Source organism: Ursus americanus, chromosome 8 (genome assembly GCF_024610735.1).
Source record: "Ursus americanus isolate L20-20 chromosome 8, mUrsAme1.1.p, whole genome shotgun sequence".
In the NCBI taxonomy this organism is placed as follows: domain Eukaryota; kingdom Metazoa; phylum Chordata; class Mammalia; order Carnivora; family Ursidae; genus Ursus; species Ursus americanus.
This window is the reverse complement of record NC_142134.1, coordinates 14,899,261-14,971,349: the sequence shown is the minus strand read 5'-3', so window position 1 is coordinate 14,971,349 and position 72,089 is coordinate 14,899,261. Positions and strand designations below refer to the sequence as shown.

Genomic DNA, 72,089 nt, shown 5'->3' with positions numbered 1-72,089 from the left:
TAAGGTGGTATCTTAGTGTGGTTTTGATTTGAATTTCCCTGATAGCTAATGATTTTGAAAATTTTTTCATGTGTCTGTTAGCCATTTGTATGTCATCATTGGAAAAGTGTCTGTTCATATCTTCTGCCCATTTTATGATTTGTTTATTTGTTTTTCGCGTATTGAGTTTGAGAAGTTCTTTGTAGATCTCGGATACCAGTCTTTTATCTGTAGCATCATTTGCAAATATATTCTCCCATTCCGTGGGCTGCCTCTTAGTTTTTTTGACTGTTTCCTTGGCTGTGTAGAAGCTTTTTATCTTGATGAAGTCCCGCAAGTTCATTTTATCTTCTGTTTTTCTTGCCTTTGGAGATGTGTCATGAAAAAGGTTGCTTTGGCCGATGTCGTAGAGGTTGCTGCCTATGTTCTCCTCTAGGATTTTGTTAATCTCCCCTTCTGACCTGTCATTGACATTCAAAGGGTACCAAAATAAAAGTGAGCAGAAATATCTAATTATATTTACATTTTAAAGGCAAGGGAAAATATATTTGCAGAAATGAACATTGTTTTACCAGTAACCTTACTACCTGCAATCTAAAAGACATCATCACCTTAGTTTATTTTGTTTTCTTTGCTCTGCTTATTTCTGGAATTGTGGTTTCTCTTTAGAATAGCTCCAGAGAGGAAACAAGTGAATACTCCTGAGTTATTAAAACAACCACTACAGTCTTCACATTCAAATGTGGCAAATATAAAAGGTAACGACTTTACCAAGCTATGAACATAATATCTGGGGGCAGGAAATAAGCCTCTACACACTTGTGAGAAATGCCTAAAAGTGATCCAACCTTCTGCTCTTTAAATTTTGGGCACCTAAAGAGAAACATCATGGGGCCACAACTTCATTTGGCTAAATATATGGTTTAAAACACTAAGCTATTCATTTACAGGTTTCTGCTTAAATTTTCAACCACATTTTTATGCACAAAACTTAGTGGTTCACGAGTTAACAAGATGCCACCAAAGAAAACATTGCTTCATGGGGTGTTGCTCTTGAGATCCTTGGAAAAGTCAGAATATAGTGGTCCCCTCTTCCCACAAAGTGACCCTTTAAATTTGAAAGGCATTGGTTTGCTAATGGTTGGTTTCAGGCTGCAGTGTTCCACAAACTGTTTTTTTCTTTCTCTATGGTCTGGGAATGATATGCCTCAAGGAATGGTGGCTGATATTCTTCTCATTTTCCTCCCTAATTTTCTCACTAAAATGTTTAATTAGTGAAAAGGCAATGTATTTATAGATATAATAAAACAGTAGAGGAAGGACTGTTTCAAATATATGCACAACATGTTATATTTAGATATACACACACGCACACATATATTTAAAGGATACTTTAAATTCATACACATGTGATTCAGAAACTGTACCATTACATTTCCCCAGGGCATGATGAAAGTGAAATGAAACATGAACAACAAATTCTTTGAGATGTTCCAAGACAAAAGGAATACATTATGCAAAAATTATAAAAGATTTAAGACACCAGAAATGAAATATAGTAAAGGCTTACAATAACAGACGTTATCCACTCATTTCTCATAAGGACTTTAAAATAGGTATCATAATCCCCATATTAAAAATATGGAAGCTGAGGATCAGAGAAGATAAAATGAGTTTTAATTCTAATAAAAGATGTACGAAGAGTTATGTCTTCAATTTCCAAATTAACTATTTGCTCTTACAACATTATTTAAAGGTGACAATGTAGTGAAAATAGTGACATAATATTTTGAACAAGACTAATGCTCTGTAGTCAATTTTGGTGTCCAAATTTTTTTTTTTTTAAGATTTTATTTAATTTGACAGATACAGCCAGCGAGAGAGGGAACACAAGCAGGGGGAGTGGGAGAGGAAGAAGCAGGCTCCTAGCGGAGGAGCCTGATGTGGGGTTCAATCCCAGAATGCTGGGATCACGCCGCGAGCCGAAGGCAGACACTTAACGACTGCACCACCCAGGTGCCCCATGGTTTCCAAATTTTTTAATAGGAAGTCCCAAACCAGGAGTTAATGCAGGCTGAAAAGAAAGGTCCTGGAATCAGAAGAACAATGGAAGAGATAATGTACTCCAAAGGGCTACAGAACTATTAAAAATAAATATCACACATAATGTGTGAGAATAAATGTTCTATAGAGTCATTTATTTACATGTTGTAAATAAAAATAATTAAATACAAAAGTTAATTTAATTTAAAGTAAGAACAGTATTGTTTTACTTTTTTTTCAAAGATTTTACTTATTTGACAGAAAGAGAATGAGAGAGAGAGAGCGAGCTCACAAGCAGGGGGAGCAGCAGGCAGAGGGAGAGAGAGAAGCAAGCTCCCCGCTGAGCAGAGAGCCCAACGCAGGGCTCGATCTCAGGACCCTGGGATTGTGACCCAAGCCAAAGGCAGACATTTAACCAACTGAGCCACCTAGGTACCCCAGAATAGTATTATTACATTTAAGGATATATATATATATATATATATATTTTTTTTTTTTAAGATTTATTTATTTGAGAGAGAGAGAGAGAGGGAGCTCCCGTGCATGAGTGGGGAGGGACAGAGGAAAAGGGAGAGAGAATTTCAAGCAGACTCCACCCTCAGCATGGAACCTGAGGCAGCGATTGATCTTACAACACTGAGATCATGACCTGAGCTGAAACCAAGAGGATGTTTAACCAACTGTACCACCCAGGCACCTCGTATTACATTTAATACAAGAGTCCAATTAACAAGTGCTATCAGTAACTGGCCTCCTAGAAAAATGAAAATGTAAGATATTAGAGAATAAAAATTCTTAGGTACACCCGAAATGCTTTATACATTTCCTATGCTGACAAAGTTAAAACAAGAAGTGAGATCTTCATTTTCACACAAATTTGCAGTTTGGTAGATTTTACCTGTGAAGCTCTCTGGTCCTGGACTTTTCTTTGTTGGGAGTTTTTTAACTACTAACTCAGTTTCATTGCTAGTAATTTTTCTGTTCAAGTTTTCTGTTTCTTCCAGATTCAGTTTTGGGAGGTTATATATTTCTAGATATATTTATTCATTTCTTCTAGGTTGTCCATTTTTTTGGCATATAATTTTTCATAACTTAATGACTTAATCCTTTGTATTTCTTTGTGCTGTTATTTCTCCTCTTTCATTTCTGATTTTATTTGGTAAATTCTACCAAACATTTAAATAAGTTAAAGCCTATTCTTCTCAAACTATTCCAAAAAATAAAAGAGTAAGGAAAGCTTCCAAATTCATTCTATGAGGCCAGCATTACCCTGACACCAGAACCAGATAATGACACTACAAAAAAAGAAAACTACAAGCCAATATCTCTGAGAAACATAGATGTAAATATCCTCAACAAAATATTAGCAAACTGTTTCCACCAATACTTTCAAAAAATCATTCACCACAATCAAGTGGGATTTATTCAAGGAATACAAGTATGGTTGAATATTTGCCAATCAACCAACATGACATATCATATTAATAAGACAAAGGATAAAAACCATATGATTATTTTAACAGATGCAAAAAAAGCATTTAACAAAGTACAGCAACCATACATGATAAAAACCCTCAACAAATAAATCTAGAGGGAACATACCTCAACATAATAAAGTCTATATATGAAAAACCAACAGCAAATATCATACTCAATGGCCAAAAACTGAGACCTTTTCCTGTTAGATCAGTAACAACATAAGGATGTCCACTCTCACTATTTTCATTCAATATAGTGCTGAAAGTCCTAGCCACCACAACCAGACAAGAAAGAGAAAGAAAAGCCTTCCACATTGATAAGGAAGAAGTAAAAATTTCACTACTTGCAGATGATATGATATTATATATAGAAAACCCTAAAGACTCCACCAAAAAACTACTAGAACAAATAAATGAATTCAGCAAAGTCACAGGATACAAAGTCAATATACAGAAATCTCTGCATTTCTATATACTAATAATGAAGGAGCAGAAAGAGAAATTAAGAAAACAATCCCATTTACAATTGCACCAAAAGGAATAAAAAACCTAGAAATGAACTTAACAAAGGAAGTAAAAGACCTATACAACTAAAACTATAAACACTGATGAAAGAAACGGAAGATGACCAAACAAGTGGAAGATATTTCATGCTCATGGGTTGGAAGAATTCATATTTAAATGTCCATAGTACTCAAAGCAATCTACAGAGTCAATGCAATCTCTATCAAAATATGAATAGCATTTTTCAAGAACTAGAATAATCCTAAAATTTGTATGAAGCCACAAAGAATTCATATAGCCAAAGCAGTCTTGAAAAAGAACAAAACTGGAGGTATCATAATTCCAGATTTCAAGATATACTACAAAGCTATAGTAAGCAAAACAGTATGGTCCTAGCACAAAAACAGACACATAGATTAATAGAACAGAATAAACCCATGCTTATCGGGTAAATTAGACTATGACAAAGGAGAAGAGAATATGCAACGGAAAAAAGCAGTCTCTTCAACAAATGGTGCTGGGAAAACTGGACAGCTACATGCAAAAGAATGAAACTAACCAGACCACGTTCTTACACCACGCACAAAAATAAACTGAAAATGGGTTAAAGACCTAAATGTGAGACCTGAAACCATAAAAATCCTAGGGAAAAAAAAAAACAAAACATAGGCAGTAATCTCTCAGACATCAGCCATAGAAACAGTTTTCTAGATATATCTCTTTTGGCAAGGGAAACAAAAGTAAAATGAAACTGCTGGGACAACACCAAAATAAAAAGCTTTTGCACAGAGAAGGAAACCATCAGCAAAATTAAAAGACAACCTACTGAATTAAAAGACAATCTCCTACTGGGAGATGATATTTGTAAATGGTTAACATCCAAAATACATAAAGAATTTACATAACTCAACACCAAAAAAACAAATAATCCAATTTAAAAATGGGGAGAGAATCTCAAAAGACATTTTTCCAAAGAAAACCTACAGAGGGCCAACAGACACATGAAAAGATGCTCAACATCACTCATCATCAGGGAAATGCAAATTAAAACCACAATAAGATATCACCTTACACCTGTTAGAATGGCCAAAATAAAAAAACAAAAGAACTAACAAGTATTAGAGAGGATATGGAGAAAAAGGACCCTAGGTGCACTGTTGGGGAAATGCAAGATGGTACAGTCAGTGTGGAAAACAATATGAAGGTTCTTCAAAAAATTAAGAATGGAGGGCACATGTGATGAGCACTGGGTGTTATACACAACTAATGAATTGTTGAACAATCAAAAACTTATGATGTACTATATGCTGGCTAACTAAACATAATAAAAAAAATAACGAGACATGAGATATAAGGCATAATAAAATTATCATACAATTCAGTAATTCCACTATTGGGTATTTAACCAAAGAAAACAAAAATAAATGCACCCCTGTGTTCATTTCAGCATTATTTACAATAGCCAAGATATGGAAGCAACCCAAGTGTCCATCAACAGATGAATAAAGATGTGATATATATGTATGCAATGGAATATTGCCCAGCCATAAAAAAGAATGAAATCTTGCCACTTATAACAACAGGAGTGGATCTAGAGGGTATAATGCTAAGTGAAATAAATCAGTCAGATAAAGACAATACCACATGATTTAAGAAACAAAAGAAAGAGAAAAAGAGACAAAAGATAAAACCCCAGACTCTTAAAACAGAGAATAAACTGGTAGTTGCAGGTATGGGTGATATTGGTGAAGGGGATTAAGAGTACACTTATCATGATGTCTGCTCAATAATGTATAGAATTGTTGAATCACTGTATTGTACACCTGAAACTAATCTAACACTGTATGTTAATTATACTTGAATTAAAAAATAAATTAATTTTTAATACATTGCAATCATATCAAATATCTTTTCTGACTGCAACTAGATATGAAAACAGAAGTCAATTCCAAGAAAAAAATTTTAGAAAAAACAAATACATGGAATCTAAACAACATGCTCCTCAATAACCAGTCAACAAAGAAATCAAAGAGGAAATAAAAAATACATAAAAATAAAAAATACATAAAAATATTTTTTATAAATAAAAAATAAATAACCTAACCTTATAACTAAAAGAAGTAGAAGAACAAATGAAGCCCAAAGTTAGTAAGAGAAAGGAAATTATAAAGATGAAAGCACAAATAAATTTAAAAAGATTTAAAAAATAAAAAATAAATTAAGATCTGGTTCTTTGAACCAGAGAGGACTCAAATAAATAAAACAGAAAGAGTAGTTACAAGCAACACCACAACAATACAGAAGATTTTAAGAGACTACTACAAAAAATTATATAGCAACAAATTGGACAACCTAGAAAAAAATGACAAATTCCTAAAACATAAACCTTTCCAAGACTGAATCAAGAAGAAATGAAAAATCTGAACAGACTAATTACTAGTAGTGAAATTGAATCAATAATCAAAAACTTCAAAAAAAAAGTCTAAGACCAGACAAGTTCGCAGGTGAGTTCTACTAACATTAAAGAAATGTTAATACCTATCCTTCTCAAACTATTCCAAAAAACTGAAGAGGAAAATTACCCTGATACCAAAACCAGACAAAAAGACACTACAAAAAAAAGAAAATTACTATTCAATATCCCTCATGAACACAGATGCAAAATCTTCAAGAAAATATTAGCAAACTGAATTCAATAATACATTAAAAGGATCATTCACCATGAAAAGTGGGATTTATTCCAGATATGCAAGAATGGTTTAATAACCACAAATCAATCATCATGCTAAAAACACATTAACAAAATGAAGGACAAAAATCATATGACCATCTCAATAGATGCAGAAGAGCATTAGACAGGATTCAACATCCATTCATGATAAAAACTCTCAACAAAGTGGGTATAGAGGAAACATACCTCAACATAATAAAGACTATATATGACAAACCCACAGCTACATCATACTTAATGGTAAAGAGTTGAAAGCTCTTCCTCTAAGGTCAAGACAAGGATGTCCACTCTTGCCACTTATACTGTAAGTCCTGGCCACAATAATCAGACAAGAAAACAAAAGAAAATGCATCCAAATTGGTTAAGAAGTAAAACTGCATTATTTGCAGATGACATAAAACTATAGAAAGAAAACCTTGAAGACTTCACCAAAAAACCATAAGAACAAATAATGAACTCAGTAAAGCTGCAGGATACAAAACTAACATACAGAAATATGTTCTGTCTCTCTACACTAATAATGTACTAGCAGAAAGAGAAATTAAGAAAGCAATCCCATTTACAATTATACCAAAAAGAATAAAATACCTAAGAATAAATTTAATCATGGACATAAAAGACCTGTACGCTGAAGACTAGAAGACACTGATAAGAGAAATTGAAGATAATACAAATAAATGGAAAGATATTCCAGACTCATGGATTGGAAAAATTAATATTGTTATTTTAATAAATAACTCATAGTACTCAAAGCAATCTACAGATTCAGTGCAATCCCTATCAAAATACCAACAGCATTTTTCACAGAATGAGAACAAATTATCCTAAAATTTGTATGGAACCATGAAAGACCCCAAATAGCCAAAGCAATCTTGAGAAAGAAGAATAAAGCTGGAGGTATCATACTCCCTGATTTCAAACTATTCTACAAAGCTATAGTAGTCAAAATGGTATGGTACTGCCACAAAAATAGGTATACAGATCAATAAGTAACACCCAGATAAACCCACACTTCTATGGCCAATTAATCTATGACAAAGGAGGCAAGAATATACAATGGGGAGGGGCGCTTGGGTGGCTCAGTCATTAGGCAGCTGCCTTCGGATCAGGGCATGATCCCGGGCGTTGTGGGATCGAGCCTCACATCAGGCTCCTCCACTATGAGCCTGCTTCTTCCTCTCCCACTCCCCCTGCATGTGTTCCCTCTCTCGCTGGCTGTCTCTATCTCTGTCAAATAAATAAATAAAATCTTTAAAAAATAATTTAAAAAAAAGAATATACAATGGGGAAAAGACAGTTTCTTTAATAAACGCTGCTGGGAAAAGTTGAGATATGCAAAAGAATGAAACTGGATCACTTTCTTACGCCATACAAAAATAAACTCAAAATGGATTATAAACCTAAATGTAAGACCTGAAACCATAAAACTCCTAAAAGAAACATAGGCAGTAGACTCTTGGAGATCAGTCTTGGCAATATTTTTTTAAATTTGTCTCCTCAGGCAAGAACAACAAAAGCAAAAACAAACAATTTGGACTACAACAAACTAAAAGGCTTTTGCAAAGAAAAGGAAACCATTAACAAAATGAAAAGACAACCTACTGAATAAGAGGACAAATTTGCAAATAATGTATCCAATAAGGGGTTAATATACAAACTATACAATGAACTTAAACAACTTAACACCAGAAACAAACAAACCAATCTGATTAAAAAATGGGCAGAGTATCCAAATGCACACTTTTCCAAAGAAGATATACAGATGGGCAATAGACACATGAAAAGATGCTTAAAATCACTAACCTTCAGGGAAACAGAAATCAAAACCATAATGAAAATATCACTGTTACTGGTGGGAGAGTCTGCATTGTGTGAATGGAGGTTTCAGTTCTTGGATTCCCCATGAAAGATTTACGTGAGGATCCATGCTCAAAAAAAGCCAGCCAGAGGAAGTTAGCAAGCACAAAGCAGATTAAGGACACTACTCTCAAGGAGGGAGAATGGACAGGCCCAGAGATGGCAACTGCACTGGGGTAGGGCTCTTTTCTCTTTTAATGTTTGCACAGGTTATGGGTCATGGCCATCTTCCCCCACAGGGTGGGTGCAAGGGTTGAAATGTAAATATATTATAATGAAGCTATAGGTTACCCTGGGGCAGAGACTGAAGAGGAAAGCTCATGTTCTGTACCTGTGGCTCTCGGTCTGTCAGCCCTGGGGTGTTGAAAGCCCTAAGGCCAGGATGTTAAAAGCCACAAAATCAGAGTGTTGTGGCCTCAGCCTTCTAATGTGTCACCTATTTATCACCGCCTTTGCCTCCAGCTGAAGTCTAACTAACCGCCTACTATACGATCACCTCACAGAAGTTAGAATGGCTAGTATCGAAAGAAACAAGTTGGTGTGCATGTGGAGAAAAGGGAACCCTCACGCACTGTTGGTGGAAATGTAAATTGGTACAGCCACTTTGGAAGTCTGTACCTGTTAATCCCATTCACCTATTTTGCTCACAGGTGGGAGGCCACCTTTACCCCCACCCCTTTGGCAATCACCAGTTTGTACTCTGTATTCAAGAATGGAAATGATATACATCACTTCTAGTTCTGTTCTCCAAAATAAAATCTCCCACAGTATGATCCACTTTCTTTCTCCCATCTGCTAGTTGGTTCCTTATAGCCAGCACGACTTGGAAGCTCATATATTATAGACGCCAGAGCCTCCATCTGCCTGGGCCTAAAGGATGTATGGAGTAGAGGCCCCAATTCCACCACCAGACAGAAAAACCCAGACTGGGATTTTATTTATTAAACCAAAAACATTAGGATTGTATTTATTAAACCAAAAACCATCAGAGTATGTTTAATTTATTGCATCAATTTGCCTTATGTAAGTTCAACCACAGAATCATCTACATAAAACAATCCAAAAAATTTTAATTTAAATCATGTCACTATCTACAGGATATGAGCCAGTACTCAAATTATAGCTTCAATATATTTTTTCTAATTTTGATATATAAATTATGCTACCTCTGAATATATTTTATACAAATTTTCTATGACCTTAACTAGAACATCTAACTAGAACATTTAATTCTTTTACTTATCAAGGTGGGAATTACTTTTTTTTTTAAAAGATTTTATTTATTTGACAGAGATAGAGACAGCCAGCGAGAGAGGGAACACAAGCAGGGGGAGTGGGAGAGGAAGAAGCAGGCTCCCAGCAGAGAAGCCTGATGTGGGGCTCGATCCCAGAACACTGGGATCACGCCCTGAGCCGAAGGGAGATGCTTAACGACTGTGCCACCCAGGCGCCCCAAGGTGGGAATTACTTTATAGATGAAAAGACTGAGGCTCAGGGTGGTCAATTAATTTCTCTTAAGTCAGTGAGCCGAACTTTTTTTTTTTTAAAGATTTTATTTATTTATTTATTTGAGAGAGAGAGAGTGAGCACAAGAGCGGGGTGGGGGGCAGAGAGAGAAGCAGACTCCCCGCTGAGCAGGGACCTGATGTGGGACTCGATCCCAGGACTCCAAGTTCATGACCTTAGCCAAAGTCAGACGCTCAACTAAGCCACCCAGCGCCCACTGAGCCAGAACTTAACCTAAGTATATCTGGCTTTATGTATGTCTTTCCACACTACCATTCTAACTGATGTCTACTTACTCCCATGACAGTTCCCAACACAGTTGGGCTGAAGTGCTCAGAGCTGATTTGACAGCACTGCACTATGGAGCTCTTGGTGTGTTTTCGTGTTATAGACCCTATTAATTATAGACCTATTAATACATTGCATTGGCCCTTGTCCATCTCTTTTATACTCTGATTCTACTCAAGATAGCCACTAACTTAAGTATTAATGCTCTAACTTCATTACAACTTAAATTTAAAATTAAACATGTCATATGCCCATTCAAAGAGGAGTACACCAGAGTCCAGAGTTTCTCATGGTTTGTCTCCCTCTCTGATTTCTTCCCATTCAGCTTTCCCTCCCTTCCCCTATGGTCCTCTGTGCTCTTCCTCAAAAACTAATGATGCACTATATGTTGGCCAAAAGAACATAATAAAAAAATAATAAAATAAGAGGAGTACACCAATGTCACTATAGCTTTTTTCAGGACAGAAAAAAATTGGAAATAAACCAAATGTCCACCAACAGCGGTATGAAAAAACAAACTGTGGTATATTTATATAATAGACTACAACTCATCAATAAAAACAGTGAACTGCTGATACATGCATCAAAATTGATGGGTATAAAAAGCATTATGCTCAGCAAAAGAAGTCAGATACAAAAGGAGATTTACCATATAATTCCATCTCTATAAAGTTCAACAGAAGGCAAAACTAATCTATGGGATAAAAATCAGAGGAGTGGAAGAAAAGACACTTCAAAGTAATACAGAATAGAGGGTTAGCCAGAAAATGTAACTCACTGTTCTGCCTTGACCAAAGAACACTATCAACTCATCAACTCATTCTGCTCCAGGAAACAGTTTCTCTCACTTTTCTCAGATGTGTTATTAAAAACGATATTGCTGTGAAATCCTAGATGTACAATTTACATCAATTTCAATTTCCTTCATTATTCTGTTGAGTGATTAATAGTCTTAAGAGTTAGTAGTTCACTATTTTATCAAGTTGGGGTTGATTCCTTCACCATCTGAGTGGCTCAGTAGGAAGAAGATGGTCTTTACATCATGATCAAAGGCATTTATTAAAACATACCATTTGTGACATGGTCTTTATAAAGAATAGAGTTATTGACATATAGAGATTACTTCAGGAGTGTTTAAAATGTCTTTTACATTTACTGTAAAGTAAATGACAAATTAGCCATATAAAACTGAATCTAGTTATAAATTAAATAGTTACATTAAAGTGTAAGTAAAAGGGTACAGAGAATAATGAAGAGGCAGTACAGAGAATAATGAAGAGGCAGTAAAGGAATATTACTATGCAAAAATGTGTTTTAGAAAATTATAATCATTAATTCTTCATATTTCGGTATAAATGTCTAGATTGTGTTAACCAAAGTCTAACTTGAAATATAAACTTTACTTTAGAAAACAAATGAGGCAAAAAAAATTTCTCCCACTAGTATCATAGAAGAACTTTGTTAAGCTCTGAATTTTCTGTACCTTTCTTATGATTAGGCACAGTAAGATGTTTAGTTTCTCCAGTAGATCCATCTTTTTCTGTCATCATCTTTGTTTCTACCCTCCACTCCCACCCTTGCTACTCCAGCTATTGCTGGTATTATGCTTGTAACATCCCCACGGGCCCCTGTGCTGGACAGTCATCCTCCCGCAATCCAGTGCCTCATTTGATACACTCCAATGCCTTCTTTACAGTCTTTTATATTTGATTGTTCCAAAATAATCTGCTCTTTTGTGAAGTTCCCCTCTAGTACTAAATAAAATATACTACCAATTGTTTTAAGTTTTTATTTAAATTCCAGTTAACATATACTGTAATATGAGTTTCAGGTGTACAATTTAGTGATTCAGTACTTCCATGTAACACCTGGTATTCATCACAACAAGTGCCCTCCTTAATCCCCACCACCTATTTAACCCATCCCCCACCAACCTCCCCTCTGGTAACCATCAGTTTGTTCTCTATAGTTAAGAGTCTGTTTCTTGGTTTTCCTCTTTTTCCCCCCCATGTTCATTTGTTTTGTTTCTTAAATTCCACATATGAATGAAATCATATGGTATTTGTCTTTCTCTGACCTATTTCACTTAGCATAATACTCTCTAGCTTCATCCATTTTGTAATTATGTTTTCCTGTAATAGTTCAAAAGCTCCTGCTCCACATTCAAGTTCATACTTCATTAAGGTAAACGGGCAGAGTCTCTGCCTCTGTTGGTGCTACTGTGTCAGACAGTGAAAAGCCACCACCCGTGGAGACCAGACATGGTCTTTGTGGTGGAAGGAGTGTTGGCCACTGTGAGAGACAGAAGTTCCCTATGCAGAAACTCTGCCCGTTTACCTTAATGAAGTATGAACTTGAATGTGGAGCAGGAGCTTTTGAACTATTACAGGAAAACATAATTACAAGGAGGACTTGGCTCTGGTTTGAAACAGTCTGAAATTGTAGGCAAATCCTTTGACCCCCACCCTAGATGTAAAGCCACACCATCAAGGGAAGACATCGTCTCCTGATGCCAACTCATCAGATTTAAAGAAAAATAAGGAATTCCATGTGTTTTAACAGATTTTTCTAACACTGTAGAATTAGATTACAAAACCTGACTTTTAATGGGCTCTCCAGTCCACCATCCCATAATTATATTTACTATTTTCCTTTTTCAATGGAAATACTGAATCTGGCCTATTTGGGCTGTTCCTTAATTTTATATTTCTACCAAGGAATGACTATTTCTAGGTTTTTAGATATTTCTATCTAAAAATGAAAAAGAATCTCAGAACTTTTTTACATATAGAGGTTGTTCTTCCAAGAGGAAGACAGGTGAAAATAGGCATTTCAACATTTTTGATAGTGATAATTATGATAGTAAAAAGATCACGTTTTCCAGAGTTGTTACAGTTCTTGCTTAATCTGATTTATTTTATTTCTGAATTGGTCTATCATTTAACTCACCATCACTTTATTCCATCTAATTTTATTATAAGTTGTTTTAAATTTCTTTAGATTTTAAAAATTGAGGAGACATGGCTCTGCAGGGAGAATATAAAAATATATGTATAACCATCTTGAGTTTAAAAATCCCTCTAAGATCGGTAGAAGAAGAAAGGGATAAAGAAAGGGGGGGTAATCAGAAGGGGGAATGAAGCATGAGAGACTATGGACTCTGAGAAACAAACTGAGGGCTTCGGAGGGGAGGGTGTGGGGGAATGGGATAGGCTGGTGGTGGGTAGTAAGGAGGGCACATATTGCCTGGTCCACTGGGTGTTATACGCAACTAATGAATCATGGAACTTTACATCAAAAACCAGGGATGTACTGTATAATGACTAACACAATATAATAAAAAATATATTATTATAAAAAAAATCCCTCTAAGATGGGTGCCTGGGTGGCTCAGTTGGTTAAGTGTCTGACTCTTGATTTTGGCTCAGGTCACGATCTCAGGGTTGTGAGATCAAGCTCTGCCTAGAGCTCTGCTCTGGGCGTGGAGCCTGCTTAAGATTCTCTCTCTCCCTCTCCCTCTGCCCCCCCTTCTCTCTCTCTCTCAAAAAAAAAAAAATCCCTCTAAGAGATGCATTTCTTAGGCATTTACGATTTTGAATCTAAATAACTGACATTTTATTCTTTAGGGTAAAAGTAGGTAGGAGTAGGAGGAGGAAGGAACTCAAATCTGCAGCTCAAATTCTGGAATAGTAGGAAGACTTCATCCTCAGTAATAAGGTTTGTATACAAGAAAATCAGTTATTCATTCAGTCACCCGATATTTAATAAGTTCTTTCTATATGTACAGTACCATGACAGCAATATAGGAATTTATTTGGGGTTACAGAAAAATCAATGAATTAACTAGAAAATCTCAAAAGAAAAAGAAAAAACCCTCAAATCAGAAATTTTTAGGACAGAAAATCTAGATGAAAACCCTGGTAGGGGAGATAAATTAGTTTTAAGAAAATGAGACATACATAAATTATTCTTCCAAAAGGGAGACATTTGCTTGGAATGTGCTAGGCCAGAGGTATCTCTAAGAATCCACACTGGACACATTCAAACAAAAAATATCAAAGTAAATCCCAATAAAAGTCCACCAAATGGCCAGCTTTCCAAGGAGTTTTGTAACCTTTATGGTTGATGCAATGCACTGAGCCATATCATACAAAATTACAGCAAGACCACAACTAAAGACTGGCAGTGATTTTTTTTCTGTGGAATCACAAACTGTTATTATTGCAGAGCATTGCAGAAGGCCCGAGGCAATGAAAAACCTAAGAAATACCAAAAATATAACCCCAGCTAGTAACTAAAAGACTATGTTTTTCAATTGTGAAATCTCTGAAATGATTTCTGAGAAAACATTTTTCAGTTTTTCACTAAAATAATGTCCTGATTTGATAAAATACACACACACACACACACACACACACACACACACACATATAATATTCATATTAGGCATTTTAACACCACGAAGTGAACATTCAGGAAACAATCAGGTTATTTACAAAGTAACTGAATAATTAGGTAATAGCATGAAACTGAAAGTTCTGTTACTGTACTCTGGTAAGTAGAAATTAGCTTCTAGCTAAAAAAACAAAGAAGGGTAAGGAAAATTATTAAATAAAGAGCAAGATCAAAAGTACCCCTCAATCTGTCTATATGTAGAAAAGAGTTTTTGATTGTTTCCTCTTTCCTTAACTGTGGCTGGTATAGATATAGACATGACTGCCTTCTAGAAATCATTATAGATTCCCTTCCCCATTCTTAGATATTACAAGGTATGTGGCCTTTCAAAGCTCAACTCTTTCCAACAAAATCTTATTCCTTAGTATTCAATTCTTCTCCTTAGGGAGACATTAATTTAAATTAAATTTTTCTCCTTAGTGGGCAATAATGAAAAAAAAAACGTGAAATACTGTGTTAGTCTTTCAGGCACTCATTCTTAGTCAATCAGCCATGATTTCAAGAACATTTATTGAATAAATGCCCTACAGCAGGCACTGTGATGAGTGGTCAAAGATACACTGGCAAATAAGACCCTCTCCCTGTCCTCAACAACTCCTAATCTATCCAAACAGCAAGAGAGATAAGCAACCAGCCACAATAGAGAAGGAGTACTTGGAAACACAGAAGAGGTATCCAACTCAGTCAAGGCAGGGATAGGAATCAGGACAGAATTCCCAAAGGATGTGACTTCAGAACTGAATTCTGAATAACAAGTCAAAGTTAGACAGACACAGATAGCAATGTATAAAGGCTCCCAGAAAAAGACAAAGGGCACAGGGAAGGAAATGCCATACTTAAGTATGACTTAAGCTTAGTGCGAGGCAAGAAAGTGTAAGGCATAGGGCTGAAGTCTTATGTAAAAGCAAGAAACTAAAGGGCTTTCTATATAACATTGAGAGTTTGAATTTTATCCTGAAGGTATTAGAGCCATAGAAGATTTTAAGCAGAGATTGAAAATACATTATTGGTGTTTTAGAAAATTTATTTTGGCCATGGTATGGAAAATGGACTGGAGAGAAAGTAAAGACGTTCTTACATTAACCCATATGAGACAATACTGGCCTCAAATAAGGTAACAGTGGTGGTGGGGGGGTGTGGATGAAAGTAAGATTTGAGGCCTGTAGAACTGACAGGAATTGATAAGACTACAGTGAGGTGAGAGAGGTAAAGGACAAAAAGGTGATAAGAATGACATCTAGACTTCTAGCTTGAGCAACTGGAACAGAAACAGAAGGAAGAGCAGTTGGGAATTTGAGGTAATTCTGGAACTTCCAGGTAGAGATTTCCATTATAAGTAAGATATTTACCCTGAAGCGCAGGAGGAAAATCCATATTAAAAACCAAATGAGTAAATGAAGCCATGGGAATGAAAGAGTTCAAGAGAGGCACTGGAGAATAAGAAAAAGGAGATGGACAAGGACAAAACCTTAAAAACAAAAACACCTAAAATATGTTAGAGAAAGAGTAGCACATAAGAGCAATTGAGGAGAAAACCAGACAATACAGTACCATGCATGTAGCAGGTAGGTAGAGCTTTTGAAAAAGGAGAAAACAGTCAGTGGCATCAACTGCTATCAATGCTAGCAGAGAAAATGACTGACAGTGTTCATTCCAGTTAACTAGCAAGCACTCACTGATTAACCAGAATGAAGTCACTGGTAACCTTTATGAGATAAGTTTCCACAAAGTTGAAGGGGCAAAAAGCCATACTGTGGCAGGTTGAGAAATGAACAGAAGGTAAAGAAATTGCTCATTAAAAGTTGACAACTCTCAAGAAACTTAGTTGTGAAGAGGAAAAGAGAAGTATGTGAGTAGCTGGAAGGGAATGTGTATGGACAAAGGAGGATTTTTGTTTCTCTGTTTTTTGAAAGAGATCTGAAAGGTAAGTACCAATGAAAAAGAGCCAGCGGAGAAAGACAGTAGATGATAAAGTAAAGAGAGAAAGACACCTCGGAAAGCTATAGAAAGAGCCAACAAGACTTAACTGTTATTCATTCCTCCCAAATCTTGAATAGAGAAGATCTGGAGAGAGAGAAAAACAAATTCAGGAGCTTTCCCTTGAAGACAGGAACCACATTAAGAGAACAGTGTATTACTAATCTGTCCTTAGATCTACCATCTGCTAACAGCATTGTGTTTTAACCTTTGCCGTGTCTTTTAGAAAGGGCAAGGAATCAACTGATGGACCTCACTAATGTTCACCTGATGTCAGTTTCTATGAGAATGTCCGGTCTTATGTAAATAACCTAGATGTGGTTTCCCTGATTCCATATACAGTAATTTAAACAGATACAGTCCTTGCCCTCAAGAAGCTCACAATAAAAAACAGATGACAGGGACACACGTCTACCACCACCACCACCACATGAGGTCACAATATTACAGTAAGAGAACATGACACTTCTTAAACAGGAATTTATACTAGGTACGAGTTTGGTATTTGTTATTTCTGGCTATGGATTACATGAAAGTTTTATTAGAATATTGGGTGGGGTTAGGAAAAGTATTATTGGACTTCCGCAAAAACAGAGGAGGCCTGGGAAATAAGCAGGGTGGGAGAACTTGACTGGATTATAAATCCTGAGGAAAAAAACCTGTTGTATCCCCTACCACCGGGCTTCCAAGGACTCAGTAAATGACAACAATTGACTGATTATATAAAGTCCTAGATCCAGAGACTCATTAATGGAAAAAATAGGTTTTTCAACTAGATTCAACTAAGGTTGAACAGGTAAGCTTGGATAGAAGACAGAATGCATTCTGGAAATCAAAGGATTAAAGGGGTATGAAACCTTAGACTGGGAGAAAAGATTTCCAGGGATGGAATATCAAAGAGCAATCAGGCTGATGATGAGACAGTTCAGGAGAACACTGTAGAGATGAGTGCTGGTACCCAAACTAGATACTACTACCTTTTGGTTTCAGGGAGAAAGCATGGATGTGGAAGAAATAACAGAAGTATTTACTAATAAACAGAATACTGGCCTAGCCAAGATTTTAGTGTTTTCCTGACAGAGGGGAAGAAATTTTATCATTCATTCTAGAAAATTCTGGGTTATTAAGATTTCAGTTAAGAGCTGCAGAGACCTCACATGAAAGTATGTTTTAAAAGTATTTATCTACTTTTTGGCTTGGCTATTCATAAGTCTTATATAGAACATCTTGCAATGTATTTCAGCAGGCAAGAAGTATAAATGATATTGGAAAAGAAATCTGGGGTCAGACTTTTTATGTTGAGAGAATTGTATCCAAGCCAAAAACTAGCAAGAGACAGCACCAGAACTCCACTTCAGTCTTTGATTCTAAATCTTGTGGTCACAGAATATTTTGGAAGGGGGAAATAAGCAACATGCCCACAATTAGAATATTACTACTATAACCTGGCAAGAAGTAATGAGGATTTGAACAAATAGGGACAAGAAAGGAGAGAGAAGTCTGGATTCCAAAGAAACTGTGGAGGTGGTGTTAACAGGATTTGACAACTGAGTACATGGGGTAGGTAAGAAAGAGGGATACATCATAATGAGTATGGGGTTTCCCCAGAAATGACTCACCACACAGTGCAACTTGGTTGTGGCATGCCAATGAGATGAATGTGTGTCCATACGTCATCTATCAATTCATAACAACCTGCTTAAATAGAGATCATGACAATAAGACTGCAACAAAAAGTATTGTTGAGACAGCCCTGATTATAGAAAAAGCAGAATTAATAAGGATCTGTGATTTTTTTCTCCAACACCACTCCTTAGAAAAAATGCTCCAGTGAGCATGTATGAATGTATCTAGTCAATTGAGAGGTAGAGTTTGACTGGACTAGAGGGTTGTTGGAAAGGATATATCAGGCTTAAATAACTTATTGAAACTAAGAGATTACAGAATATTAGAAATTGAAAAGTGTTAGAGATCACTTAGTTCAATTATTTCCATTAAAAAAAAACTGTTTATAGACCATTTCAAACATACATATAGTGAAAAGAACAGTATAATGAATCCCTAGGGTAACATATCACCAATTTATAGAAAACTTGTTTCAGCTTTATCCACACCCCCAGATAACTATAAAATTATATAAATATTTTATTATGAAATCTCTAAAATACAAGATTTTTTAACACATAATAATGTCAGAAGATATTAGCAAATGCTATATCTAATAAAGTGTTAATCACTAAAATATATAAAGAACTTCTACAACTCAACACCCAAAAAACCAAATAATCCAATTAAAAATGGGGAGAGGAACTGAACATTTTCCCAAAGACATATAAATAGTCAACAGTCACGTAAGAAGATCTCAACATCACTAATTATCAGGGAAATACAAATCAAAACCACAATGAGATCTCACTCTACACCTGTCAGAATGGCTAGTATCAGAAAGACAAGAAATAGTAAGTGTTGGCAAGGATGTGGAGAAAATGGAACCCTACTGCACTGTTGGTAGGAATGTAATGGTACAGCCACTATAGAAAAGAGTACAGAGGTTCCTAAAAATATTAAGAAATGCCATTTAATCCAATAATTCCACTACTAGCTCTTTACCCACAGAAAACAAAAACACTAATCCGAAAAGACATATGCACACTTACGTTCATTGCAGCATTATTTACAAAGCCAGGATATAGAAACAACTTGTGTCCATTGATAAATGAATGGATAAAGAAGATGTGATATATACACACAATGGAATATTACTCAGCCATAAGACAGAATGAGATCTTGCCATTTGTGACAACATGGATGGACCTAGAGGATACTACACTAAGTGAAATACGTCCAACAGAGAAAGACATGTGTCATATGATCTTATGTATATGTGAAAACTAAATAACAAAACAACTAACAAACAACACAAAAAGCAGAAACAGAACCATAAATAGAACTAATTGATGGTTGTCAGAGGGGAGAAGAGTAAAAGGATTAATAAAATGGGTGAAGGGCAATGGGAAATACAGGCTTCCAGTTACAGAATGAACAAGTCACAGGGATGAAAAGTACAGCACAGAAAATAGTCAATGGTTCTATAATAGAATTGTACGCTGACAGGTGGTAGCTACACTTGTGGGGAGCATAGCATAAGGTAGACTTGTTGAATCACTATGCTGTACACCTGAAACTAACGTAACACTGTGAGTCAACTATACTTCAATTAAAAAAGAATATGAATTCAATAGAAATGAGCAGATTTTTTTCTAAAAAAATACCATCATACCCCCCAAAATTAACAATAATTTCTTAATACCATAAAATATTTGGTCAGCATTCAACATTTCTCCAATTGTTTCATAATTTCTCTATATATGTCTCTGAAGTCTTTTTCATCTATAGTTTCCCCTTCCTTCTTTTTAAATTTTTCTTGCTAAGAAAACAGAAGCGAGGTAATATGCCCTATAAAGTTTCCCACATTCTAGATTTTGCTAAATGCATCCCAATGGTGTCATTTTACGTATTCTTCTGTACCTTGTATTTTCTCTAACCTGGTATATATAGGCTTCATCAGATTCAAGTCCAATTATCTGGCAAGAATGCTTCACAGGCAATAGAGGCACACAATGGCTGGCCCAAAACCCCCCTTATTTTTATTTTTATTTTCAAGATTTTATTTATTTGACAGAGAGAGAAACAGCACACACAAGTGAGTATGAGCAGGGGGAGGAGCAGAGGGAGAAGCAGACTCCTTGCTGAGGACGGAGCCCAACCCAGGACTTGATCCCAGGACCTGAGCTGAACGCAGACACTTAACCGACTAAGCCACCAAGGTCCCCAAAACCTTTTTTTTTTTTTAATACGGATTAAATTGAAGCCTCAGCATTGTCAAGTAGTTCACATAGTGATAAAATCAAGAACAAAACCCCAGCCTTTTCATTCTCTGTTTTCTACTCCTTTCATTGTATATTGTTAACATCTTGCTGAGTGATTATAATACACCAATTACTCTGCTATGCATTATATGAGATATGGTCCCACCACTCACCACTTATTACCCATGCCATAAATCCAGAAGACATTCTAGGTTTCTTCACTTCTCTTACTTTCACCAAGTCCATTAATTTTATCTGTTTAACATCTCTCTCATTTGTTCCATCCTTTCCACCCCCACACCTACTCCTTTAGTTCAGACCTTTCTCATTGCTTTCCTGAATCACTAAAATAGCTTCCTGAAGCCCCCCTCCTCCATAACTATCTTGCCTTTTTCAACCCAGACCTACCTTGTCAACAAAAGATTTTTCTAAGTTACAAGTCTAAAATATATGATTTTCTGCTTTAACCCTTTGATAGTCTCTCATTTCCATGGTGGAGTCCATATTCGTTAATGCAACCTATAGTCTCCTCCTTCATCTGACCTTTGTCTATCCAACCACCCGCATCTTCATTACTTCCACTCACTATATTCCAGTTTATTGACTCTTTGAAGCTTTCTCAATGTGCCAGCAAGGATATATAGTGATTAAAAGTAGACTCTAGAATTAGACTTGACTTTGATCCATATATTCCCCCATTTACCATCCATGCAACCCAGAACATACTTACCATCTCTGTGCACCACTTACCTCACCTGTAGAATGGGAAAATCTCACTGAATTATTTTCTGTGTGTGTGAAGGATGACTGAAATAGCACAAGTAAAAAACTAGCATGAGAGCACTCAGCAAATATTGGATAGTATCGGTGTCATTATGTTGTTCATTCATTTCTGTATCCTTTAAATCTACTCCCAAGAACGTTGTCCTCTTCTTTCTTGATAACCTCTCCCTTATTAATAACCTAGAAAATTCTGATTCTGATCTCTAAACCTTACAGATATTTGCATTGCTGTGCCCTATGGCTGTAAGTCTGTCTCTCTACACAACTGTGAAAATTTTAGACAGAGACCAGATCTTTCTTATATTTGGCTCTTCATGTCCTGGAACACAGGCAATTCACTGTCCTGGTTCAGTGGAAAGCTCAATAATTCAAGTTTGGTAAACAACAAAATTGATGGTGTTGACTTTAATTATATCAATTTTAATTTATGAGTCACTGAACCATATTTTAGGAAAAATATAAAATAGTTGATATTGAAATATTAACTGTTCATCAGCTCCTTTCCTTTATTATTTCTTTTTTTTACTAAATTAATAATGTAGGATTGTATCTGATGACAATAAGTTTCCTTTCCTTTCAACAGTGAAAACTGTATAATTATAAAATTTTTAAATGGTTAAATCTTTTGCTACTTATTTTAATTCAAATCCAGTATATTATTATATATATTCAGAACTCAAACTATTCATCTTCATCTAAACCTTCAATTAAATTCCACAATGCAAACCTCTTGGCACTAGAACTACATTTCATGTTTATTCAACTGAGACTGTGTCTTGAAAAAGTGTTGAAGTTTGGGGGTTTTCTGGTGAGAATCCACGTTCTGACATCACCTTGCCCATGACAGCGATTGGCTGTTGGAAGGCAAAGAAGAGTTTATAGCCAGTCACAGCAAGCAAATGAGTGAGTGAGAGAGCAGAGGAAATATTCAATCTGTGTCGCTCACTCCTGTGAGACTGTCTCCTCACTCCAGAACTGCAAAAGGGTAAGATTTACTATGACGACTTCATTTTCTTAAAATTGAACACTCCACATTTTACATCTCCGGACCTGGCTTTGAATTTTTTATTTTAATGTTGATGTTATTGAATTGTATAGAATGGCTATGTAATTTAACACTTGCGTATCATTAAAACTAGTACTTCAGAGTTTAGATTCTTTCCAAAAGGTTAAGCTTATTAACCTACACACGTAAATAAGTTCTTAATATTGTGCACATAAACTAGAAAATTTTGTGTCCTACTTTCTGTCTCTCCACCTCACAAATAACTATTTGTTTCCTCGTTCTGATGTATTCAAGATAACCCGACTGAAAACTATTTTTCACTTGTAAATATGCCTCAATGAATGCAGATTTCACCATATATTATGCCTAATCTATACTTCAATTATATACAATGTCTTTTCAATATGTTCGGTTTCAAAGTGTTCATATCTTGTATCTCTAAAATCAGTATGGAAAAATATATAGTACTAAAGAAATAAATAATGTCGGTAGTTTATCATACTTTTTCCAATGAAAACTTGTAATTAGATTTTCAAAACTATCCTTTAAGAATGTTTGAATTGTTGTCTGGGTTAGTAGTAGTCAATATAGATGTCTGTTTTTTATGAATCACAAAGTAAATAAAATGAGATTTATGTAGGCAGCCAATTGCTGCCTACATGAATCACTTGGTTCTTTTTATATTATTCCTGCTATGTTTTCATCTAGTTGTTTTTAGGGTTTGCTATGAGAAATTTATGTAATCAAAACCCTTTCTACAGTTCCATGTATTTAAGTTTTTAGCTCTTTAAGACATTATAAATATTCCTTAAGACATTATAAATATTCCAACTCTTTTCATAAAGCTGCAGAGCAAATAATCTTCCTATTTGCTGGCAAGCTTGACCATGGGTAACAAAGTTTAAAGTAATACTTTAAGCACCCCAATAGCAATAAAAACTTCTTAGACAGATGGGCCCCCTTTAGGGGCAAAGCCTCTTTATCGTCGTGCGGCCATTCAGAACTTTTACTGAAGTAGACAGAACTGTTAGCAAGTGTGTAGGCATCAAAATCAAAAGACCCAGTCTGCCACAAATAGAGTGTGACTTAGGACCCAAGACACCTTCTCCAAGCCTTAAATTTTACTCTGTGTAATGTTTCAGTGTTAGATACTCAATAAGGATACAATAAATTATGGCTAATGACAAAATGTAAAATCAAACTTCAGAATATAGTATGTGACATGGGTTTCATACATACATTTTAAATACTACTTTTCCAAGTGTGTTTACGGGGAAATTGCCATCATCATTACATATTGCTTCTAAAATGTTGCCAAAGCTGTCACTCTCAGTTAAACACTTTCAGTTAAACATATATGTCAGTGAAATGGGTGGGTGTTAGTAGGCTTGTAGCTAAGTTTATTCAACCTTTATTAAAACAGGATTTTATCAAATAGAATGAAATTAAAGCAGGATAGGATTTTACTATCTCTCTCTTTATATTTATGAGGAATCTTTGTGGAAGTGAGATCTTTGCATGGCCACAAACCCCAGGACTGTTTGGGAACTACTCCCATTCTGAGAGTTGCATCTTCAATTCTTCCATAGAATTGAAGTCTCCATGATGACTATTGACCTGACCCTGAAAAGCTCTTGATCCGTCCTGTGACAGTCTCCCCACTAGTGATGGAAAGCTGAAATGGAGCTGGAGAATAACCTAATTTGAGAAAATCTTCCCCTGATATCCCAAGGTGAAACTCTGATGAACTCTTCTCATAGAGTTATCCTTAGACATGGCTATTTGGTGCTATATGCTATGAAAATAGTATTTCACATATTACGGATCATTTCATATACAGAAAAAAAATACAAAGTATTCTAAGGTATTCATAGGAAAAATGGCTCCCATTTCCCATCTTACAAATAAACTTTTAGTTCGAAACCCATATAGAACCAATATATGGAATAAATATCTATAAAAATCACTGGTATAAAAGCAATCATTTAAATGTATTCAATTTTTGCTTAGTTTTTAATTATAAAAAAACCAGGCCACATAACTACACTAACAATTCAATTTCCTTAGTTGATATTCCCATGTCAATGATATTAGGAAGCCTGCTTGCCCCAGTGTGAAGTACACTAAGCATTCAAGCCCCTTACAGTAATGAAATGGTCTGCCACTGACAAATGGCAGCAGGTAGGGTAAAACCAAATATGGAACTCAAAATTACTTAAACAGACAGGTAAAGTTAGTTTTCTACCACTTAAAAAAAAGGAACAATTTTAAAATAAAAGCCAGAAAATCGGTCTTAATTAGTCAAAACTATAACTGGACAGAAACAAAAACAAATACTTCATTTTCTAGTATGAGTAAAAAAGTTACACTCCTAGTTTTAATATTTATTAACTTTACCACTTCATTAATTCCAGAAGCAATCACCAAAATGAAGACTGCTTTAATTTTGCTCAGCATTTTGGGAATGGCCTGTGCTTTCTCAGTAAGTTCTATATTAAAAACCTATAGTTATTTCCTTTTTTGGTCTTTTTATGTAAAAGAGAGAGTATGTAATAATTAAATGTTCTTTTAAACAGATGAAAAACTTGCATCGAAGAGCCAAATTAGAGGATTCTGAAGAAAATGGGGTAATTATGTTTAGAATACATTCTTGTCCTGACTATACTTCTAGATTTATTGCACATTAAACATGAATATATCATTTATTTTGCTTATGCAGGTCTTTAAGTACCGGCCACGATATTCTCTTTACAAGCATGCCTACTTTTATCCTCCTCTAAAACGATTTCCAGTTCAGGTAAGTATAAAAATTAATTTTCTTTCCCACCCATTATAATTTAAAGGGAATCAAATTTAACTACAAAACACCAAAATTCAATTCTCACTGAAAGTCAGCCAGAAAGACTGACTTACTACAAAAACTTTGCTTTTAATACAATACAATAAAATTTACTCCTAAGTTCTCTTTTAAAGCAGAGATATCTACATCATTTGGGCCCAGCCTAGAATGATATAATAAAAGCAAACACCTTGGTAGAGAGTTCAGGTATTTTGGCTAACGCATTGACAAAATGGACAACTTTATCTGTTGTTGACAGTTAAGTCAGTGATAAGGCCACTGTCATGTTATAGTTGAGTCACTACTGTCATACAGCTGTTAACATCCAATAATTTAGAGTCCTGTAATTGGTAAGGGGAAAGCTGACTTCATAAATAGCAGAGACCATTTTTAAAAACATTCCTGATAATCAATGGTGACTGCTGATGATTTTCTGAACCTATGACCTGTGTGAAGTGTGGCTCAAGAATGGTAGAGGAACAAGAGAAATTCATGAAGTGAACTAAAAGCTTGTGAGAAAAACAAAACATCCTTAAAATTCGTAAACAAAAAGGAAAATAACAAACACTAAAAATAAGAATTTCTACTTTTACTGGGTTACCAGTGAAGAAAGTCTTTGAAAACTTGAGGGTGTGGTGTTGATTTAAAATATTCAACGAACCAGAATTGTGCTATTTTTATTACTATACAGTTTGGGTTCAAGGCACCAATTATGCACCACTTGACCCAGGACTCCTGAGACACTAAAAGCAGTCAAGATGCTGAAAACGATGCCTCAGCACAGTGGCTTGGCAGAGCATCCTACCATGTGTTGAGCCAACCCATTTCTAACTCATACAATGTTAGGAAATGATCATCTTAAAGTATTTATAGCACCATAATAATTATGGGGAATGTGTGTGGCCACAGAAATATGAGCACAGATAATACAAGAGTTGTGGGTTTTCAGAATTGTCTTCCATTCTTTGGTACACCTCAGACCCACGAATAAACAGTGCTCATTTGAATGTTTGCTTCATTCTCCTTCTTAAACTAAATGGAAATGATAATAAATTTAAATTTCTGACTAGCTCCTCAATTTTTCTAAAATATCACATAGAGATATTCCCATCTATAAATTTTTACAGATATATAAGTGTGATCTAATGAAAATATCCATAGTGAAAAGATACTAGGAGAGGTTATATTTTTTCATTACTGATAAATTCAAAGTTCAAAACTCTTCAAGTAGATTTTTAATATACAAAATTTAGAGAAATTACATGCAGACAAATTCATTTCAACTAATACAGAATTTGTTAGTAAGACAGTTGTATTTAAAAAACGTCCAATGAAATGTATGCCCCAATCCAACCATCTGATCTAGTATTGATGATCTATTCTTCTACTTTACAAAGTTTCATTTCTCGAATTTTTTCCATTACATGTCTACTTGTATATTTTCCATAGCTCTGTATTATTCTCTTAAGTCTACCAAGTATTTGGTGCCCAGATTGTCAACCCAAAATGTATTAAGCTGTATTGGCTTTGAAATTTATGTTTTATTCAAACAAATCTGTGTTTACATATAATCATTTCTTTTTTTTTAAGATTTATCTATTTTAGAGAGAGTTTGCACAAGTGAGGGGAGGGGTAGAGGGAGAGGGAGAAAGAATCCTCAAGCAGACTCCTGCTGAACAATGAGCCTGACGTGGGGCTTGATTCCATGACCCTGAGATCATGACCCAAGGAGAAATCAAGAGTCGGCCACCTAACCAACAGAGCCACCCAGGCACCCCTACATATAATCATTTCTAAAATACCAACTTCCATGAAATATGTCATATTAATTATAAAGCTATCAACAGTCTACCTATAGCTTATCTATCTGCTTGGCTATAGAAATGTAAGCATAGATAAGCTTAACAACCTAAGCATTTTTAATTGAGGAAATTGTTTCTATTAGGAATCATATGTTATTTGAATTATATGTGAAGTCTTTGAGGGCAGAAACTTTATATTTCTTTTATTGGACTGATCTCAGCTATCACAGTGCTTGACACAGAGAAACTGTCCATGTTTCCAACTTCATCTCTTGCTACCACCCTCATTCTAACAATGCCTAAAACATATATTTTGGGATTGAATAAATGGGAATGATAGAAGTTGAAAGGAGTAATGGTAAAATATATATATATACATATATGTGTGTGTATATATGTGTGTGTATGGGTGTATTTGACTTCCGGAAGAACAATATGTCTTAGCTACAAGTTGGCATAAATGAAAGAAAGGAAAAAAGAAAATATCAAGGCTTCAGGGCATTTCATGAAGTTTAAAATTGTTCTCACTGTAGATACTAATTGAAGAGTGAAGTGGTTGGGACAGCAAGAAGGCTACGGGTGAGGAAGCTTGTAAAAAGATTCAAACAGGCCCACTGAGACAAATATGTTGCATAAATATGCACCTATTAACTAACCAATAGAAACAGTTTACATGTAATACTATGCTTTATTCACCCTCTGCGCTAGGGAAAGCACAACCATTAAGGTCATGGCAGGGGAAGAACAGGTCTAATTATTCTGTTTTCCACCCAAGGTTATTCTTGGCTCAAAGGGACAAGCGTTCCCTTTTCTTGGGTGGATGGCATGGCCACTGAAGAATGAGCTCTACAGGGACAGCCCTGAGCAGGACTGGATCATGAGTATTTCCTCATATCTGATCTCTAACCCTGAGGTTCTTCTGCAGCTATATTTTCTAAGACCCACAGTACTTAACTAGGTCATCAGAATCAAAGCTAAGATTTGTAGGGCAGAAAATAACAGCATCTTAAGTTGGGTATCCATTTATCCATCTGGTGCCATTAGGGGTGGTTGCAGAAGAGAAGGAAAATTCAATTTAACACCGGGAGGAAGATGAAAAACATCTCCTCTACTGTTTTAAAGTCTCTGATAACAGGTGTTTAGACTTATATTTCCTTTTAAAAAGTAGCAAAGCTTGTTAACTTATAATTGTATTTTTATATACAGACTCCTTGGTTTAAAATATTCTCATTCAATATTGAGCTCTTTAGAGGGATGGTACTCTATAACTCTCCTAAATGAGTAAGTGAATTAATTTTGCTCTTAATTTTTTATCTCATATGTATAAAATTTTATTTATATATACAGAAAGGCTTATTTTATGAAGTAGCTTTAATTAGACTGAAAGATACCAAAACTTATATGTATCTCTAATTTCAAGTCAAATTCTAATTTAAATTCACCAGGAGCTCATTATTTAAAATAATCATTCAGTAACAACTTTTATTTCACAATAAGCCTAATCATCATTTCATTTATATTTTATAATGAAAATAAAATAACATGATCCATGTGTTAGTTCATTTGCCTTGAACTGGCTGGAGAAGGCACAACTGCTCTGGGCTTGATTCTTTCTCTGTAAAATAGATTTCTTTTTTTGTATTTTTTTAAATTTTATATTTAAGTCATGTGTTTTTTTAAATATTTTTTTATTATATTATGTTAGTCACCATACAGTACATCCCTGGTTTTTGATGTAAAGTTCCATGATTCATTAGTTGCGTATAACACCCAGTGCACCATGCAATACGTGCCCTCCTTACTACCCATCACCAGCCTATTCCATTCCCCCACCCCCGCCCCTCTGAAGCCCGCAGTTTGTTTCTCAGACTCCCTAGTCTCTCATGCTTCATTCCCCCTTCTGATTACCCCCCTTTCTTATCATAAAATAGGCAGAAGATATGAACAGACACTTTTCCAATGAAGACATACAAATGGCTAACAGACACATGAAAAAATTTTCAAAATCATTAGCCATCAGGGAAATTCAAATCAAAACCACACTGAGATACCACCTTATGCCAGTTAGAATGGCAAAAACTGACAAGGCAAGAAACAACAATTGTTAGAGAGGATGTGGAGAAAGGGGATCCCTCCTACATTGTTGGTGGGAATGCAAGTTGGTACAGCCACTCTGGAAAACAGTGTGGAGGTCCCTTAAAAAGTTAAAAATTGAGCTACCTTATGATCCAGCCATTGCACTACTGGGTTTTTACCCCAAAGATACAGACGTAGTGAAGAGAAGGGCCATATGCACCCCAATGTTCATAGCAGCTCTGTCCACAATAGCTAAATCGTGGAAGGAGCCAAGATGCCCTTCAACAGATGACTGGATTAAGAAGTTGTGGTCCATATATACAATGGAATATTATTCAGCTGTAAAATAGATTTAACTAGATAATCCTCTTGTTCTTGCAGAGTTAGGCAATTCTGCGATTCATTGCTCTAGTTTTTACATACAAAATGTTTCAACATATTTCTAATTCTTCTGGTGTTGAAAATGGAGTATCTCATTTCATATCTTTATCACTACAAAATGCCTTTCTCTCTCTAACCTCATTTTATATATTCCCAATCTCCTTGTATCTCTTTCTCAGAATCATATGAGAACTGTTCTAAGAAAATAAATCAGTCAAGATGGTAATACTAATTAGGGTAATTATTTGTACATATTTTATCTTAATTTAATCAGCAGGAAATTTCCTTTGGTGTTGAAAGTATGTATACATATACATGTACACAGATATTCATATATGTATGAATTCACATATATATACTTTTTTTTAGAGCAGTAGTGACTCATCTGAAGAAGATGGAAATGGTGACAGCTCAGAAGAGGAGGAAGAAGAAGAGGTAAGGAACTTCTGCAGGATTTTTCATAACAAACCAGGCAGCATAAAAACAAATAGGAAACTATTCTACTGTAGCCTGGACTTCGCAAACAGCCGGTGCCAGTTTACCAACTACCCACAGTCTTCTATTTTGGACAAGGAGAATGTTATTGAAATTAGAATCAACTAAGATGACCTGTTTAAAATACTACTGCAGTTTGACGTTAAAGTTACCCGTAAGTGGTACACAAAAACCAAAACTGGCTCCAGTATAAGTGGAAGAAGTGTAAATTCTGATAAAAAGAAAAGAAAGCATTATTTGTACTTAGGTAGACAGAACAAGATGGTAAAATACAAGTACCTAAACTCAGTGCAATACTTGTTTTAAGGACTGAATTTAAACTCAATTTACTAAGTGGGTAGTATATGAAAAGCTAATCTTATATCCTCTACAATGTTATTGTGACCCATTGGTCTTTCTTGACCCGCAAAATAGGGTTGTTCTTTTAAATGGGAATTTCATATGTCTTTTTGTCTAATAATAAAATTTATGTTCTTACAGAAATGCAAATACTCAAGATGTATAAATATATATATAGCACTATACAGTACTACAGATTCTACACATAGTACTACATAGTCTTCTATAGTACTACAAATTACTGTAGTTCATGGCTAAAATTCATCTGTATATCTTGGAAACTGTGCTAACACGTTTATAACTGACACTCTTGCTCAATATACTAATTACATACATTTTCTGGGTAGTCAATTGTAGCTATCCACTGCTTTGGGGACCTTCTAAATTCAGGTATTCCTAAGTGCTATTTATGAATGGGCAGTAAGAGTAAAAAATGGATCATGTATGAACATCTGCTATCTTGCAAATAAAACTGTATGGGAACTTTAAAAGTGACAAATAATTAGTTTGATTTTTTTTTAACCATAAAAGTATCATTTCCAGTACTATAATTTACCCTAATAGCTTAAGGAAGACCTTACAAGAATATCAAGCCAGTACCAGGAAAAACGCCACCTACTAAATCCCACAGAATTTTGCCTGGAGTTCCACTTAGTAATCTTACACAACAACTAAGCTGAGGTAATCCATTTAACTACAACTGTTTGCTGTACAGTGATCGAAAAATTGCCTTGCCAGCTGGATTTCTCAATTAGACTGCATACCCTTTGGCAATGGTTCTTCATTTGTTATGATGGTGGTTGGGAATGGAGGAAGATTAGGACTCCCTTAAAACTGTGATGAAATCATATACACTCAAAATGTTGCCAACAATCTCTGAACATTTATCATTGTCCCAAAACTTATCTGTAAACTTCTCATGACCCAAAGGACTACAGACCATAGGTTTCATCTCTGGTTTGGGGAGAAACTGCTGTATCCTCCTTATAAGTCCTCGCATTGCCTAGCACGTTTCTTATACAATATATGGTACCCAACAAATATCTGGTGGCTTGGTTTTGAAAACTTCCGAGAATAAATACTCCAAACAACACTCATTAAAAGTGATCATAGCAAAGTGGATAAATAAACCTGGAGGCTTCTATCCTGAAGAGATTCTAGAACTTCCTTTTTCCCCATTTCTTCCCTAAAATTTCATTGGCAATTCAGGTTAAATATACGGAGTCCCCAAGAATTGTATTCATATGAGAGGGTGCTTAAGAATGTTTACTATTTGGTGATCAAACATTTTTTTCCACTCCTAAACTATTCAGCCTCACTATACATTATCATATGTATAGAGGTCATTGAAATTTCAGAAACTGAACTCATAAGTGTAACCAGCACCAATATCAAAAAGCAGCACATACATTGTGCTCCATTTCATTCATTAACCAAAGCCACCAAGAGCAACTGCTAAATTTTAAGTCCTAACAGATACTGGTTTTGCCTATTTTGTGTGTTACATCGTATATTCTTTTGTATGTGGCCTCTTCCACTCTCAACTTCAAAGGTTGATCTGTACCATTCTACAATTGTATGTCATTCATTCTCATTGTCAGTATCTCATGATGTGAATGTACCACAATGTATTACTCTTCTGTTGATGGCCATTTGGGTAGTTTCCAAGTTTGGGCTATAATGAAGAGTGCTATTGCGAATATTTTAGTATGCCTTCTGGTGAACATATGCATTTATTTCTGAAGGCCATTTTACTCAGAAGTAAAACTTCTAAGTCAAAAGGTATGCATATGTTCAATCTGAGCAGATACAACCAAAGCAGATAAACTGTGGTCTCCTTCTATCAGTGTTATCAGTTGTTCCACATTCTCACCAATATTTGTTTCTTTCGTCATTTTAGCCATTCTAATGGGTTAATAATACTTTTTTAAAAATTATTGCTAATTTTTCTATTCAGAAAGATATTTGAAGCTTAATACCCATCAACAGACTGACCTGTTTTCCTTTTTAATTCACTGCAATAGGCTAGCCTTAAATAAAGTATCTAATAAATAAAGGGCTTTGTAGGAGAAAATACAGAAGTTCATAGTTGAGAATTTGGATCTTTAATCATGACCTTGCCACTAATGAACTACCATCTATTTGACCTCATGAAAGTTATTTATCTTATTGGACCTCAGGTTTGTCATGTGTAATATGACAGTACAGAACCCAAATTGTATGTTCTATTCTAAGAATCTTTCCTCCTTCTCCCCTGAAAGGTTTAGTCTGTTGGAATAAAGCATAAGTGAGAAAAAAATAAACAGCATGGTGTTTGTGGGTTATTTGACACAATTAGCTTAGGGACTGTTTTGGGGTGGATTCTAGTAGTCCCAAGAGTTTATTGAAACAGTGGAATTTACAAATTTGATGAAATAAACACATTCTTCTTTAGTCACTTTGTTTTAGTAATAAGGCAGGCTAAATCCAGGTTGTGTCTGTTTTATTTTTTTTATTTTTATTCTTTATATAAACTTGTTTTTTTCTTCAATATTTTATTTTGGAATCTGTGGATTATCTTAAGTTTTTATTGAAATTCCAGTTAGTTAATATACAAGGTAATACTAGTTTCAAGTGTAAAATATAGTGATTCAACGTTTCCATACAACACCCAGTGCTCATTACAATTGCCCTCCTTAATCCTCATCACCTATATAACCCATCTTCCCACTCACCTCCCCTCTGGTAACCATCAGTTTGTTCTCTATAGTTAACAGTTTGTTTCTTGGTTTGCCTCTCTCTCTTTTTTTCCCTTTGCTTGTCTGTTTTATTTCTTAAATTCCACATATGAGTGAAATCGTACGGTATTTGTCTTTCTCTGACTTATTTCACTTAGCATAATACTCTCTAGCTCCATCCACATCATTGCAAATGGCAAGATTTCATTCTTTTTCATGGCTGAATAATATTCCAGTGTGTGTGTGTGTGTGTGTGTGTGTGTGTGTGTGTGTGTGTGTGTGTATGTATATGTATCACATCTTCTTTATCCATGCATGATGTAAAGTTTGACTTTTAATATTAGCTATGAATTACAACAGACTAACTCCATTAACAAACAACTGCCTAACAACATAAAGGCCAAGAATAAAATGTTAAATAAATTATAGTAATATTAACAAGATTATAATAAGCATTCATTTGAGGAGTGTTAATTTTTTTAAAACACCTTCATGCAATAACATTATATACCACTAAAAATTTCTTGGAGTGTTTAGTTTCTTTATTGCATGGTAAAATTGTGTCAAATATCTGAAGTTTTCTGAATACTGCATCTAATACAGAACTGGCTTATATACTGGCAGGTGACTTTTAAATTAAATACATTTTTTGTCTAAATATACTTGAAAGCATATGAAAAATAGTCACTTCTTTTTGCCAGTAAATAAGACATTCGATCAATTTGTTTGAAGACAGGCATTTCTATAAAAATTCCTTTCAGAAAAAAATATCCTAGGCATAGTGTGAACATTCATATAAATCCTCCCCCTCATCAAAAACATCATACTGCATTACAAAGGGCTCAGCTTTTTAAATTAGAAAGATGACAGCTACATCACATATAAGACCTTAAGCAAGTTATTTACCTTTTCCGAGCTCACCTTCCCTTTCTAAAGAGAATAATAATGCTACCTTACAAGACTATTATAAGAAATTAAAAAAAAAAAGTATAAGTTCTCAGCTGATTTTTCAGCAAATGTAAGAATCCATTTACTACCATGTTGTAATAGTATTGATAAGACGAAGAGCCTAAGGCATCTAGAATATAATATCACATAGTTAGATATGCTGAAATTATTACAAAAGTGTGTTTTATTGATTAAATACAATATGGAAATGTCTAAAACTGACTTTGGTGAGATAAATAGAATGAGATAACTTTGAGTTGAGTTCTAAGACGTGAGAAGTGCAAATGGCATAAGAGGAAGCAAAACTGTTAGCATTAAGTGATGAGCTGGCTGAAGAATACGTTTTTCTCAATAGTGGCTCATGACTCCAACAAATTTTGAGTTCTCTTCCAGCTAAAATAACTTTTCTTGCTCTGGATATTTTCACCAGGAGACTTCAAATGAAGAAGAAAACAATGAAGAGAATGCAAATTCTGATGAAAATGAAGATGAAGAGTCTGAGGCTGAGAACACCACTCTTACTGCCACACCTGGCTATGGAGAGGAGACCACACCTGGAACAGGTTATATAGGTCTAGCTGCAATCCAACTTCCCAAGAAGGTAATAATTCCTCAAAAATGTTAAATCTGATTTCATTTCTTTACTGAAATCTAAGGTTATCTTGACACCAAACACACAGTGTTTTATATTACTTTACCTTCATTAACTCATTGAAAAAACAAGAGCAGGTTCAATTTCCCTGTTTACATGTAAGGAAAGATCTTTTCCCAGGCAAGTTCTCTTCCCATGTTATTACACTGACTTCCTACATTATAGCAGAAGACTAAGGACAAGCATCTTAGCAATGGATAAAAGGTCCTGAAAGATGCCACTGTATTTCAGGGAAGAGGACTCTAAGACAGACAAAGAGAATAGCAAAGCTATAGGAAGCATCTCCCACAGAGAAGGCTTATTTATCAAGTACTTTTTCTCCATCTAAACCCAATGACAAAGTTACGAATCTTGAATTCTTAAAACACCCACCAAAGGTACTAATTCTGATTTTTAAAACACCCACCAATTCTTTTGTAAGTTAACCTGGCTTCAGTTCAAAAATACATCTAGAGCAAGGCCTTAGGTACAGCTGTGTTGCATGAAGGAATGGTCTTAAGTTTTTACATTTTCACACCTAAATCTGGATTCTTTCAAACTTTTCCTTACAGTCTGGGGATATAGGACACAAGGCTACAAAAGAGGAGGAAAGTGATGAAGAAGAAGAGGAAGATGAAGAAAATGAAGAAAATGAAGCAGAAGTGGATGAAAATGGGCAAGGCATAAACGGCACCAGCAGCAACAGCACAGAGGCAGAAAATGGCAATGGCAGCAGTGACGGAGACAATGGAGAAGGTGAAGAAGAAAGTGTCACTGAAGCCCATGCAGAAGGAACCACAGTGGCTGGAAAGCAGGACAATGGTGGCTCTAAGACAACAACCTCTCCAGATGGTGGGTATGAACGTACGACTCCAGCACCAGAGCTCTATGGGACTACCATCCGGCCATCTGGGGAAGCCACCCCCACCGGATATGAGGGAGAGTATGAACAAACAGGCACTAATGAATACGACAATGGATATGAAGTCTATGAAAATGAGAATGGGGAACCTCGTGGGGATAATTACCGAGCCTATGAGGATGAGTACAGCTACTATAAAGGGCGCAGCTACGATGGCTATGATGGTCAAGATTACTACTATCACCATCAGTGAAGACGCGGCCTGGGATGAATTCCTCCATTCTGGCATTTCATGTGGCTACCATTTTCAAAGTTCAACTCAGGAAGGTGCAATATAACAAATGTGCATATTATAATGGGGAATGGTGCTACTGTTCCAAAGTAATTTTCTGTAATTGCTTCTGCAAGTAATGTGCTTCTTGTTGCTTTTCCCTGGTATATTATTGAAAGGCTACTGCAAATCAGGGCCATTTAAGCCAATCCATGAGATTGAGTTCAATTAAATGTTTTGAGGTTGTAGTTCTATAAATAGTATTTTTAACATGTTTGTACTACTATTAACTGCTAAAACTACTCTTCATACAAGATGTGCTTCTAAGAATTAACATTAATGATACTATATACAAAATATGTGTTCTTTAATCACGCTACTTATCCAACACTGTATATTATGTTTAATTATCATCTTCATGTATTTTTATGTGACCTTTATGTATATTCTATCTATGGGTTTTATCACAAATAAAAATGCAATCTTTCAAATATGTTATAATTTAAAAAAGAGAGAGAGAGAGATGCAGAATTGAAAAAGATGAATCCGGGGGGGGGTGGGGACAACTGAACTAAAGGATAAAAGCTTATTGTTTAAAACTATGGTTTAAAACTCAGAAGAACTGTAAGTATTTTGTCATGGATAAATCAACATAAATAAGATTTTGACATGCTTGTGGGCACAGTCAACCATATACATCAGGAGAATAAATGGCTTTAATTATAGTTGCCAGATTTAACAAAAATATAGGATGCTTAGTTAAATTCAAATTTCAGATAAACAATGAAAAACTTCTTAGTATAAGTATGCTTCATGAATTATTTGGCCTCTGTGAATTATCTGGGACATACTTACACTAAATAAATCATTCATTACTTATCTAAAATTCAAATTTAATGGAATATCCTATTTTGTATCTGGCAACCCTACTCCTATTTGATTTGGTTTTAGGTGGGGTAGGGAGTAGGATGGAGTAGAAAACTCTTACATAATCACACACATGCACACCATTAAAGAGTGGTTGCAGACATCATGACATCATGATGCTTCACTCCTAAATATTTCAGTATTTAGTATAAAAGCAAGAAATTCTCCTACATAGCCACAATACCATTCTCATTCTCATTATAAAGAAATTAAACACAGCAATGATAGTATTTTGTAATTTACAGATCATATTCACATTTTCCCAATTATTCTAATAATATCATTGATTACTAACTCATTTAATCCTCACAAAACTCTGTCAGGTAGGTATTTTTATCATCCCCCATCTTATTGATGAAGGAACTGAGTCAGGCACAAAGAGAACCACAGCTTGCACAAGGTCACAATTGACAAAGCTGAGCGTAAAACAAAGGCAGGCTGGTTTTAGCACCTGCGCTCTTTACCATTTATGGTATATTCATTAGTGTATATTTATCAGCAATAGATGTTGAGCCATAACTGAGCAGGAAATCTCTAATGATGAGAACACTGCTGAAAAATAAGCTTTGTCCTATATTACAATTTTCTTAGAACCAGCCAGGTTTTATGACTTGAGCCCTAAAGAATATTTTCAAAGCAAGGGTCTTCTCATATTTTGGCATATGTTTTTACATATTGTGCAAAGTGCAGGAACTCTGGAGTCAGATGGGTCTGAATAATGGTATTATTGAGAGTGAATTAATATCCTTCTCTAGTTCTCATCACCTCATTTCCTACATGTGGAGTGTACTCAGTAGTTGCTGTTCAGAGCCCAACATGTTAATGAGGTGATCAGGATCATCTCTCTCCTCTCCGCTCCCCTTCCTTTCTCCGTCTTAACACTTGGGTACATCCGACTGTTATATAATTACCTGGTCCTTTGGGAACTCATGGAACATTGTTTTCTTGCCCTAATGCATCTTTGTAAACAAAAGCTTTTGATGAGATTGAGGCCTTGGGAACAGTGTAATCAATACTCTTTATTAGACAATATAGGTAATCTTTACTATTTATTTGTGACGTATTGTCACAAACTATCTCAGTATATCATAGAATCCTCAAATCTTAGATTTGGAAAGGATCTTTGAAATCTGTGAAGTTCACTTATTAATATTCCAAACTTATTCATTTTTTAATAGCAAAATTGGTTCATCTTTTCCTCTATGGTTTCTTCCTTTGTTTTTTTTTTATTATAATAATATTTTTTATTATATTATGTTAGTCACCATACAGTACATCCCTGCTTTTTGATGTAAAGTTCCATGATTCATTAGTTGCGTATAACACCCAGTGCACCATGCAATACGTGCCCTCCTTACTACCCATCACCAGCCGATCCCTTTGCCTTTGACTTATGGAATGAGGGTGTCTGCTCTGTACTCTTCCACCTCAGGGTTTTGAGCTAGCTCACTTTAATTCCACCATTGCCCCAAGCATCCAGGAGTTTCCTTTAGACTAGTGGGGGATTTTTCAGAGAACTATGGCAAGACATTCACTCAGAGTAGGCCATGGCTGCAGAGGAAAGATTCACAGCCTAGCCAAGATACCAAATGAGTGGGCAGTCATATGGTGAGGCCTACAGACAACCAACTACCCAGGGTCTAGATCAAAGCAATATGATGTTCTTGAATGCAGACTTGGGAGTGGACTGGTAAAGGCTGTGATTTAACACAGCTCCTGGACATCCCAACAATGACCCTTATAGTAATTCTCTCAGTCATATCATACAAAATCTTCTTCATGGAAGACCCCTCCGCAAATAATGTTTCCTACTTAGGATCACGTTAAGAGTTCCAGCCTCCTTCTGCCACCCTAGCTAGCTAGACTCCCTGGTCTCTTGCTTCAAGTTCTTTTCACCTTTCCACCAAAAGCTCTGTTTTCTATATTCCTTGCTAGTACCTACTGATGGTCCATCTGGCAGATGATGAGAATCCAAATTATTAGAAAAAATAATTTTTATTCCTCCCAGGGAAAGATACTCTTTCTCCTGAGAACCAATCAAATGACTCCTCCAAATAGAGAAAAAATAAAAAGTTAAATAAGTTATGTTCATATTTGGGGGGGAAATCAAGTTGTATCTTTATATTCTTCTATCTACAGAAAATTCTTTTGCTATTGTTAACATGCAGAAACCAGTCTGTAGCTGTGGCAGAGCTCATAGATGCCCATAATATCTATTCTTCTTTCTCTTTTTGAGTAACAGAATCCTGGTTTTTAAGCTGGGTCTGTGCCTACAGAGTAAATTCTAATTTCTTTCACTTTCATTGGAACTAGATGTGGTCATTCAATTTAAGTTCTGCCATGTGTACCCTGGATGTGTACCATTTCTTGGTTGTCTCCCTAAAGAGAAGTATTATCTTCTTCCCCTTTCTCCAATTTCTCTCTCCTACTGGCTGGAATTCAACAATGATGGTGACCCATCTATGACACTGTGCATGAAGCAATAATCTATGGATGGCAAGGTGACAAGATAGAAAAAGTCTGCACCACACCAGCCTTGGACTCATACCTCTACAAATAGACTTCTGTTTTCTTTTAGCCACTGTGATTGTGGATCTCTGTTATTTACATGCAAATTATATCCCAACTCAGTAGTTCTCAAAGTGTAGCCATCAAATCAGCAAAGCAGCATCAGTGCCAGTTCTGTTCTAAGCATTTTACATATATTACCTCATTCTCAACAATTACTAAAAGTCTACTACGTTTTACAAGTAAGGAAACTGAGTTACGGAGACATTTAGTAACTTGCCTGAGATGATGCAGCTGCTAAGCGGAGGAAAGAAATCTGCTCCAAAGTCCACGCCCCATTTATCTCTCACAGCTTCTTTCTTTATAGAGAAGTCACCCTGTTAAGATAAGTGAGTTTAACTGGGAATCAGAAGAGGAAGTTTTGGATAAGAGCACATATAGCAAGCCTAACTACGTTTTTACTTCTTTGCCCTTTGGTATTAATAAGAAGATATAATTTTACAGGTTTCATGTCACAATCAGGTGATCAAAGAAGAATCTCTTTGAGAACAGAGACTGTTAGTAAACAAGGAAAATACCCTTTCGTGCTGTTGTCAAAATAGAACAAAACTTTGTCAAGCATTCTCCAAAAGGCAGTGTGATTTGTAACAGGGCCATGACGATCTCAACTGCAAGGTCTGCATACCACAACCCCACTGATTCAGCTAGTAGGGAGACAACGAGCTCAAATGGAGTCAAACAGTTTATTACTTTCACAGAGAGCAAAAGCAGGATCAGCATGGTGTCAGCTCTCTGTATTCCTTGTACCACAGGATGACACTGAGCCAAAGGGGCCAGATGACAAACAGCATAGGTAAGTAGGTCATTCTGCTGTTGAGGAGTCAGCTCTCACCTATGGCTAAGTAAAGAGACTTACAAAGGATTCTGTAGTTAAGCCCTAAAGGGGGAGAGGATGAAAGTCCTGTGCTCAACTGAAACCAGGGAGATGGATGAGAAATAGCCTTGTGACCAACTCCCAGAAGATGAAGAAGTGGGAGAGGTGCTGCCTCTGGAATTTCTGCACCAGGATGCGTATCACTCCTTGCTCCAGGGTACTTGGCCAAGCCTCAGGTCAGACTGCTGTCAACCTTTGCCCATGTGGTCCATACGGAGACATGCCAGGTTGTCAGGAAGTGGAGGCAGAGTTCTTCCCCTACACACCTCTTCCAGAACCCAAAGTTTGGGAGGCTGATGAGTTTCTTGGATCATTTAAAGAAAGCTGGCCACACGGGGGAGTTTGGATAAACTAAGAAAGGTCTTAGGGCAAGAGGAGGATTAATTCCACAAGATGATCCCCAGCAGACACACGGGCCCTCACCAGGCGATGGTACACTAAAAGTCTTTCCAGCCCAGGCCATACTGTGGGGGTGGATGGTCTGTGGTTATTACTATTGTGGCCACAGGGCAACTGCTTCTTAGAGATGAATCTGTCCCTCTCCCTATGGTCATTCTAGGTCCTATCTCCTCATTTCAAGCCCTTCTTACCTCCTTCAACATGATGCCTCAATCAATAACCCTAGCTGACAGGCAGGTAACCCATAATCAGTGGGGGACACTATCACCCTGCCCCCCTTTTCAATTTACTATTGTTGACATATCTTCACCTTGCTTCTTTCATGGCTAACCCTGTTGATTTTCTACTACCCTTCTTTTCTTAGCAAAATTTTCACCTTACAAAACTAAAGCTCTGCTTTCAACATGACTGTTTCTAGGACCTTCAAGAGCCTATTTCTGAACTGAAAAACCAAACTTTAACTTTCTTTCCATTTGGATTCCTTTCATTAAAAAAACAAACCCAGTCTCTCTCTAGGCAAAGTGAATCCCTCTGAATGACCAATAGAAGAAATAATGAAAGTGGAGGAAAAGCAGAAAAATGTTAAAAAACACTTTTTTGAAAAGGATAATCTAATGTCAGGAAATATGAGTCTCCCTTTAAAAAAAAGAATCAGGGGCACCTGGGTGGCTCAGTCGGTTAAGCGGCTGCCTTCGGCTTGGGCCATGATCCCAGGGTCCTGGGATTGAGCCCCATGTCGGGCTCCCTGCTCAGCGGAGAGCCTGCTTCTCCCTCTCCCTCTGTCTGCCGCTCTGCCTACTTGTGCTCTCTATCTCTCTGTCAAATAAATAAATAAAATCTTTTAAAAAAATTTTTTAAATAAAAAATATTTAAAAAAGAATCAATACTAGTTAAAGGGAAACCATGAAGCAACCACTCAGACTTTTGTTTATCCAAGTGCAAATATTTGTAAATATTTTCTGCCCTTGTATCTTTAAACTATTCAGTGGGTTAGGAACTCATTAATTGGATTTGCTGGTTTAAGAATAAAAGTTCCCATGCAAATTACTCTGCTCTTTATCAGGTATCTCCCCTTGAATTTTATGACTCCTAGAGTCCCAAAAAGATAAGACCTGCATCAGTGTGTATAGAACTGTCTTATCTCCTTTTAAAATATAAATTCAACCTTCACTATTTTAGTCAGGGGTCACCAAACTTTTCCGTAAAGCGTTAAGTCAGTAAACTTTTTCTTTAGAGGACCAGTTAGTAAGTATTTTTGGCTTTGCAGCCCATCTGGTTTCTGTCAAACTACTCAAATCTGTCATTGCAGCAATAACAGCCATAGATGTATGTGAACAAACAGACATGGCTGTGTTCCAATAAAACTTTATTTATAGTGATGAAACAGATTTGGTCCACAGCGCATAGATTGCTGACTCCTATTTTAGATGATTATATAAAGTCATAACCATGAAGAACTATTTAATTTTAAATTTTAGCTACTGTCAATCACTTAGGATATAAACAATTAGTGAATTCACGATCTTTTTTTTTTTAACTTGAAGTTTGGCCCTTTATTTCAAACTCTACTTTAAAAATTCAGTAAAATTAATGGTGTTTGATACAGCAATCTGTGAGTTGTCTCCTTTGTGCAGCTACTTAATAAAATGCTTCTGACATGTCCTGGATCTAAATACATCAAGAAGTATTAGCTTTGATAAATAATATTTAAAGATGATTTTTTTCACTATTTTCACATGACCTTTTGAAATTTTGTGACAGAGATTATCAGCTATGTCTGACTGCTTAGGCAGCTAGGAAAAGCTGGATCTTGATTCCAGTTGTAAGATAGTATGGTAATGTAAAATCAACAGCACAACATAAACCATTACTTATGCTGTACAGAATGGGTTATCATCAAATCCAGTACAGTGATGGTTAATTGAGTCAGCAGAGGTGTCCTAATGAAACTTTATTTCTAGGTAACACTCGAGATTAGCACTTGAATATGTGGACTCAGTAGACTGTCCTCCTGAATGGGTAGGCATTATCCAACCCATTAAGGGCCAGAATAGAACAAAAGGCAGAAGAAGGAATTTGCATCTTTTGCTTCCTACCTGGATGCTTGAACGAGGACATCTGTCTTCTCCTGTTCTTAGAATGGATTTTATGTCATCTGTTCCCCCAGTTTTCAGGCCTTCTAACTCGGCCTTGATTTACATCACTGGCTTTCCTAGGTCTCCAGGTTGCAGAAGGCAAACTATGGGACTTCTCAGCCTCCATAATCATGTAAGCCTATGATATATATATATATATATAGAGAGAGAGAGAGAGAGAGAGAGAGAGAGAGTCCTGTTTCTCTGGAGAACCCTCACTAATACAGATATATCAAACATGTTGAATTGAAGGCATTTTGAATGCTCAATACCTGCACTGTTATCAAAGATTAACTCAGCCACATTATATTCTCCAAAAATGGTTCCAATGCTATACCCCATCCCACAAGTTCTTCCGCAATATGACATTGTCACTTTTCTACATCAAGGCCTGGAAGCTACTTCTGCACTCCTTTGCATCTGATGGCTTTGACCAATATAATGACAATGACTCCATAACAATTCCAGGCTTAGCTCACAAAACTGGCCTAACAACTTTTGCTGTTTGCTAAAGACCCTGGAACTCATGAAATATAAGACAGAGACCTCCTGAGAAAGAACAGAATATAACAGCATGTAATTTGCATGGGAATTTTTATTCTTAAGCCAACAAATCCAGTTAATGAGCTTTTAGCCCAACAAGTATTTTAAAGTACTGAGCCACCATGTAAGAAGTCTAGACTATTCTACCAGAGAGAGAGATCATATGGAGAAGCACCAAGGCACCATCTTGGATGGACAGTTCAGTCAAGTCTTTGGATAACTTTGGATAAGACTTTGCACTTTCACCTCTCTGAATGTTCCAAATGAGAGATCCCAAGCGAGGACCTCATAGCTAAGCCAAATCATGCTACAGAACCTTGAGAGAAAATAATATATTGGTGTTTTAAACCATTAAATTTTGAGATGGTTTGTTTCATAGCAACAGATAACTAGAACAGGAGCTGACAGGCTTAGAGAAAATCTGGGTTCATGAGAATTAAGAAAATCATGAGAGAAGAGCTAAAATAAAATACTAACACAATGCAGATAAACACAAAGTTAAAAACTAAAAACTGAGAAGACTACATATGCTCTAATTTGGTAAGAAAATATTAGTATGTGCCCAATGCAATGAATAACTAGCTGGTAAATGTGGTCATATTCTGGTTCCTAAGGAGAAGATTCTTAGTCCTGAAAAACAAAACGGCAACCTCTGAAAAACACTATTTTGAGAATGAGAGATATTTCCCCCTTGAGGTAACACAACAAAGTTTTACAGCCACTTCCAGCGATGTCACCATGTCCTTAAGGAAAGGGCTGGTATCATTATAATTATATTTTAAATACATCCTCTGCGTTACATTTTAAGGTGTAATAGGACATCTTTCTAATATAAAAATAAAAGTAAATTATATTGACATGTCTTCTCTTTGCTAGTAATAGCTGAATGAGTAAACAAATTGCCTAGAGAAATGAACACAGCTAGCTTCATGCTGTTCTGTGACCTTCCATGGTTCCATATCTGGCGGAAATTTTTATGTACTTCTGTTGAAATTCTCAAATACTGAGAGAGAAAAAATAAAAACTAAAAATAAAAATAATTCTAGGGTAGATGAGAAAGTTGGTTGCAAGTGATGTTTTAGAAAAAGTGACCTTTTTTTAAAATTTAGGATGAATATTGATATACACATGAATGAACATATTTAAAACAGAAACATTTTCTTCTGCTAAACACAGGGTAAGACTCCCAGCACACCCATTCTGGACTCCATTTTGAAGATCAAGGGGGACTAAATACTTCTATGAAAAGCCTAAAGCCTTGACAAATCTTTAAGGGTCTATCTATATGGTATAAAGGAAATTACTCAACAAGGGCCCCTCTTTTCTTTTTTTTTTTTTTTTTTTTTTAAAGATTTTATTTATTTATTTGACAGAGATAGAGACAGCCAGCGAGAGAGGGAACACAAGCAGGGGGAGTGGGAGAGGAAGAAGCAGGCTCATAGCAGAGGAGCCTGATGTGGGGCTCGATCCCAGAACACCGGGATCACGCCCTGAGCCAAAGGCAGACGCTTAACCGCTGTGCCACCCAGGCGCCCCATGGGCCCCTCTTTTCTAATCACAACACTGTAATGACTCCCCATTGATTCTGGAGGGGAAATGTACATGTGCTATGTACATACATTAAGAAAAAAAAGAATTACTATATATATTATATACTATATATATTTCTCTCTCTCCATATAATATGTTTACCTCTAACTGCCTAAGATGATACAGAGAAATGTGTTGCAGAATAGTGTCAAAAATAAGTTGGGGACCAAGATCCCAGAAGATAAAATCATTTCCTATAATACTTTTTTAAAAATACCTATCAAAGCAATTGGGCCTGGAGCACAAGTACAGGGAAGATGGGTGTAACATTCCAGAAATAGATGAGAACACAAAACAAAACAACTAAAACCTTACTCCTGGATGCCGGTCCAATAGCTGGAACTGATAGGGTAGGTTCCTAGTTAACTACCATTTCATATGATTGCTCTCACTCAAGTGAAGGGTAAGAAATGAAAAAGCCTCCACAAAATGCAACATGTTCCATGGACTACTGTCATCTTAAAATCTCTTTGAAGGGCAACTCTGGGTCGGTTTGACCCAGGAAAGCCAGGCTAGGTACATAACCTGTGGAGGTGTCCATTCTTAAACTGTCAGCCAAAAACCCGAAGAAAGTTCAAGTGTCCATTTCTTGGCTACTCTATTGCTTCCTAGTTTTGTTTTCCAGTTAAATAGGGATGGTGTGAGGAATATATATATGTTGTTTTGTTTTTTTTTTACAGAACACTGTTCTTTATCTTCGATTATTCATTCCTAACAAATGTATGGCAAAACTGTTTATGACACAAAAACATTTAGAAAATTTATATTGAGTTTTTGTAGTTCAAGTTTAACCCGGGGGCCAAGTCAAGAGGGTAGAAGTAACACCTCTAACTCAGAGAACTTTAGCAAACGATCGCTCTCGGTCGTCCCCACCCTCCCCACCCCCGCCGCAGTTTCTTCTCTGCAACCTTAAAACCAGAACAGGCTTTTTTTTCTTTCTTTTGTCAATTGTAGGTTCTAAATTTAAGGCCCAAGCTGATTTTTTTTTTTTTAAGCTCTGAATTCATTTTAACTTCGGGAGCATATATATTTAGCTACTGCCAGTTTACTCCTTGCTAGGGCTAGTAGCTAAGCAAATTTTTTCTCTTGAAATTCAATGAATTTTCTCTTATTAAACACAGATACATCTAGATAGAAGTAAACATTTTCCCGTCAGTAACATAAAGGAGAAATACCTTACAGGTTCTAGGCAGTTTCACCCCGAACATCTCCGCGGGAAGCATATCCACCGCAAGCATTTCCCTCGCATAACTAAATGACCGTAAAGCAACTTTGCCGTAAAAGATACGATCACGAAAAATAAAAGGGGCATTCATTAGAGGGGGCATAATGAAACATGAAAAATGAATAACAAAATTAAAAACACTGTTGCGAAATACAAAATATTGAGTACATTCAAAATGTATAGTGCAGATTCGGGGTAATACTGCACAAATAACTGATTTTATTTTGTAGATTATATCTAAACCCTTGCCTTCAAAGTCTTTCATTCATGGTATTCTACTTTTTTTTTTCCTTGATGATTCATCTCCTCATTGGCATTACACTTTTTCTTTTTACACTAAAATTTCTTATTAAGAGAAGTATAAGGGGGACCTGGGTGGCTCAATCAGTTAAGCATCCCAGTGTTTTTTTGTTTGTTTGTTTGTTTTGATTTTGAGTTTGAGTTTGAGTTTGGAGTGTTTTATTATGAAGCACTGCTCTAACAAAACTGATAGATACATGTTTGTAATACTAAACATAGAACACTCAACAAGCGCACCCAATCAATTGTAAAAAATTTGATTTAAGTAAATCATAAGTGTAATCTCAATACTGATAATTGTGTTCCCTTAAAGATTTTTTTTAACTTTTTATTTTCCTAAATGAGAAAATGGTATTCACAAAAAAATTTTTTTCATAAGATACTCAAGACTTCTTTTCACCTCAGAAACTAGTGATTTGAAAACCAGCACTTCAATGCAGCTGTTCCATATCATATGAAGCATCCAAGTCTTGGTTTTGGCTCAGGTCAGGATCTCAGGGTGTGAGATGGAGCACCCCCACCCCCACCACCAGCTCCATGCTCAGGAGGGAATCTGGCTGATATTCTCTCTCTCTCTCCCTCCACCCCCTCCCCCTGTGCTTGCCTATGTGCACGCACTCCCACTCTCTCTCTCTTTCAAATAAATATATAAATCTTAAAAAAAAAAAACAAAACACAACACCACAGAGGGGTATCAGTTTCCAAATACTAGGATGCATATTTGTAACTGAGCTTTTTGTCCCCTTGTGAAAGCCTTCTACACTGCTGTTTGTTCTTGGTATGTTGTCACACGTCCACTGGTAGATGTCCCTAAGTTCTATGGGAAATGTAGGTTCAAAACTCTGCATCATTGTATAGGCCATTATGAGGTTAAGGTTTATATAATATAAAAATGGGAGTACTGTGTCAGTGGAGAAATCAAACCAAACTGTTAAGCCAAACTGTCAACCAGTTATTTTTTTTATCTTTTATTACAAAAATTGCCTAACAGCCAATTCTTTATGTGGTGAAAATGTTTTTGAGGAAAATGTTTATAGCAAAGTAATCATTCAATGCTTATTACTATGCTCCTCATTTTCCAGATTAAGAAATGGAGGCTCAAAGAGATGCCATTTAGTTGCTTAGGCAACTGACCACAGCAAACAAGTGATAGAGTCAGTATTTGAACTCAGGTCTGTTTGACCTCAAAGCTACGAGATTTAAATGTCTCCATCGTCAATGACAACACTCAAATATTCTAAAATCCAGGGTTGAATGGTGAATCAACAGTAGCTCCAGCCCAACAGCTCAAACTCTAGTCCTGGCACCTGTTTTAAAAACCAGGTCCAGGGCGCCTGGGTGGCACAGCGGTTAAGCGTCTGCCTTCGGCTCAGGGCGTGATCCCGGCGTTCTGGGATCGAGCCCCACATCAGGCTCCGCGGCTGGGAGCCTGCTTCTTCCTCTCCCACTCTCCCTGCTTGTGTTCCCTCTCTCACTGGCTGTCTCTATCTCTGTCAAATAAATAAATAAAATCTTTAAAAAAAAAAAAAAAAAAAAAAAAACCAGGTCCAGAGACTCAAAAAGGATCTGCAGAATTTGGACAAAGCAAAAATAGCGATTCAACCTGAACTAGAAAAGACACCATTTTCTCAGCTAAAGCTGTCCAAGGGCTGTTTTGTTTGTTTTATTTTGGTTTTTGTCTGTTTGAGAAGTTAGGAGAAATTGGGAGTTTACATTTAAATATCATTATATATCATTTAGAGTTTGTTAAAATTGTGTTTAACCAATTCTTATCATTTGGTATCGATTAAATAATTCTTATATTATTGTACATTGGTGCCTCACATATAGTTCTAATATAAATTATCCCTCCAGGCATTGTAATATTTTTAACCTGAACTCTTGCAGTCATTATTTTGGCAGACAGACTGGGCAAAAGAGGAGAGAGCAGGCAATTGCCCCAGAAAGTCTTATTCTAATATAGGTGTACAACTTATTTCACTGTGAAAGTCAATGTCCTAAATTGACCATTCTGCAACATTCATATCCAAACCCAAACTCTCAGTGCTCCTCCCAAAACCACTTCTTCTGCAGTTTCCCCCATATCAGTAAAAAGCAACTTCATTCTTCTGGTTGCTCAGAGCAAAACACTTTGGAGTCACCCTTGATTCTTGATTTTCTCTCACATTCCACATCTGCTATGTCAGCGAATGCTCTTGGCATTACTTTTAAAACACATCTGAACTTGAGCAGTTCCCCTAATACCTTCTGGCATCACTCTGATTCCTAATCATCATCTGCCTCGATTACCTTGAGAGCTTCCTAGGCCATCTCTGCCTTCTCTTACCTCAGTTACTCTGCAGTTACTGCTCTGCCCAAAACCTCCAAGGGTTCCTTCTCACTCAGGGTAAAGTCAAGAGCCTTGCAATGATCTACAGGCCCTGTGTCATCTGCCATCTACTACACTTTTGTCCTCATTTTCTGCTATTCACTTCATTCATTTTTTCCAGCCAAAATGCCCTCTTTGTTTCTGGAACAAGTCAGCAGGCCCTTCTTGTCTCTGGGGCTCTCCTCTGCCTCTTCCTTCTACCTAGAATGCTCTTCCCCTAGATGCCACGTGTTTACAGGGCTCAAAAGTCACCTTCTTGGTGAGGCCGTCCCAGGATTCCCTATCTAGTATTTCAACTCAGTGTCCCCATGCCCCCACCCGCAGTGCTTGTCATCCCCTCTCCTTGCAATACCTTTTCTTCTCAGACTTAGTCTGTGTCACTATCTACACAATATATTTTACTTATTTATTTTGTTTATTGTCAGTCTCCCCACCAGATTATAAACCCCATGAATACAGGGATTTTTTTTTTTCTGTCTGCTTTGCTTACAGCTATTTCCCCAGTGTCTGTCACATAATAGGTACCCAATACATTTTTGTTAAATGTTGCTGAATTTAATACAGACAAAATTGAAATTAGAAACTTTTTACACAAAAAGATAGCTAAAATGTTTTCCACTTACAAACTTGTTAGTTATTCAGAGAGTCCTAATTAATAGTTCTGAAATCAATTTTAATTATCTGACAACATCATCCGCCAAACTGAGGTATTTATATATTCTGTTTATCCCACTTTCTGGAACATTTGATAGCAGCTTTTCACCACAAAAACATTTTTAGATTAAAATTACTTTGCCCCCTATGGTTATCTGTGGGCACTGGTAACAAATTGTTTGCTAGTGCTAAGTGAGTCTATGCTGATTGGTCATTGGGAACTCTAACAAACTTTAAATTTCAGCAAAATTGGCCCAGAGACTGCTAATCCTGTGGAAGAAGCCAGGTATTCTGAAGGTAAAAGATATCAGGTAATTTGGTTCTCTTGATATTCTTGATAGCAAATAGCTTTATAATGTAGTTTATATCTTCAAGTTATATGCCATCCAGGTAGGGAGATTGCTTTTGAAAATAAATGTATATTGAAAGTATTCTCTACTCAGCACGACTGTGTAATATTTAGTGCTTTGTTTTATAAAATATAAAATGTGTTACCAAGTTCTGGAAATTATCAACTAAAATTGATAGCTTGGTAGCAAATTCCTCTTTAAGTGTTAGCATTATCAAGATCCACCATAATTCAAAGACTCTAATTTTACTCTGTACCTTCACTTATAAACCAGAATAAGGATAATGTGATCATATTCATAGTTTCAAACCTCATCTATGCAGATATTTCTACTGATCAGTATTAAGTCATTTGATAAATAATTTGTATTGTCTTATTCTCTAAAATACTTGGATGGCTAAATTATAGTTAGAATTAAGATCCTGAAAATTATATTGTTTAGAAGAGAATAGCCTAGAGTTTTAGAATATATTTAATAGTTACATCATTTCTTCAAATAAAAATTTTTACCTTGAAATGTTTAAGGATTGCAATAGTATTTAGCGTTTTCCCCAAATAATCTCAAAGACTGGTATAAATTTTTTTATTCTCATATTGGTTGCTCAATGTCTGTGTGGTAAATACTTAATATTCATCAAAACCAACAGATTAGTAATTCACAGTTATATTGACCTTTTCTTTCAACAATGGCTACTTGACTTAAATGAGCTCACTAATGAATATCCTCTTCGTATATTCACCAAAGTATAAACGTGTACCTTTAACCATAGCTAAATGTTAATGTTTAAACATAATTTTCTTGAGCTCAATATAAAATATTATTTGCCTTTAAGTCAACTACATGTAGATTTTCCTGTAATAAGATGAAAGAATAAAAACTTATTCAAGGTGGCATAGGTTCTTCATTTAAGACTACTGGCTCTGTAGTTACATTGCTTGGATACGAATCCCAGTTCTTCCTCTCAATATGTGGGAATTCTAGGGCAAGTTATTTGACTTTCTGTCTATTTCCTATTCTAAAACAGGAATAGTAATACCATCTAACTCACAGTGTTGTTGTGAGGCTCAGTAATTGAATATATGCAAAATTTTTAGAACAGTGGTGTTTTAATATTTTAGTATTCAATAAATTTTAGTTATTAATATAAGGATTACATAAATTGTTTCACTCTCCAGCCCATGGGTGGCTATTAGCTCAGATAAATTGCTAATGAATATAAGGACATATATTGGGGGACTATCCTTGTAGCAGACAAGATTTTATTCCTCATGGTGAAGCCTGCTTTGCTGGCAACCATGTAAAGAGTCTGTTATGAGTTGTTACACCAACTTAATATTAATAATATTATTATGAACTATACAAATAGACAAATTAAATGATCTCTAAAAGCAAAAGGGAGAAGTTTGGGCTGACAATAGAGCAAGTAAATATATCTATAAAATTCATTTCTATCAACTGACTTCATTGTTTTAATAATATTAGACAATTTTCACTTTCACATTAGAATAATTAGACATATGAAGGCTCTTAGGTTAAAGTATCTACACTTGGATATAAATTATACATGATTTTTTTTTAAACAAGGAAATGGACTACTGGGAGAAGGATGCTTGTATATACTTTTGTGTTTTATTTATCCTTAGGACTAAAGCTCATAATTGGCAATGCTTTAGGGTAAAATATTATTATCTTCTTGCAGAGAGTCTCAAAGATGCAAATTGTCTGTTTGGGACTGCTTCTTTTCAGCGTGACCTGGGCAGCACCAGTAAGCATTTACGAATTCAGTTATGCATCATATTATCTTCTGATCTCTTTATTTTTCTAAGCAATGTTGTTGTTTTTTTAATTAGTAACCCTTACCTAGTTCAGTTGCAATGAAGTACCAAACAAACAAACAAACAAAAAGCATCCAAAACTTGACACAAACGTCTATCATCAAGGAGGACCTCAATAAACATGTACTGAATTATAAGATGTCAACGTGTGGCCTTTTAAGAAATGCAAAAAAGAGTATCTTTGAGAAAACTAATAGCCAGCCACAGTGTTTCAAATCAGCTAATGTTAATGAGTAAATGCTCAGAGACCCAAATTATAACACGTCTTCTCAATATTTTACTAAAAACTGAAAAAAAATTTACTTGACTGTTTTAAGGCTGACCAACTAGATTTTGTACATACATTGACAATGGAAAGAAAGCAGACCTTTTCTGTAATTCTTGTAACCCCCCAACACTGAAATTCTGTTAATGATTTTCTCCTCATTGGCAAGGCTAAAGATGGGAAGAAGGACCCCTAAGCTTAACATAAATTGAGCTGCAATTTCTTTTTGTGTCTTTTCTTCACTCTGATTCATCCAGATGAGTACTCAGGATGTGACTAAATTATCTTGTGAAAATGCTGAGTGTTACTGATATTTTCTGCAGTGCAGACACAGTGCTAATTAGATAATGTCTGAAAAGCATCCTAGCTTTTCAGAGCAACCATTTCAGTTGGAGAGCATGGAAACAAGTAGTCATTCTGTTGCCAGAAGTACTTAAATATAGGTCCTGAGCCAGCGAGTGACCAGTGATGAGCATGAACCGTGCCATCCAGTGAGGACAGCAGAAGTTGAGGAAAGCATGGCCCCTCTTAGCATGTATCCTTTGACAGTCCTGTGGTGGGCCATACTGCTTAAAATAGACATCTGCCAGGTCCAATTCACACAACTCAGCTCAGTCACGACCACAGAGGCATGTGCTTAGGCATGACAAGGGTTGAGTGGGTCTTGCTGACCCAGCTCAATCCCACCAGTTGAGGACAAATCTATTTTGAGCAACACATTCCAAGGAATAGCTTGAGTGGCACCTTCTGACCATTTTCCAGTAAATGCTATGTCAATATCAATCCAGTGACCACTGGTCAAGAGAAGGTGCCAACATTCTTCCCCAGAGGAAGACAATGCCTTCTCCATTACAGGGCCACACTCAAGCATGGGAGAACTGCAAAGTGGGTGTGGGGGGAGAAGAGAGGGATGCATATTTCAGATGAAAAAGGCTCAGCAAAGACATAGAGACAAAATTTGGAATTATGAATGGCTAAATGTGATGTTTTCTCCCAGATAGATTCCATTTGAGCAACTACCTAAATTATTTATTAACAGATTGTGGTATCAGAAATTAGAATATATTGAGTCACTTTTATCTGTTTTGGAATTAAAATCCAAATTCAAACGGTAGGAGAAAAAGTTTTCCTCAACCCTCGTTGGGTTCATGGCTCTGTCAGAAAATTAAACTGACGGGGCGCCTGGGTGGCACAGCGGTTAAGCGTCTGCCTTCGGCTCAGGGCGTGATCCCGGCGTTATGGGATCGAGCCCCACATCAGGCTCCTCTGCTATGAGCCTGCTTCTTCCTCTCCCACTCCCCTTGCTTGTGTTCCCTCTCTCACTGGCTGTCTCTATCTCTGTCAAATAAATAAATAAAATCTTTAAAAAAAAAAAGAAAGAAAATTAAACTGACAAGACAGATTAACAGGAGAAAAGCATACAAATGGTATTAAGTTTCTAAATGCTCATGGGAGCTGTCACAAGAGAATGAAGACCCAAAATGGTGACCAAAGCAGGAAGCTTTTATACCTTTTAGACAAAGCAACAATAAATTTGTGAAAATTTGATAAGAAAAAGGGATTTGGGCTGAGGGTAATCCAACTAGGTCTAGGTAGTCCTTAAATTCCTTAATGAGGAAGATTAAGATTAGTTCAACAAAATTTGTGGATTCCTCCGGTGTCATCTCTGAACTGATGAGAGCTGGTCCCCAGTAACTGTAGACTTTGTTTCCTGCCTTATGGCAGAAAAGGGGGAACTTTCTCTGCATTTACGACTTAATTGCCTTCAGTTCAAAATAATTTTTATGTCAAAGAAGCATATTTTGGGGGTGACATTCTGGTTTCCTTCAAAAACAAAATTTGAAAGTGGAAGAAAACGAAAGATGGATATTGGGCCATACAGAATTCAATTAATATTCACCAACATGCAGTTACACTACAAACACTTTGTTATAAGTTACTTTGTTGTAAGTTCATGACTTATTGCAAATTTATTAAGGTACTCTATATTACCCAGTATGTTTTTAATTCGTGTGTGTGTGTGTTCTATTCGAAGATGCTGAATACCCCAAACCATTATTTTCTTCTCTTAGTATCTACCCATCCCAATTTTATGTTTTCTCTCTCCTATAGCCCATATTCAGAATTATTTTCACTGTTTCGGTATTTTTGAGAAGTGATGCAGTGATCTAAATTTACATGAGCAAGAGAATTAAAAAACCAGCAAAACAAAAAAGTCAATAATGGATGGAATTGTAAAATATGCCTTGAAGGTACTTACTGTAAACTTCAGAAACATTTCCTCTTACTATTAAATATGGTTTTTTGGCAGATAGCAGGCCATTTAAAAATTTATTTTAACCCCGGGACTTTGAGACAAAGGATTTGGTTAAAAAATCTCCTTTACTTCTACAACTACTACCATCTGTCTAAGTGTAGGTAATTTTGTTTCTTCTACTATCTATCTCATAGGGGTTATGATGGGAATCAGATGAGATTAGGTATACAAAAGCAGTTTACAAACTGTAAAGTGCAACGGAAATATAAGGTGTTATTAACAAACCATTTTTGTTCCTAGGACATAATGGACTGTTAGGCAGGTCTGCCTTGGAGCCAAGCCAATAAGACACTTTTACTAAAGTTCTGAGTTTATTTCTAAGATAATTTAATCGGCCAGGGTCCAGTCAGGAAAATAAAATAAAAAGAAAAGAAAACTCCCATGACAGGGAGTTCAGGAGAGGGATTTTATTTGGAGAATACTTACAAAGTATAGGACAAACAGAAAGAGCAAATCATGGATGGTGAGGCTACCCAAAGATTAAAGCTACTACCACACTTGGGCTGAAGAAAAAAGGAAGGAGATGGTGTTCTCAGTGCCCTGAGAGGGGAGAGGGCCCCAGCAGAGGACCACAAGAGAGATGTGTCCAATCCCAGAGATGCGGCCCCAAACAGAGGGAGCAGGAAGAGACATACCTTGGCCGCTCTCTCCTTCTATGCTCCAATCTCTGGGTGGGCCTCCCATCAACCAAACCCAGACTGAAGCCAGATGGCAAAGTTGTTTGGGAAATGTTGATTGTAGCGGTCATTCCTGAGAGAGCAGAAGTACAATATCTGAAAGCATAATTGCCTATATCTTATTGCAGAAAAATATCGAATGTTAAGGTTTATTCAGGAAGAATACTCTCTAGGCTGATAAGACCTTTTTATTTCATCTTTCCCTTGAGGGGTTCTCTCTCTACAACTGATACCACCATGATGCCTGGTTCCACTTTAGCACATGCATTTTTTTTTTAATGATTTCTATTATATTATGTTAGTCACCATACAGCACATCCCCGGTTTCCCATATAAAGTCCGATGATTCATTAGTTGCGTATAACACCCAGTGCACCATGCAATACGTAGCACATGCATTTAAACACACACCAGTCCCACCCACTGGTTCCTTTCCCCAAATCTGAGATAACCTAGGAGTTTCAAAAATCAATAAGAAAATTAAAATACTAGGAATAAAAGAATTGTAATGTCTGTTTGTCTATAGCAAGCTTGCTTCAAAATTCTCAGGTCCTCTTCTGCATGCTCTCCTGTGACACCTAAATTTTAGCCCAAAAGCCTGGAACATGCTGCCTGGATCTATTACTTCCTAGTTTCTGGACTTTCTCCACCTCAATAGCTACCTCTCACCCCAGGTACTCTCAAGATCTTTGGACAAGTCTATGTCAGATCACGAGAAAGTATGTGTCCCGATCCACAGGCCACTCCATTTTCCTTTCCCTGACAGAAATCTCTGCTCAGGTGACCGGCAACAATGAAATCGCATCCCTGGAAGTGGTTCCTACCCCTTATGTACAGGGCTGTGGTTTTACGTTTGCTGGACCACCAGCCGCGTAAGCTCCTTGCTCATATATTACGCAATCCATGCACATGTATAATCCACATCACTGGACTCTGATTTTGGGTCACTGATACTAAACAACTCTCAGTGTGACGGTGAAAACTTATTTTTCAGTAGATATCAGCAACATCCAAGCTTCCACATTTGGAGTCACACCCCTCCCCAACTTGGCAATTCTCCTGTGCTTGAGTATGGTTCTAATGGAGATGGCATTGTCTCCCTCTGGTGGAGGAATGCTGGCACCCTCTTTTGTAAGACTAAAACAAATAGTAATGTAATATATCCATCTTCTTTGGTTGGGATGATTTTCCACATTGAATAATACAACCCAGTAAGAGAAAAACAAATGAGACATTTATTATTGGCAGAAATGGACAAAAGAATGAATGTTTGGTGAAGTTTTGTTTCTTGTTTCCTTCCAGACATTTCAGCCACAGACTGAGAAAACTAAGGAAGACTGTGTGGAAGAACAGAGGGTAAACAGAATTATTCTTCTCAAATAAATCTATTTCAACTCTGTAAAGAAAAGAAAAACTCATGAGAGGAAATTTTTAATTGTCAAGATAGTCCTGTGCACTTAGAATGGAAATGCAAAATTACACAACATAATTTGGCACTTACTTCAGACAATGTTTGATAGAAAAGAGAAATGTTCTGAATGGGGATTTGTTCCTCTTCGCTGTGATTTCTTTCTTCAGAGGGAGAAGTGAGTAAAAATCCTGGTGTATTATTAACCAACTATTTTCCCACACATGAACATGAGAACAAAACAACAAATGAGGGAGGAGACAAAGGGAAAGGAGTTAACAAATCTTAATGTGGAATTCTGTTTACATGGAGTTAGTTCTCCATATGCATGCAGAAAGTTAACCAAGTATCCTCAGCTTTTCGTGTCACCAAATTGCAGCCTACCATGGTTTCTCCTGGCAGTCTCAGAAAATTCTGTTTTAGAACCTAACAATCTTCTGTTCTTTATCTCAGCTGAAAATTACAAAGGCAAAAACTGCAAACGTTAGAGTCTGAATGTTCATGCTGTGAGTCTTTCCAATTTGACGTCAGACACAAATACTGTAGAACCTGAATTTCTCCTAATCCTTACGGCTCCTCCCATCTGAAAATATTTCCACATGCTCCATTTCCATTGAAATTTGGTAATAAAATTAATTACACCGTGGGAGAGAGAACAGATTTACAGACATGTAGAAAAGAAAGGGACAAGGTTTATCTTTGGGAGCTGGCTGACAGGCGCTCTCCTGTGGTAATAAGAAGCACTACCATTTGTCAGAGGCAGAATTTGACTTCGCTTAAGGTAAAGACTATATCGTACAATCAAAAAGACAGCCAGACAACGTAATAAGATATAAACACATCTTAATACAATGTTATGTTTTTGTAGATAACGTACAAAGGCCACCATGAGAAACATGGGTATTATATTTTTAAGTATGTTTACACATCATCTGGGAGGAAAAATCAAACTGACTTAAAGGTAAGCTGAATCTCTGGGTGAAGATCCTTATTATGAGCCAAACTCTGGACTAACCGTAGGGGAAACTGTAGAGGAGACAACTTTACTTTTGATTACTCTGGATTTCTGTCTGTGGTGGGTACCTTTGTCCTTTTCCCATAGTCCCTGGCTCCTTAAACATCTCTGCTATATAACTCTGACATGGATGGGGCCACCCCACAGCCTGGCCCAAATCCTGCCCCACATCAGGACCTGTCCCAGCAGGTGTGATCCTGGTAGACCCCTGATGCCTATGCCTTCTTCTTATTGCTTCTGAGTAATGTTTGATCTTTTATAAGGATGGTTTCTGAACATATTCTATCATATGTTCTAATGGTAAGGATTAGAAGGCTAACATATTCTATCATATGTTCTAATGGTAAGGATTAGAAGGCTAACATATTCTATCATATGTTCTAATGGTAAGGATTAGAAGGCTAACATATTCTATCATATGTTCTAATGGTAAGGATTAGAAGGCTAATAGGAAAAGTCATTTTCCCTTAAGTTCATTCCCCTGCTGACTCCATCTTGGTCAGAATGCCTGGAAGAGAAAGAATAAAGGCCTTGTCCCTGGAATAGGACAATAATTCTTTTCATTCAGCCCCTTTTTGCAGATTCATTGGCCAAAGAGCTGGAAACAGCTTAAAATGCCATCAGCAAAAGGACTATTTACTTTTTCCAAATCTGGCTTCATTTCCCATGAAAGTGGTAGCTTCTCTTCAGAATGTTATTTTGTTCTGCTCATTATTCTTTAAATGGCATCTCTAAGACTAACCGCCTGTTAAGCTAATTTGTCACCTCGAGTAAGTTAAAATGTATTTGTCGTAATAAATATATGCTGAGCTTTTCGTATTGTGCAAGATACTATGTGAGATAAAATAATTGAGAAAATTCTTTCTCTCCAGGAACTTAGAGTTAGAAAAAGAAAAAAAAATTCACTTATAAAAGTCATTATAAAACTCAAGACAGAATGTGCAAAGTGCTGTGGGAGTAGTACCCAAAAAATATGATTTTAGGGGCTTAGAGTAGAAAAAGATTAGTTCTTAGTCTGGTGTTTACGGAAAGCTACTTAGTAATGGAAATAATTGAGCTGGGCCTTGGAGGATGAGTATGGTTTGAGCAAACAAGTGGATGAGAGAACTTTGAGCAAACAAGTGGATGAGAGAACTTTGAGCAAACAAGTGGATGAGAGAGGCCCTTCTCCACAAAAAGAATAATACGAACTAGGGCATGGAGACAGAAAGGCAGAGCACAGGAAGTCAGACCCGCCAACTGATACAAGGACCACCATGCAGGCAGCGATGCAACCAGAAATCATTTAAAATAACAAATACAAAAATGACTGACCATCACATTCCACAGTTTAAAAGTTGTTTCATGTTTTCATCTATAAAAGAACTCTATTCAGTCTTTAATGAAATGCATGCAATTCATTAGTATACATGCTACTGTTTTTAAAGCAGTTGAAGCACCAGAAAGAAAACAAAATTTCCCACTGCAGAATAGGGAGAGAAACAAAATTAAAAGGGATTATCACAAGTTACTGATTTGCTAACGCATCTGTTTAACTCAAAAGGCTATATTCACAATGAGCAAATGAATTTGATATCAAAGGAAAATATAAATGTTCATGTAAAACTTTCCAAGACTCAATGACTTAAAATAAGTCAAATGTTCAAAATACTTTTTATTCAGAAATAATTCACTGTAAAGTTTGTTTCTGTTATATATTTTTCCCCCACAGAAAAATCCTACCTATTTTCAGAATATTCCTGCCGATATAAAAGATCAGGGAATATCATAACTCCCGTAAATAAATAATTTCAAATTATATCTTAAAGACACTGCAAGTTCTAACTTTTGCATGCTGTATATTAGTCAGTTTTCTAAGAGTAGAAGGCATTTCCATAAGCTATTTTTAACCTTGAGATGCAAGTATGAGCTGATTCAACAATTTCCCCACTGCTTCCAACAGCAAGATACATGTATCAAAGCAAGCAGTCCTCCAAGGAAAATGTTATTCTTATTTGCAGACAAAAGAAAGAGAGAAAACGGAAATCCAAGCAAAATACATTTCGGATAGCACAGTCTCAGGGACCACAAGCTCACAGAATCTTCCCGAAGGGTGACATTCAGGTAGTACATGGATAGAAGGGTCCAGAATTAGTCCATCTCCATCTGCCACCACAACAGTTAGAGAGGGACAGAGCCTGGGGAAATAGCTGTGCATCCAATAATCAAATGACTATCACTCCTACACTCAGAATAGGTAGGAAGGCAAAGAACCATTTGATAAAGGGCTATATATGGTTCTGTATGAAATGATAGTTACCATCATTTATATACAATTCGTCTTACACATGGACATTGTTCTAGACACTTTACACATATTACAACATTTCATAAAACCATTTAATTCTTCCAACAATCCTGAAATGTAGCTATCATTTTTATTTTACGATTAAGAACACTGAGCCTCAGAGAAGTACAATAAGGTTTCTAAGATCACACAGCTCATAAACAGCAGAGTTGGGCAACTGACTCTAATACCCGTGCTCTTTCCGTAGTACATCTACTTTCAATGAGCACTTGGCTGAGGGATCAAGAAAGATCATCTGGCACCTCCTGCCTGCTGTTCCGCTAAATGTGGTTCTCCACTATCCTGGCTTCCCTGAATGTGGGCTTTCCATCTCCTTTACCTTCCCGACACACTTGCCCTGTGAGTGCAGGCTTCCAGCTGACTACACTTTTTTCCCTGCATCTGGGAACTCTCATGCATTTGCACATATTTAATTAATACATCCAAGAAAATGTCCACATGCTCAATAGGAGTCAACAGACTGAAGTGGTAGTCCAAAAAGACAGGACAAAATTAAGCTGTATTAGTAAAAATAGGATTGTGGCCAGGGCAAGGAAGCTACTAGTTGCTGTGTGTTCAGGGCTGCCGAGGCCACAACAGAGTCTGGGGCCATTTGGGACCCCATGGGCCTAAAGGAGATCCGTAGTCAGATGACACCCTCAAACACAGTGACCTAATAAAAAAGCACTGCAAGTGTCAACTTGGAGAACAGAAAGCATCCAGGGAGTTTAGAGGAAATCTTACTTTTCCAGATATTAGAAAGCCTGCAAATGAAAGAGGAAATAACCTTAATAATTGTTGCATCAGTTACTAGGTGCAGGTTAAAAAAAAAACTTGAAAAAATAGAACATAATGAAAATTAGAATATAAATGAAAAGATCTCACATAAAACGTAACAAGCAACTCGCCCGGGAAGTGTTCAAGGGGGGAACAGCTGACCATAGGTCATGACTGGGAAGGAGTTGTCCTTGGTGACCCCGTGAGGCTGTGATACCTGACCCTGTTTCTAACTGGGTATTGCTTTTCGAGCTCAGGGGCTAAATCCTCACAGCATCAGTATGTCCAATATTAAAGTCATTCTCTATTTCTCTTGTCTTCATTTTTGTAGATCAATATTCCAGTCCATTTTAGTTATTAACTCATCTTCTATTTGGGCACCAATAGAAGGGCTTTTTCTTTGTAATGTTTTTCTCTGGCATAATCCAAATCCAAGCAATTACATCTCAGTCTTGAACACTGCAACATCCTCCTGGTTTTTCTTATTGCTGCTCTTCCTAAACTGTTGATTTTTATTTTTGTTAATCCCTTGCTCATAAACCTTCACTAGCTCTTCATTCATTGCAAAATAAAACCAAATTCTTTACCCTTGAGTCTCAGGTTCTACAGCTCTCCAGCACTCTGTATGTCTGTGAGAACCCAAATGGATATGAGGTCCCTGCCCCACCGCTCCACACCCTCTTCTTTGCCCCTGCGGGACTACTGTCTCTGCCATTCCGTGGGTCATCAGGATAGCTTAGTACATGTGGCACCCAGCCCAGTTTCCTACATGTCCCCGCCCCTCATTTAATACCTCTTATTTTTATTTCATATTACTCACTAGTTCAAAGGCCGATGTCATGGTGTTGTCAATTTTATCTCACCCTACAATGTGGCGGTGGAGAGAAAATATGTTATTTATTCTGTTTATAATTGTTCCGTTGCTCAAGAGCTCCTACCCACAGGTTAATGGGAGGGAGGAGGGAGTGTGCAGAAATTAATTTAAATTCAGCCTGTTTAAACTTAAGGTTATCAAATCATTGTAATAGTTCTTTAAGTAAGTCCTTTAGTCTCTTTTGGGTAAAAGCACTCAGATCCTCTCTCTCCTCTCTCTCTAAGATGGCATACAGGCATATGAGGCAATAGGGTATGGCTTATACCATCCACTACATACAATATACCATACGTACAAACATGGCTTCCACCACAGTGAAGGGGAAGATGTGGAGTCCTCAGACATGCGTGGGCAATGTTGCTGGACCACTTGGGTGCTAGCCACCCTGCTTGTATCCTAAGATGAAGTCTCCGGCTACCATAGCCTAGGATCAGCACAGCACAGTCTTGGCTGGGGCCCAGTGGTGCTTCAGCCTCTCTTGGCTCTCACAGACAATTTAGATGCCTCTGTGTTTGAGTATGAATCACATTTGTCCATAGTGTATATGTCCCATCTCTGTGGCTCCTTTTAGAGCCACCTCGCATCCTCCACAGTGATACCCTCTGGAAAGTTCCTGACCAGACTCTCAGACACTTACATACCTAGCCTATGCCACAGAAATATTGGGAGCGGCATGGGCCAAGTTGCTGTCAGCCCCTTTCTCTTTTTGACTACGTTGTTCTGCCAAGCTTACTGAAGCTTGGCTGCACCTCAAGTTGGTAAAGTACAGCCTATGAAGCACCATCTGTACAGACTCCCCCCAAAAAGGACAAATTGAGATACATGTATAAACACTTTACTTTCCTTCTTCACGTTCTCTATTTCATGCCATTATCACTCGGGGATTTTCCTTGTCTAGATCTCCATTACTTAAACTTTATGATCTAGAACTGTAGTTCTCAAATATAGTCTACAGACCAGCAGCTATCAACATCAGCTGGGCAATGTTATTAAATGCAAATGCTAGAGCCCCACCCCAGATCTGCTGGATCAGAAACTCGGACCATTGGTTCCAACAATTTTTGTTTGATCAAGCCTTCCACAGGGTTCTGATAAATGCTAAATTTGAGAACTATTGATCTAAACTATCAAATTTGGTTTATTACGTGACAAACAGGGAAGAAAAGAAAATCAGTGGATCTTTTTTTTGACAATAGCTGGGTTTGCAACACTTGCTGCAAATCCTTTGTTTGAATGTCAGAAGCTGAGTATTACCTAGATTCATCTATTTGTCTATTTTCTGAAAACAGGGGGAAAAAAGAAAAAATGAAAAGAAAGAGAAAATTTTCCTCTAGGCAGATGAATACCTCTGAAGACAGGGCAAGAACACACACACACACACACACACACACACACACACACACACAGAAAGGGAGAGAGAAAGAGAATAATTATTTTTTTTAAATATGAACTGCATTTCACTTGTAATGACTTACTAGTCACAAGATGAGGACAGCATTTTTTTTTTTGCTAAAAATATTACTATTATCAATTTGCATTTAAACATCTTATTGTTTGGTGCAATACTCACAAAAATTTTAATAGTGAACTTTCCACTTTTAGTCCAAATATTTGTCTTTGGCTCAAGAACAAATAATATTCTCATTGAGATTTTAACCATGATTTCAATTTATTTTAGCAATTATGTCTCTATGTTTAGGGAGGACCACTCTTGAATCACATGCTCCTTAAAATCAGATCCTCCTTCAAAATCAGGCTAATCTACATTTCCAAATTTATTTCTTATTCGCTTCGTTAGGATTTCTCTATTCAAACCACAGAGTTTTATTCATATTATCTTTCAAATGTTTTCTGTTTCCAGACATTTGAGTATGATACTTATTCTTAAAATATTCTCACTACTTTTCTATCACATATCTGGATCCTACCCATCCTTTAAACCTTGCTCATTCTTTATCCATGAAACTTGTTTTGACCATTCCAAAATTATCTCTACCAACAAACCTCTATTGAGTTAATAGTCTTTCTCTTAAGTGTCTGGTGGGTAATTCTTTCTAAATTGCTTAGGAATTATTAATTTTTTAAAAATTTAACATAAAATAATACTTTATGTTGAAAATTACACTTTAGCAGGAAGAAAAAAACAACGACAATATTGCTCTTCAAAATTCTGGTAAGAGAAGAAATCAAGAGCCAGCACCTAAAGAAAACATTGCCCAGGAAAGAGAGAAAAACTTGTCCATTCCTGGAGCCAATGAAAATAAGCAAAGTAGCAAAACCCAAACTCTTTTTGAAAACAGACAGACAACAAATGAAGCTGATAGTATTAATAACAAAGGAAATGCTCACAGTGACCTAAAGATGTCCATTTATCCTGAATCCACTGGGAATAATGGGGCTGAGGATGGAGACAATGCTATCAACAAACTACGTGACCAAGAAGAATATGGTACAGCTCTCATCAGAAATAATATGCAATACATAATGGAGCCAAGGACTGTGACTGAACTCTTGGCAGAAGAAAACAAAGAGAACAAACCCAGGAATGTTCTAAGCAAAATTCCAGCAAGTGTGAACTATGTTAAAGTCCCCTCAAAAGATAAGAAGAATTATCAAAGAGATCCCCAAGCCCAGAATATTCCAGTTAAAAGCAAAAGCACCTACCATACCCAACATAGCATTGGCTATCCAAAACAGCTCCCAAAAGTCAAAAAAATCCCCAGTGATTTTGAAGGCAGTGGTTACCCAGATCTTCCAGAAAGGGGCGACAATGATATCTCTCCTTTCAGTGGAGATGGTCAACCTTTTAAGGACATTTCTGGTAAAGGAGAACCTATTGGTCCTGACCTAAAAGGTGCAGATATTCAAACAGAGTTTTCTGGCCCAAGTGAAGCTGATACTATCAGTCCTGATGCAAGAGGGCCAGGTTATAATGAGATCCCAGAAAGAGAAGAAGGTGGCAGAAGTACCATTCGAACGAGGGGTGAAACAAGAAAAGAGGCAAGCAGTGCTGATGTAAGTCTAGTGGAGGGCAGCAACGATATCATAGGTAGCACCAACTTCAAGGAACTCCCTGGAAAAGAAGGAAAAAGAGTAGATACCAACAGCCAAAATGCTCACCAAGGGAAAGTAGAGTTTCATTACCCTCGTCCACCCTCAAAAGAGAAAAAGAAAGAAGGCAGTAGTGATGTGGCTGAAAGTATTAATTATAATGAAATTCCAAAAAATGGCAAAGGTAGTAGCAGAAAAGATATGGAGCATTCGAATAGGAATCAAGTAATCTCATCAGAAAAACAGAGATTTCCTAGTAAGGGCAAAAGTCGGGGCCAGCTCGCTCCTTCTTATGATCTTGATAATGAAATTAAAAATGAAATAGATTCCCATAATGGCCTCAATAATGAGGAGACTATAATAACACAGAGCAGAAAAAATCATTATATACCCCACAGACAAAATTCTACACGGAATAAGGGTGTGCCACAAAGGAAAGGCTCCTGGGGTTACAGAAAACCCCATTCCAGGAGAAGGTTTAGCCCCCCTAGAAAGCATGACAGTAGTGAATCATCTGACAGCGGCAGTTCCAGTGAGAGTGATGGTGACTAGCCCACTAGAAATTCCCAGCAGGATAAAGGTTCAAATATCTAGTCATCTGTAACCTGACAGTAAAAGAGAGCCACCTGAGAGCAGACCAGATGAGAAAGGGCAGAGCAGAGAATTGAGCAAGCCAAGAAACCTGGCCTCCTGGGGAGTTTTGTTGCCATTGTAGTGGTCACAGTATGAGATTCTATTCAAAGGTATGGGTGTATGTGGAGAATCCGATTTTTTTGAGTAATTTTTTTCAAAAAGAAAAATTTATTAAGGATACGTGAAATAGGTAATGTTTGAATAGATGTCATTTAAAACTAGTTTGTAAATGTCACAAAAGCCTTCCTTTGTTGTTTGCTTTATAGATATGAAAAGCAACAATATCTCTCATATGATCATCTGTAATTAAATAATCTATTAGAAAGTCTGTTGTCCGTGGTGCTTTATTTCAGGGACAATAAGATTAGTTCTGTTTCTGGCAAAGGCAGTGTTATGAAGTTAATCTGTTGAATAAAGCTTAACTGCATTTCCTCATCCCGCTGTGCCTAAACCGGCATTTCCTTCTACTTCTGACCTCCCTGTGTTCTAATGGAGATATCCTGCTTCCTAGCTTTCTACACAACTTTTCTGTGTTGCACATTTATAACTTCTTATAAGGCAAGCTTCATTTCCTGAAACAAATTTCCATGTTATCTTTTTTTTCCAGACAAAGAAGGGAATGGGGTGAATAGGGAAGAATGGAATGGGAGGAACAGGGATAATTTGAGAAGGAGAAGCACAAGTTTTGGCAAAGACAAGACCAAAACTTACTTTGGCAGATAGTATTCATTGGCTAATCCCAAATCACTTCCAGTTTATTTCTTTTCCCCAATCTTTCATATAGATGTTTTTCCAGCTAGTGGCCTTATGACACTCTTCTGGAAATTAGACCCAAGCTGCCTGGCAAGGGAGGGGAGTGAAATTCTGGAAGGCTTTTGCTCTTCCTGATAAGAAAAGCTTTTACAGCTAGTGTCATGCTTCCTCCTTTCTTACCCTCCTTTCTTCTTTGCTTGACATTAACATGATGCTTGGGGGTGCAGCAGCCATTTTGTGACCATGAAGAAAAAGTGTGAGATAACGGAAAATATACATATTGGTCTCTGCCCCTGGTTCCTGGCATGAACTCTGAAAACCCTTAGAATTTCCTAAGTGATAAGAGCACTAGGATCATCTTTTGTCCTAAAGTTTGATCTTTGACCCTGGTTCCTGATGCAGAGCTCCTAAATCCCTTGGAATTTCCTGGGTCTTTTGTTCTAATGAGGTGACTCTTGGCGGGCTCCTAATCTGGGGGCTGGTCAGAGGCCAGATTAAAAACTCGAAATTTTTAGTCCTATCCCCCCATTCTCCAGAGAGGGAGGAGGGGCTGGAAGTGGAGTTAATAGTTATGCGTATGTGAGGAAGCCTCCACAAACACCTCAAAAGTATGGTGTTCAGAGAGCTCTCAGGTTGGCAAACACGTGGAGGTGACAGAGATGTGCTACCTGGAGAGGGCATGGAAGCTCTGCACCTCTTTCCACACACCTTACCCTTCACATCTCGTCCATCCGGATGTTCATCAGTATCCTTTATCATATCCTTTTACAATAAGCTGGCAAACAGGAAGTAAACTGTTTTCTTGAATGCTGTGAGCTGCTCTACCAAATTAACTGAACCCAAGGAGGGGTGTATGGGAAACTCTGTTTTCCAGCCAATAGGTCAGAATCATAGGTGACAACCTGGACATACAATTGGCATCCGAATTGGGGCGAGGGACAGTCTTATGGGACTGAGGCCTTAACCCGTGGGATCTGATGCTATCTCTGGGTAGATAGTGTCAAAATTGAGATAAATTGTAGGTCACGCAGCTGGTGTCACAAAAGTGCTTAGTGTGAGGGGAAAACCCACATATCTTGTGTCAGAGGTATTGTGAGTGCGGTAGAAGTGTGAGAGTAAAAGAGACACACAGGAGAAATGTAGGTTTTCTAACACAAAAAGACAAAATAATCACAGAGGGTACCACTAAACCAGCTCCATCAACCCCCTGCCTCCAGAATGCTTGTTCTGTGAATAAAATAATTCTCGATGTGTTAAGCAACTGTTTTTTTTAAATCGCTGAATTGAATTACTAATTCGTATACCTCTCTATTTCTTACATTCTTCTAAATGAGAAGGGTCAAGAGAAGAAGAAAGAGGTAGAAGGTAGAGAAAAGTGCCTATCCTTCTCTCGTCTCTCCAAGATACAAGTTTCCAAACAGCAGAAATCATGACTGGTACATTCAGGACAGCACCTAGATTACTGAGTGGAATAATCTATATAACACAAATGATAAGCATTGTCAATACAACATCATGGTGCCTTCAAAAAATCTAAACTGTACATTAGGTTGATAGAACGTACTTTTTTTGCTAAATGAAAGTTGCAATATAAGCTATGGAAAAAAATCAGATTCTCCACGTACACCCAAATTATAACAGCTAACATGTGCCGTGCTCTGTTACAACCTTTAATCTGCACACCGTCCAATTATACGATTATCATCACTATCCCCATTTTACTGCTGAGGAAACTGGGCCACAGAACTGGTAGTAAGTGTCTAGGATTTGATCCAGGCAGCCAGGCTCTTTGCTCTGCAGCACTCACTGTCCTGCCATACATCACATAGAGAGATGTACATAATACAGAATAGACATGACAGATACGGATGGATGTATATGTAGACACATATACACGGGGCGTGTGTGTGTATATCCATATACACACATACGCGGCTACACACACACACACACACACACACACACGACAAGAAAGAGAGAAACTGAAAGTAGAACCTGAAAACAAGGAATACCTTCTTTCCCTCATTTATTTTCCATTTTCTAGGTATAACAGTAATAAGTGTCAATGAAAAGAGTTAAGATATCACCTAATAAATTAGTCACCATCAGAATTCCAGAATAAACTTTTTCTAGTACTTTGCTTTTTTAAAGATAAAAGACAATTTTGGTGCACACCTACACACACACTCACACACACAGCTTGAGGCAATTAATGAAATGAAGAAAACTGTATCAGAATTTAAATTGCAGAAAAATGAGTTGAAATCCACCCGCTATTTATATACCAAATTATATCAGACTTTTACATGTAAATGGTCTGATCACATGAAAAACACTTGGCATTGTAAAGAAAAAAAATAAACTGACAGAGAAAACAAATGTTTTCTTTGGGTAATCGCAGGCAGGAGCTTCCAAAGGCCATCAGTCTTAGTCTGCTATCCAGTGGAGAAATTGTACATTTCAATTCTCTGGCTAGATTTTCTTTTCTCTCACCAAGTTTGAGTATGCATGCACATTCATTTAAAACACTGACAGTGTTCAGATTTTCATCCATTTAAGGGAAACTGGAGTGTTTGAACATCTTTGAGGCCTTGCCAAGGGATCTAGCCATAGAGGGCTGAGTCCAAAACTTCAGGACCAGAGATCCGGAAGCACAACCTGCAGTCAGGCCGTGGGTCTGTGCTGTGTCCAAACACAGATTTCAGCCACCAAGTTGCACTGCTTCGCTTTTTTTTTTAGACAAACATAGATTTCCAAAACAGGGCAGAAAATTTCAGCTTCACAAAGCTGCCTTTTATGCAAAGAATGAAATGGGCCTATTCTGCCACCTTGTGCCCAAAAAGAAAAAATCACTTCAGGCTCAGACATTTATTTCAACGCTGGCTACGCCCTCCAACCTCACCCTGCTAGATTTCTCTATTTATAAATATCTACCTTGATTTTGCAGCTAGAGTTCATCTGTTCTTAGCAATCTAGCTAGTCAGGACGATATATCTGATTCTGCCTGACATAACATTCAGCTCTGTTGTAAAATGTTTACTGAATGACTACATTTTACAAAATTTCATGGGGATCAAAAGGAGAGAAGAGATGCTCCTGGCCCTTATCGAGACTATAATTTAATCAAGGAGAAAGGCGTATAAAAGATACAAGGCAGAATTAACAGCAAGTATAAGGCCCTGAGGCAATATCCTGCCTGGTGTACTAAGGAAAGCAAACACAGTTTGAGTGGATGTGCAAATGGGCAGTGGTAGGAGAGCAAGCCAAAGCAATGGGAGCATAAGAGACAGAGCCTTGTAGACTAAGGAATGAGATAGAAATCTAGTTAGAGATTGTGGACAAAAAGTGGATGGCCAGACTTATCTTAAAAGATAAGTCTACTGGCTACTGTGGTGGACAACAGAATGTAGTCTGGTAAAGACAGAAGCAGGGTAAAGTCTGAAGGCTGTTCTAATAATCTAGATGAGGGAGGTGGTGTGAAGTGGTCAGATTCTGTGTGTGTGATGAAGCAGACACAACTCACTGATGACTGGATATGAGGTTTTAAAAGAAAGAAAAAGGGCACAAGCAACTTTAAATTTTTGGACTGAGAAACTGGAAAATGCAAAATGCCACTCCCAAATACTCAACACCAATTTCTGATTTTCAAATTATTAGTAAACAAAGAATACCAGGAAGTGGTACACTCGTAAGTATGATAAAGAATGTGTATTTTAAAAACAAATTATTTTATGAATAACAGTGAAATACCAGTGGCATTCAGATTTAATTTTAAAAACAAAAAAAATTATAAGGGAGAAAAATTCAGAAAACACTAAATATCTTTCATAAGTAAATTAAACAAATTGTGGTAGAGTTATATAATGAAAAATTTTAATGGTTTAAAATATTTAATACTGTGGTAAAAGCACACATTAAGTTAACAGAACAAGATACCAAACAGAATATAAAGTCTGATACCAGTTTTTCTTAAAATGTATATAAATGTATGCCTGCAAAAAGGACTGGAGGGAAAATGTGTTGATGCAGCCATGATTTTTCCTTTACATTTTTCTATATTCTTTGTAAACTTATGTATTAAATTTTTTTCTTTTTTTTAGAGACTTTATTTATTTGAGAGAGAGAGAGCGTGCGTGTGCCTGTGCAAGCAGGGAGAGGGGCAGAGGGAGAGGGAGAGAATCTCAAGCAGACTCCGTGCCGAGCGCAGAGCCAGACGCAGAGCTCGATCCAATGACCCCGAGAGCATGACCTGAGCTGAAATCAAGAGTCAGACACTTAACCAACTGAGCCATCCAGGTGCCCCAAATTTTTATTTTATGATTAGAAAAACTATAAACATTATTTTGACAAAGAAACACATGCAAACTGATTTAAGGCTTACCCTCACATGCTTTTAGTGATAGTTGAACAAGCACAAGTAAACTGAAATAATAAAATCTCATCTATTCAAAACTACATCATCCCTGTAAGACCATAACTTGGAGAGTCAAAGTAGAGACTCATTTCCATATAGGGAGGCTTAGGGAGGTCTGAGGGGGGCTTTCACGCCCAGAATTCTCTATCTTCAATGATTCCTCAATCTCCCACCTAAAATATGTTTGCCCAATTGAAGGGCCTTCCCTAGAAGGGGCTCATTCCTTTCAACAATCTGGGTCTCTGTGAAGAGAGAACGCCAGCACTAAACAGGTCATGAAAGCCAACTCTGTAGGAGAACACTACAGACTCATAGATTATTGCTTATAAATTCTGCTAACTTAAAATTCTATTAACAGGGGATAGTCTCCTAGAACCCAAACTTTTGGGAAACATAAGGTGGCAAACATCTCAGATCAGCCCATTGTGACCTTTTGCTCCTTTTGCACTTTTAACTTTTGCTTCTTTGGTTCCTTCTTTGTTTCCTTAGTGCACTTTCTGTTCTCTTTTACAGAGACATAAGTTGCAGTCATTTCCTGTCAGCATGACTGATTTGTACGTGACCTGATGGCTTGCCATAGCTCTAAAGCCACCAGATTACTTTCCACATGGTGGTGAGTGAGGGAAGCCACGCCTACACACTGGGAACAAGTTCTGAAGAGTGTCTTGTAAGTTGACTTTAAATCATATTTTCATGGGCCTGCTATCTCTTCAGTATAGACTCAAGGCATTCCCACAATGCCAGATTAATACAAGGAAGATCTGGACTGGCCACAAACCTAGAGACCTAGAAAGCTGGTTTGAGGGTCACTGGGAAGAGGCCCATGCTGGTGATTTCAAACTTTGGTTGTATTAGAATCACTTGAGGAATATGTTAAAAATGCAAACCCTTAGGTTCTATCCATGGCCTTATATCACAAATATTAGTGTATCTACTCACTAATGCAGTGTTTCTAAGATTGACTCCAGACCATTGACTCAGAATCACCTCTCTGCTAAAAATACAGCTGCTTTTCTCACATAATACATCTCAGGTATCAGCATATATAGAACTACCTCATTCTTTTTAAATGGTCATTTCAATGCTTGTATTTACTGTCATTTTTTTTTTTTTTTAGCAAAACCCTATTGATGAACATGTGCGTAGTTTTTAGTCAATCATTATTAAAACCAGTGTTACTGTAAACATCTTTGACTGAATCTTTGGGTATAGCAGGAGGATAAATTCTAGCAGTGCTAAGCCTATTTTAGTATCAGAGATACCCATATGCAACACCAAGTTGTATATGCCTAAAACCCAGTTTTTAGAGCAATAGGTAAATACTACACTTTACATAAATTTGCCTCTGTAACACTTCATCCCATACACAATATGCTCCCAGAGCAGTCAATTCCAAACACTGATGGTAGACTAGGTCCAGAGTGATCATCTGAAGATCTTTAAAATAAAGCAGAACCTCTGGAGAGCCACCTCCAAAGATTCTGATTCCAGTCTCAGGTGGGTGTCAGGAATCCATAGTTGAGGAAAACTTCTAGGCGATACTAATGTCCAGCCAGGTTTGAGAACCAAGAACCTCTAGAGTTGAAAACCAGGAAACAGTCACTAGATGGCAACCTCGCTCACTTTTTTTTTTTTTTGAAATGTACTGAGGCAAAACTAAGCAGAACACTTGAGAGAGTCTTTTTTCTTCTTATTCATGTTTAAATATGCAGACATCTCCCTATAGGAAGTTGTTTTTAAAAATATACAAGCAGATGCCTCTCTTTTATAAGGCTCATATCCCATTACTTTTGAATTCCATAATCAAAACACAAGGCCTCTTTTGTTTGAATAATAATCCCGCTGGAAATTTTTAATCCAGCTTTCATTTGCACACGTCTCTCCTATAAAACCCTGAATTTCCGGCTTCCTAAGATAATAGCTGGAGTTTATCTTAATGAAAAATATCTCTTTTCTTTCTTACTAATGTCTGGA

General features: G+C 36.8%; 2 protein-coding genes across 2 annotated transcripts; both read left to right on the top strand.

Annotated features, from left to right (window-relative positions):
* Positions 1-22,303: 22,303 nt before the first annotated feature.
* On the top strand, positions 22,304-36,328 carry IBSP (integrin binding sialoprotein). Its single transcript, XM_045791587.2, has 7 exons — positions 22,304-22,455; positions 24,891-24,958; positions 25,053-25,103; positions 25,196-25,273; positions 29,944-30,009; positions 34,504-34,674; positions 35,277-36,328. Exons 2-7 carry the CDS (start codon positions 24,905-24,907, stop codon positions 35,817-35,819), a joined length of 963 nt encoding a protein of 320 aa, XP_045647543.2. The 5' UTR covers positions 22,304-22,455; positions 24,891-24,904; the 3' UTR covers positions 35,820-36,328.
* A 13,325-nt stretch (positions 36,329-49,653) lies between these two features.
* MEPE (matrix extracellular phosphoglycoprotein) lies at positions 49,654-65,240 on the top strand. The gene is made up of 5 exons (XM_045793209.2): positions 49,654-49,731; positions 51,470-51,535; positions 56,167-56,220; positions 57,141-57,233; positions 63,395-65,240. The coding sequence occupies exons 2-5, from the start codon at positions 51,482-51,484 to the stop codon at positions 64,865-64,867; spliced, it is 1,674 nt and encodes a 557-aa protein (XP_045649165.2). The 5' UTR covers positions 49,654-49,731; positions 51,470-51,481; the 3' UTR covers positions 64,868-65,240.
* The last annotated feature ends 6,849 nt before the right edge of the window (positions 65,241-72,089 follow it).

Bases quoted from the DNA above. Each gene is read 5' to 3' on its own strand.
- IBSP (XM_045791587.2), top strand. From the start codon at position 24,905: ATGAAGACTGCTTTAATTTTGCTCAGCATTTTGGGAATGGCCTGTGCT. The intron at 24,959-25,052 runs GTAAGTTCTATA...TCTTTTAAACAG, and splicing joins GAATGGCCTGTGCTTTCTCA to ATGAAAAACTTGCATCGAAG. The intron at 25,274-29,943 runs GTAAGTATAAAA...ACTTTTTTTTAG, and splicing joins TAAAACGATTTCCAGTTCAG to AGCAGTAGTGACTCATCTGA.
- MEPE (XM_045793209.2), top strand. From the start codon at position 51,482: ATGCAAATTGTCTGTTTGGGACTGCTTCTTTTCAGCGTGACCTGGGCA. The intron at 51,536-56,166 runs GTAAGCATTTAC...GTTTCCTTCCAG, and splicing joins GCGTGACCTGGGCAGCACCA to ACATTTCAGCCACAGACTGA. The intron at 56,221-57,140 runs GTAAACAGAATT...ATGTTTTTGTAG, and splicing joins ACTGTGTGGAAGAACAGAGG to ATAACGTACAAAGGCCACCA.